General features: G+C 43.1%; 1 protein-coding gene across 2 annotated transcripts; it reads left to right on the forward strand.

Annotated features, from left to right (window-relative positions):
• Positions 1–40,597: 40,597 nt before the first annotated feature.
• Positions 40,598–42,461, forward strand: LOC145113364 (uncharacterized). 2 transcript variants are annotated; one of them, XM_079049466.1, is made up of 5 exons: positions 40,598–41,233; positions 41,336–41,412; positions 41,490–41,526; positions 41,652–41,766; positions 41,856–42,461. In XM_079049466.1, exons 1-5 carry the CDS (start codon positions 40,951–40,953, stop codon positions 42,319–42,321), a joined length of 978 nt encoding a protein of 325 aa, XP_078905592.1. In that variant the 5' UTR covers positions 40,598–40,950; the 3' UTR covers positions 42,322–42,461. The 2 variants fall into 2 exon arrangements, with proteins under 2 accessions (XP_078905592.1, XP_078905593.1); XM_079049467.1 differs by having other exon boundaries at positions 40,609–41,233; positions 41,859–42,461.
• The last annotated feature ends 29,628 nt before the right edge of the window (positions 42,462–72,089 follow it).

The raw sequence follows: 72,089 nt of genomic DNA on the forward strand, positions 1-72,089 counted from the left end.
TCTCAACCAAACCATAAAAACCCTAGATCTCAACCAAAAGAGGTCTAGAAAGAAAAAGGAGAAAAGGTGACGACTTGGTACCTCCAAATGATGCTATCTGAGGTAGATTTCGGATTTCCCACACTTCCTTGCTCCTAGTCTTTTGTTCCCCAAGCTCCTCTTTTGTTTGTTGGCGATCGAAACTCGCAACGGACACTCAAGCTCATCTACTGACACACTGAACTCTCTACTGAAAGTCTGAGATACAAACGACCGACTCGCCCCCGAGTCAAATAAAACCAATGCAGGCAAAGAGTTTACTAAAAACGTACCTAAACACAGGTACCAACGATAAGCACAACATAGATAAAATGACTGAAACAGAAAATAGAAACATACCAGCAACCACATCCGGTGCTGCCTTGGCCTCCTCCGCCGTGAGCTGGAAGGCGCGCCCCTGAGCCTTCGGAGGCTCCGCTTTGACTGGCCTCCCATCCCCAATCCTCAAAGTCGCCGGTGCGGATCCCTGCGCCGGCTTGGCGGCGAGCTGCGGGCAGTCGGTCTTCACGTGACCAACCTGATGATAATGATAACAAATCCTCATATCTGCCGGAGGGGCGGACTGGCGACAGTCCCTGGCATAGTGCCCCTCCTTGCCACATTTGTGGCAACCACCTCATGCTCAACAAATCCCTGAATGACCCCTGCCACACTTTCCACAAGTGCGGCTCTGCTGACCCCCGGTCCGAGTATCAGCAGTCTTGGACCGCTTAGGTGCCGGCTGAGACTGTGCCAGAACCTGACGCTGCTCCTTCAACTGCAGCTCTATCTCCAATTCGCGCCGCCTCGCGGCTTCCTGAAGATCCGAAAGAGTCTCACAACGTTGCGTAGCAACAAACTGTCAAATATCAGTCTTGAGCATACTCAGATAACGAGTCATCTGAGACTGCTCCGAAGCAAACTCCGGGCAGAACATAGCCCTCTCCGTGAACATACGAGTGATCTCCATCACTGACTCCCCATCTTGTCTCAATGTCAAAAACTCCTGAGCAAGCCGCTCCCGCTCAACGCGTGGAACGTTGCGGGTGCGGAACATATCCCGGAACTGCTCCCAAGTAACAGTAGCTCGCTGATCATCAGTATACGACCCTGTCGTCAATCTCCTCCAGTCCTTTGCCCCAAGCCTCAGCAGGTTCAGGGCACACCTGACCTTATGGTCAGCAGGACATGAACACGTGAAGAAACATCCCTCCACATCAGATAACCACCTCATAGCCCTGATCGCATCCTGTGTACCATCAAACGTCGGGGGCTTCGTGTTATCGAAGTCCCGGTACTAGAAAGCCCTGCCGGCTCCTCCTCCAACCCCTGCCGCAGTTACAGCCGAAGTGGCTGCAGCGGCAGCTGTCTCTGCTAGAGCTGTATAATGCTCATCAAAGTACTCAACCATCGCGGTCTTAATCGACCCAAACATCTCTGGCAGTTGTGCTCGGAACGCTGCAGCAATCTCGTCGTGCATAATCTCCCGGATCCTGGCATCCAACTCCTCTGTCCCTATCTGTACCACGGGCTCAGGTGCTATCGGCACCTCCGACCCTCCGTCTGCCGATCCTGATCCTGGTCCTGATCCTGACCCGGATCCAGTAGTAACACGTCTCGTCACCACCATACTGAAATATATATTCAAGTCATCAGATAAATAACATAACATCGGGAGACCAAAACCGACAAACCCTAGGGGTTGTGACTTCCTTGCTACGCGTATGGGTCATGTGCTTTCAGTAGTACGGGCCCATACTACCTTCCACACCTACCCATATTTGTCTCAAGTATCACCACAACACCCTAACACTATCATCACATAATATGCGCTCAACCCTTACTCCTAGGGAAACATCGCCTATCCCACAACTGATCTCACAGCTCCTCACAACCCACACATCCATGAAACTTTCATCAACCACTGCAGTGCTACTGCAGGCTAGTCGCACATAACACTGGACCCAATAGACTTTCGAATATCCAATCCTATCCGTAGACTGGATCAAACATTCTCAGGCTATAAGATCTTGATTACGCACGGCCGTGACGCCTACACTAACGACTACAGTAATGATGTCAATTCCATATACAAGAAACCCTAGGATAGTAGGCATCATATAATCAGGCAAGTCTATCATGTGATTCCTGAAGATCCCTAGCCTAGCACTAGCATGCTGTTCTAACATATCATAATAACTGCATGGTATTTTGGGGTTTACTTACAGGCTCCGGCTGATCGTACCCTCTGCATCCTCCATCCTTTATTTTGAAAACCATTTTAGAATTTATTCCGAAAATTTCCTTGATTTGAGACTGGGTTCACACGTGTGTTTCCCCCAATTCACTCAAACCAAGGCTCTGATACCAACTTGTAACATCCAAAAATTTTACGCCAAATTTAAACTTTTCAAGCATACATAAAACCCAATTGTATTGTTTACAAAAATGTTTTCAATTCATTATTCAATCAGAGTGTCCCAAAAGCCAGATCATAAGGATGAGGAGCGGTACGGTCACGCCTTCGCCTTGCCATGAACTCCTGAAGTACCTGAAACAATAAACTGAAAACTGTAAGCCCGAGGGCTTAGTGAGCTACCCCCAAAATACCAATACCACACTGATAATACCATATCCGTAATAATCAATCAATCAACATGCATACTGGGCCATCGGCCTGACTGGACCGCCCTACAGGGCCTACAGTCCAACTGAATCTATATCGAGCCTTCGGCATGACTGGACCGCCACGTAGGCCTATAGTCTTCCCGTACCGCTCATAGGGTGTGTTGGCCTTCAACACAAAGCAGGACCACCTCAACCCAAGCAACAAGCAAATAACCATGTGCGCATAACTAACATTTACTGTCATTTACAAACATCGAACATATCTATCTCACTGATTATCAAATATACCAATCTCTCATAACTAGAGCACTGACCTAGCAGGTCACTAACATATCAATCCCTACGGATCATAAAAGCATAACATACTGTCTATCCTGATTCTGATCTAACAGATCATATCCACATGTAGCAATACCATAACGATAACAACTAAAGGGCCGACCTTGGTGCCTTAGACCCTATCGATATAGTGAGGATAACTCACCTTGCAGATGTCGACTCGGTAGATAAACTTCAACCTTCGGATCACTGCCACAAACTCCACCACCTATTACCATAGTATAATCATACCTATAAGTTCCCAACCCTTCAAGGTAACCCATAAGCCAACTAATCAAACCCTGGTCAAAGTCAAAGTCATCAGTCAAGGTCAACAGTCCATGTTGACCTTGACTCGACGAGTACCCCCGGCTACTCGCCGAGTTCCTTGAAGTACTAACCCACTCGTCGAGTCACCTGAGTGACTCGTCGAGTTCTTTTGGTTTACGATCGAGACCCTAAGGCCACTTGTCGAGCTTCCTTCTTGCAACTCGACAGTTACCCGCGCATACATAATTTAGGGAAACCTCATCCGACTCGCCGAGTTGTTCATCCACTCATCCAGTCTACGACAATCTTCATTGGACTCGCCGAGTTGTTCTTCCAACTCGCCGAGTTCATGCCTATCTTCATATGACTCGCCGAGTCGACCATGCGACTCGTCGAGTCCCTTCAGTCCTTTTTGCCATACAGACTCATTTGAGCCATGCAGCAGCTCCAAACTACAGATCCAAGCTTCTAAGGCATGCTTTTCACGTAAAGTTGCAAACTTTACGTGCATGCATAGCTACAAAGGCTCTTAATGTCAAATCCAAGCTCACAATGGGGGTTTCATACTCAAAGAGGTTTCATACATGACCAAATTCGGAGCTTTATGACTCTAGAACCCAAGAAGGTTACAGATCTGAAGTTACAACTTTAGATCTAGCTCTTATCTCACATTACCATCTCAACCAAACCATAAAAACCCTAGATCTCAACCAAAAGAGGTCTAGAAAGAAAAAGGAGAAAAGGTGACGACTTGATACCTCCAAATGATGCTATCTGAGGTAGATTTCTGATTTCCCACACTTCCTTGCTCCTAGCCTTTTGTTCCCCAAGCTCCTCTTCTCAAAAGATCTCCTCTCCAAAGGTTTACACACACAAGAATGAAACACCACACGAATTAGGGTTTTCTGAGCTCTCAAAGGATTGCAAAGAGGCCAAAGGAGGCTTATGCTTCCTTAAATAGGGTGCAAAACCCCGGGATTTAGGGTTTCCTCTGCCAGCTCCTACTCGTCGATTCCCTTCATGGAATCGACGAGTAGGTCATTAAACACGCGTACCAAGCCCATTGCTACTCGACGAGTAGGGCGACCAACTCGTCGAGTAGGCCTTGAAACCAAATAAATTCTTATTTAAACAATACCTAAGAATCTGTGCGTTACAGCTGGAGTTTTGGAATCATTTGACCTAAAGTCGGATGATAGTTGCGAGTCTTGTTTACTTGGAAAAATGATAAAGTCACCCTTCATTGGTTCTTTTGAGAGGGGTGAGGGTTTGTTGGACCTCATACATACTGATGTGTATGGACCCTTCAAAACTGCCACAAGGGATGCTAATCGGTATTATGTGCCTTTTACGGACGATTATAGTAGATATGGATATATCTATTTAATCAAGCATAAGTCAGAAACCTTTGAGAAATTCAAAGAGTTTAAGAAGGAAATGGAGAATCAACTGGGCAGGAACATCAAGATGCTCCGATCCGATCGGGGAGGAGAGTATCTTAGTATCGAGTTCCTTGACTATCTTAAGGAATGTGGGATTGTCTCACAATTTACACCTCCTAGGACACCACTGCTGAATGGTGTAGCTGAGAGGCGCAATCGAACCTTATTGGACATGGTTCGTTCCATGATGAGTCGAGCTTCGTTACCAATCTCATTCTGGGGGTATACCTTAGAGACTGCTGCCCACATCCTTAATCTAGTCCCTACAAAGAAGGTTGCCAAAACACCTCATGAGATGTGGAATGGGAAAGTTCCCAATTTGGACCACATCAAGATTTGGGGTTGCGAGGCATTCGTGAGGCGTGAGTCTCATGATAAGCTCGAACCTCGAAGTGAGAGGTGTATTTTCATCGGCTACCCATAAAGATCTTTTGGTTACCACTTCTACAGACCTAGTGAGAATGTGGTCTTTGTATCTAGAAGAGGAGTCTTTCGTGAGAGAGAGTTCATAAGCCGAGGAGACAGTGGGAGGCAAATTGACCTTGAAGAAATTCAAGAGTCAAGTGGTGAAGGAACCTCAAACCCTAGTAATCAACCTGAGGAGGAAACTCCTGTTGATCCGACTGACGAACCCATACCTCTGAGGCGTTCCACAAGAGTTAGGAATGCACCTGAGCATTACTATGGTTTCCATATTACTGCGGAAGGTGATACGCTTATCAGTGATTGTACACTGGTAAATCTGGATGAACCTAACAGCTACACGGAAGCCATGGTAGGCCCTGAGGCTGCTAAATGGAAAGAGGCTATGGACAGCGAGATACAGTCCATGTATGACAATCAAGTTTGGAACTTGGTTGACAATGTACCAGGTCGTAAGACAGTCGGGTGCAAATGGATCTTCAAGAAGAAGACCGACATGGATGGTAATGTACACACTTATACTGCGCGACTGGTTGCAAAGGGCTATTCTCAAACTCCGGGAGTTGATTATGATGAGACCTTTTCACCAGTAGCAAAGATTAAGTCTATTAGGGTTATGTTAGCCATTGCTGCATTTCATGACTATGAAATATGGCAAATGGATGTCAAAACCGCTTTCCTTAATGGAAAGTTGGCTGAGGATGTTTACATGAGTCAGCCAGAGGGTTTTGTCAGTACAGATAACCCTAATAAGGTGTGTAAGCTTGAGAAATCCATCTATAGATTGAAACAAGCACCTCACAGATGGAATCTTTGCTTCGATGAGAAAGTGAAAGAGTTTGGCTTTTCGAGGAGTGAGGATGAGTCCTGTGTATATGTTAGGGCTAGTGGGAGTATAGTTAGCTTTTTTGGTGTTGTATGTGGATGACATACTACTCATAGGAAATGACATCCCAACCTTGCAGGAGGTTAAGTCCTGGCTTGAGAAGTGTTTCGCTATGAAGGACCTTGGGGAAGCTGCCTATATCCTAGGGATAAGGATATTGAGAGACAGGAGTAAGAGACTAATTGGACTTAGTCAGAGTACTTACTTGGATAATGTACTGAAGAGGTTCAGTATGCAGGATTCCAAGAAAGGAAAATTACCGATTCAGAGTAACGCCAAACTGAGTAGGACTCATAGTCCGAGTACAGAGGCTGAGATAGATGAGATGAGTCATGTACCATATGCTTCCGCTGTGGGCTCAATCATGTATGCTATGACTTGTACTCGCCCTGATGTGGCCTTTGCCTTGAGCATGGTCAGTAGATATCAAGGGAACCCTGGCAAGGCTCACTGGACTGCGGTAAAGAACATTCTCAAGTATCTACGAAGGACTAAGGACTAGGTCCTTACCCTTGGTGGCAGTGATGACTTGAGAGTGATAGGATATAGCGATGCTAGCTTCCAGACTGATAGGGATAATTTCCGCTCTCAGTCAGGCTGGGTCTTTATCCTAAATGGAGGAGCAATTACTTGGAAAAGTTCCAAGCAGGAGACGGTAGCTGATTCAACTTGCGAATCAGAGTATATAGCAGCAAGCGAGGCAGCAAAGGAGGCGATATGGCTAAATAACTTCATTGGAGACCTTGGAGTTGTACCAGCTATAAAAGATCCAATGTAAATTTTCTGTGACAGCGAAAGTGCGGTTGCCTTAGATAAGGAACCAAGGGATCACGGGAGATCCAGACACATTGACAGAAAATACCATTTCATTAGACATAGAATAGAAGAATGACACCTCGTGGCTAAGAGGGTATCATCAGATGAGAACCCAGCAGATCCCCTCACGAAGGGAGTGACTAGGGTTAAGCATTTACAGCATGCGAGGCGGATCGGGCTGAAGGATAATATTAGTTTTAATAATTAGATAGTTTTGAAACTTGTAAAAATGTAATTGACATTTGATGATTAAATAAAAGTTGTTGTTTATTTATGAGTAAAGTGTTACTATCTTATGTTAATCGTTTACTATTGTTTCAATTTTGCATGTTTTGACTTCCAGGATAATTATATTATTCAAACTCTCCACAGTCAGTCATACTTTGGAAGTAGGTATTGAATTAAGTCTGTCATGAATTGGGTTTGTAGACTATCTAAGGTGTATTAGACATAGCAATGGTTGCTGCAACATTCATTAGTGCTCATAAGTTCTGAGTATTGGACTCAACCCACGCTCACATGTATCACTTCATGGAATGTATCTCGAGTGATCGTGAGACTGTAATATCATATAAATCTTTAAACCTAGAGATATGACTTGTTGACTATGAGTTGGTTATACATTGATTGTACGAAAACGCATCGGTAACTCGATGTTATAAAACGTGCTTTTGTGCATAATTCAATAAGTAGTCAGTACAAGCATATGAGTCGAATTTTATCTGTTCCTTCTAGGATTATAAGCGAGTTCTGGGCCCCTCTATGATTTTGTTTTGACCTATGTACCAGGCCCGGTCAGAACCTAATTGATGTGTTCAATTTAGTTCTATGTCAAACAGATCAGAGATCAAGAATCAAACGCTGGACAATAAGTAAGTCCATGTTCCATGTATTTGTCCGGACGATATCTTGAGAGTAGAGGATTATATGATCACTTATCTTAAATGGCGTATCATCATCATCATCTTAGTTCCAGGAGACTTTGAAAGAGCTACGATTTCTAGTCGGATTCTGAAGTCATATCTGCAACTATAGTTATTAGACTTATCCAAGTGGGAGACTGTTGGATATAGTGTCTAAGTCCATAACTATATTTGGTATGTATGTAACGCCCCGTTCGAAAAGTACTTATTTATGAACTTCCGAGATCAAGAGTAAGGGCGTTTCGGTCTTTTATGGACAATGGGTTTTATTCGAGAAGGTTTCGGGTCGGGGAGTGTTGCTAGAAGCATAGGGCTTCTCGCCACCTTTTCGTGGATATAAAGTTTGTTGGAAGCGGACTTAGAATATAGGAGTTATGACACTTTGAAGATAGTGTCAACAATGGTCCCTAAAGGAAATATCTGGCAAAGGGGTCCTAGGCATGCATGGAGTGCATGCGTGTAATTGGCTGGGTACGCCCAGTGTAAGCTAGGTTACGCCCAACGTAGAGTGGATAAATGAACGCGGGTGTTGGGGGCGTACGCCCAGCGTACAGGATGTACGCCCAACGTACGTCCAGAGTCTTTAAACCCTAATTTGAGGGTGAGCCACTATATATAGAACATAATGGCTTCAACCCTAGCCCCCATATCAGCCTCCCTAACCTTAGAAGAAACCCTAGAACGTTCCAACCTCCATTTTTAGAGATCTTGGCCTTGGAAAGCTCATCTTGGTGGTTTAAGCTTGGAAGAGGAAAAGAGGAAGTTGTCAAGGAAGGAGTTGGGTGGCTGGAGCTCGTGGATCTGGGAAGGCATCATCTTCTGGAGCCCTTTTGAGGTATAAAGTCTCTTGCTTGTCATCTATTTTGTGTGGATCTTGGTGTTATGAAGTTTTGACATCATTTCTTGTCCTAAAACCCCAAAGTGATGCATGATGTGAGTTGGTTGAGATTAGCTGTCCTTTCAGACCTTAGGAGAGGTCTTGAGTGAGAAAAATGAGGTCCCAAGGGCTTTGGTTGTCTCAGGTATGATTTAGGTGGGTCTTAATGGATTAAGACCTTGAGTTAAGAGCTTTATGGACGTCCCAAGTGATAAAGTTTGAGACTTTATGGATCCTAGGCATGTTTGGTCGATGGATCTGAAGTTTGGGCTTAAGAGCTTAAGCCATTAAGAACTTATGAGGACTTTTAGTTCAGCGAGTTTACGCCCCGCGTAAAGTGATGTACGCCCAGCGTACTCACCATTCTGCCTGTACGCTTAGCGTACATGGGGGGTACGCCCCGCATACTCTGTCTGTATGGATCGTGAGTTTTTGGGCCGTGGTTTGGGGCATGTTTGGGTATTTGGGCCTTAGTGGGCCATCAAAAATCATATTATATGGACCAAGGAATATATTTTGGGCTTAGGGTGAGGCCCATTAAGGGATTGGGCCCAATGTAGCAAATTGGGCCATTAGTGGGTCACTAGTGGGCTTGAGAAGCTTACCTAGTGTTGGGCCCTTCATATTATGGTGTTGGGCCTTAGTCATGGACCAGATTGGGTTAAGGGTAAAATGGTCAATTTACCCTTAGAAGGATATTGTTTTGGGCTAAGTGTTTTTGTGGCATTGATAGTTCGGGGAGCTAGAGGAGCAGCAGTGCGGGGATTGTCAGATAGCAGCCAGAAGGGTACCAACAGTATTTTGGCAGTCGCAAGGTGAGTTATCCTCACTTTATCGACAGGGTCTACGGAACCAAGGCCGGCCCTTTATCGGATGGGAATCCGGGTAGTTGTTGTTATGTTATTGCTTTGCTAATGTTTGCATCCTGGTAGTTAGAATGGTATGCGTTAGAGGCCTGGTTAAGGTCGGTACCCGGGATATAAGGTAATGTTATGCTAGTGACCGGTTTGGTCGGAATCATGGTTAGGATATTGATATTCTATGTGATCTGTTAGACTGCTTGTCTGGTTAGAGATTTGTTATGTGATTGATTGTTTTATGTGCACATGGTTGTATGACGGGGGTTGGGTTGAGGCGGGTCCTGCTTAGTGCTGTAGGCCAACATACCGAGGGCGGACCGGATATTCCGAAGGCCCAGCGAGCGGTCCGGATAGGCTGAAGGCCCCAAGAGGGCGGACCAGACGTGCCGAGGCTCGGAGAGTGGACCAGGCCGACTGAAGGCCCGGCGCGGGCGGACCAGTCATACTGCAGACTCAGAAAGTGGATCAGGTGGATTGAAGGCCCGGTGCGGGCGGACCAATCACACTGTAGACTCGATGTACATGGCTAGACTCGGAGGGTGGACCAGGTGGACTGAAGGCCCGGTGCGGGCGGACCAGTCACACAGTAGACCCGATGTACGTGGCTGTTCTATTTGTGATATGATATGAGTATGTTATGTGTGGTTGGTATTTTGGGGGTAACTCACTAAGCTTTCGGGCTTACAGTTGTAGTGTTATGTTTCAGGTACTTCAGGAGATCGTGGCAAGGCGAAGGTGTGATCGTACCGCTCCTCATGTTTTACGATTTTTATGATATGGTTTTGGGGGATACTCTGATAATAAACTATTTTGAAAACGAGATGTATGAAGTTAATGGTTTTTGAATGAATGAAAATGTTTTAATTTGACTCAATTTTTATGGGTGTTACAAGTTGGTATCAGAGCCTTGGTTTGAGTGAATTGGAGGAACATTGGTGTGAATCCAGTCTCAAATCAAGGAGGGATTTTCAAAATGGTTTTCAAAAGGTTTTTGAAATAAGTAAAGGAGGATGTAGAGGGTACGATCAGCCAGAGCCAGTAAGTAGACCCCAAAATACCATACAAGCTATTTGATTATGTGATATGTTAGAACAGCATGCTAGTGATAGGCTAAGGAACTTCAGGAATTTGCATGATAGAATTGCCTGATTATATGATGCCTATTAGCCTAGGGTTATCCTTATATGAGATATGCAGCTTTCCCTCTGGGAGTGAGGTTTGAGCGGGTGTGTATATATATGGTTAGAGTGTTGTGGTGATACTTGAGACAAATATGCGTAGGTGTGGAAGGTAGTATGGGCCCGTACTACTGAAAGCACAGGACCCATACGCGTATCAAGGAAGTCACAACTCTCTAGGGTATCGGTTATGAGATAATTCCCCGGGTGGATATGTGATGTGACTAAGGGTCTTATTGGTGTATTGCAGTATGGCGATTACGAGACGTTTCGGGGCAGGATCCGGTTCGGGATCGGGATCAGGAGAGGGTGGTCAGGATGGAGCAGTGCCACCCGAGGTCATCGGTCGGATGAGTACGGAAGAGTTGGATGCCAGGATTCGTGAGATCCTGCATGATGAGGTTGCTGCTATGTTTCGGGCTGAGTTGTCGGAGATGTTTGGGTCAATCAAGACCGCCATGGTTGAATACTTTGATGAGCGCTACGCAGCTCTTGCGGAGACGGCTGCCGCGGCAGCTACAGCGGCTGTAGCAGCGGCAGGGGGAGGAACCGGTCGAGGTTTTCAGTATCGGGACTTCGATAATACGAAGCCCCCTACTTTCGATGGAGTTCAGGATCCGATCGTTGCGATGAGATGATTGTCAGACGTGAAGGGTTGTTTCTTCACGTGTTCATGCCCTGCGGATCAGAGGGTGAGGTGTGCTCTGAACCTTTTGAGGCTCGGAGCGAAGGATTGGTGGAGGTTAACTACGGGATCTTATTTGACGCGCAGCGGGCTGCGGTTACGTGGGATCAGTTCCGGGAAATGTTCAGTACCCGTTATGTTCCACGGGTTGAGAGAGAGAGGTTGGCTCAGGAGTTTCTAGAGCTGAAGCAGGATTCAGAGTCGGTGACGGAGATCACCAGGATGTTCACTGAGAGGGCGATGTTTTGCTGTGAGTTTGCTTCGGAGCAGGCTCAGATGTCCCGATATCTGAGTATGCTCAAGAGGGATATCAGGCAGTTTGTGTCTACGCAGAGGTGCGAGACTTTGCTGGAGTTGCAGGAGGCCGCTCGACGGCGTGAGTTGGAGATTGAGTTACATCTGCGAGAGCAGAGGCAGGCCCCGGTGCAGTCGCAGCCGGCGCCGAAACGATCCAAGACTGTTGATTCCAGGTTGGGAGGTCAGGGTAGCCACACTTGTGAGAAGTGTGGGAAGGGTCATACCGGAGTTTGTAGGTCCGGTGGTGCGTGCCGCAAGTGTGGGAGAGAGGGGCATTACGCGAGGGATTGCCGTCAATCAGCCCCGGTTCAGGATTTGAGGATTTGTTATCATTGCCATCAGGTTGGTCACTTGAGGTCCAACTGTCCACAGCTTGTCTCCAGACCGATGCAGGTTCCAACACCAACCACTTTGAGGATTACGGGTGGAGGTCAGGGTGGAGCGGAGCCTCCGAGGGCTCAGGGACGCGCTTTCCAGCTTACAGCAGAGGAGGTCAGGGCAAAGCCAGATGCAGCTGCGGGTATGTTTCCATTTTGATGTCTTGTTATCTTGTTGATTATGTGGTATTGTAAATCTGTCTGCCTTGTTCCGTATGTTTCGTAATATGATTGAGGATCTTAGTAGTTAGGAGTTGTAGTTAGCGTTCAGGAGGATTCGTGGTCGAAAGATAAGGTATGTGATCTCGTTGCTAGGGATAGCAAATGCGATGCGAGAAGTGTTCAGTTGGGATTCGAACTTCCTTGGAGTTCGGGATGTGCGATGACGGGAGAGTATTCTGTGAAGGTTGCTCACTTCGGAGGGATTTAGTTTCGGGAGATGAGGGAGAACTTTATCAAGTAAGGTCGATCGAGTTATGACAGTTTGTCAGCGGAAGTTAGTAGTTGGTACACTAAGTGGGGAGAATTGGAAAATTCTCCGGTAAAACAGCAAGTATCCAGGGTTGGTTAGCTGTTTAGATTTATCAGTGTTGTTAGCCGAGAGTGTGGCATGATTAGAACAAGTGATAGACAAGTGGGGCAGGGAACAGACCATGATTTCAGTTAAGGTAGTTGGTCGATGTGAGGCCTGGGTTTAGGCCATGGAAAGGATTCCGGGAATGGAACTGAAGTTCGGAACCCCAAGAGGGCTAGAACAGACTGCATGGGAGAGATTCCCGGGAAGAATGGATCAGAGTGATGTGCGACAGTCTTTGAGCGGTCTGGATAGACTGAAGGCCGGTGGGCGTACCAGTCAGGCCGAAGGCTCGGGGAACGGTCCAGATAAGCTGAAGGCCTAGGAGGGCGGTCCAGACATGCTGAAGGTTCCGAGAGTGGTCCAGATAGGCTGAAGGCTTGGAAAGGCGGTCCAGTCATGCTGAAGACTCTGTATGTGATAGTAGATCGATATGAGGAGAATGAGTAAATACGTCGCCATGAAGTAGTAATCGATATGGTCTGGCCCCAAGTATTGATCATGATGATGGAGATGGCTGTAGGCCGCGCGTGGGCCTTGTTAGTTATGTGATCGGATTCAGAGTATATGGGAGTTAGAGAATAACGGTTGCTCTACATAGTGTAGAGCGGAGTATAGCTCTGTGGCACTTATAGGTGCGATAAGGGTTGATGAGTAGACTTCCTGGAAAGGAAAGGTATGTAGCTCCGGAAGGAGTGTGGGTCCTCTGAGAGGAAGGCATGCAGAGTAAAAGGATGATCGAAGATGCTTCGGTTATTGGTAGTAAGCACTGGGATTGTACCAGATATATGGAAGCACATACGGGTTGGATGCCCGATGAGATGCCCGTTGTGGCAATGTTGGATGATGCGCATGCATGTGTTCGGTCTCCTTGGAAGAGGAGAAGGTAAGGGATTCCCGATTGGAGATTGGGACAGAAGTAAGGTAGTGTCTTCAGGTGGCACTCAGTTGATGAGCGTTGTCATCAGAGAAAAGAAGCCGGTGACCGGCTTGAAGCAGTTGATCGGAACCCTGCAAGGGAAGAGATGGATTTAGAGATTCGATACCTGTGTTTGAGGGAAACTGAGCCGGTTTGAGATCAGTGGATGCATTGTAGGAGTATCATTCGGAAGTTTGTGTTGCCGCAGGCTTCGAGGACGAAGCCTAATTTAAGTGGGGGAGAATTGTAACACCCCGTTCGAAAAAATACTTATTTATGAACTTCCGAGATCAAGAGTAAGGGCGTTTCGGTCTTTTATGGTCAATGGGTTTTATTCGAGAAGGTTTCGGGTCGGGGAGTGTTGCTAGAAGCATAGGGCTTCTCGCCACCTTTTCGTGGATATAAAGTTCGTCGGAAGCGGACTTAGAATAAAAGAGTTATGACACTTTGAAGATAGTGTCAACAATGGTCCCTAAAGGAAATATCTGGCAAAGGGTCCTAGGCATGCATGGAGTGCATGCGTGTAATTGGTTGGGTACGCCCATCGTAAGCTAGCTTACGCCCAGCGTAGAGTGGATAAATGAACTTGGGTGTTGGGGGCGTACGCCCAGTGTACAGGATGTACGCCCAGCGTACGTCCAAAGTCTTTAAACCCTAATTTGAGGGTGAGCCACTATATATAGAACATAATGGCTTCAACCCTAGCCCCCATATCAGCCTCCCTAACCTTAGAAGAAACCCTAGAACGTTTCAACCTCCATTTTTAGAGATCTTGGCCTTGGAAAGCTCATCTTGGTGGTTTAAGCTTGGAAGAGGAAAAGAGGAAGTTGTCAAGGAAGGAGTTGGGTGGCTGGAGCTCGTGGATCTGGGAAGGCATCATCTTGTGGAGCCCTTTTGAGGTATAAAGTCTCTTGCTTGCCATCTATTTTGTGTAGATCTTGGTGTTATGAAGTTTTGACATCATTTCTTGTCCTAAAACCCCAAAGTGATGCATGATGTGAGTTGGTTGAGATTAGCTGTCCTTTCAGACCTTTGGAGAGGTCTTGAGTGAGAAAAATGAGGTCCCAAGGGCTTTGGTTGTCTCATGTATGATGTAGGTGGGTCTTAATGGATTAAGACCTTGAGTTAAGAGCTTTATGGACGTCCCAAGTGATAAAGTTTGAGACTTTATGGATCCTAGGCATGTTTGGTCGATGGATCTGAAGTTTGGGCTTAAGAGCTTAAGCCATTAAGAACTTATGAGGACTTTTAGTTCAGCGAGTTTACGCCCCGCGTAAAGTGATGTACGCCCAGCGTACTCACCATTCTGCCTGTACGCTTAGCGTACATGGGGGGTACGCCCCGCGTACTCTGTCTGTATGGATCGTGAGTTTTTGGGCCGTGGTTTGGGGCATGTTTGGGTATTTGGGCCTTAGTGGGCCATCAAAAATCATATTATATGGACCAAGGAATATATTTTGGGCTAAGGGTGAGGCCCATTAAGGGATTGGGCCCAATGTAGCAAATTGGGCCATTAGTGGGTCACTAGTGGGCTTGAGAAGCTTACCTAGTGTTGGGCCCTTCATATTATGGTGTTGGGCCTTAGTCATGGACCAGATTGGGTTAAGGGTAAAATGGTCAATTTACCCTTAGAAGGATATTGTTTTAGGCTAATTGTTTTTGTGGCATTGATATTTCGGGGAGCTAGAGGAGCAGCAGTGCGGGGATTGTCAGATAGCAGCCAGAAGGGTACCAGCAGTATTTCGGCAGTTGCAAGGTGAGTTATCCTCACTTTATCGACAGGGTCTACGGCACCAAGGCCGGCCCTTTATCGGATGGGAATCCGGGTAGTTGTTGTTATGTTATTGCTTTGCTAATGTTTGCATCCTGGTAGTTAGGATGGTATGCGTTAGAGACCTGGTTACCCGGGATATAGGGTAATGTTATGCTAGTGACCGGTTTGGTCGGAATCATGGTTAGGATATTGATATTCTATGTGATCTGTTAGACTGCTTGTCTGGTTAGAGATTTGTTATGTGATTGATTGTTTTATGTGCACATGGTTGTATGTCGGGGGTTGGGTTGAGGCGGGTCCTGCTTAGTGCTGTAGGCCAACATACCGAGGGCGGACCGGATATTCCGAAGGCCCAGCGAGCGGTCCGGATAGGCTGAAGGCCCCAAGAGGGCGGACCAGACATGCCGAGGCTCGGAGAGTGGACCATGCCGACTGAAGGCCCGACGCGGGCGGACCAGTCATACTGCAGACTCAGAAAGTGGACCAGGTGGATTGAAGGCCCGGTGCGGGCGGACCAATCATACTGTAGACTCGACGTACATGGCTAGACTCGGAGGGTGGACCAGGTGGACTGAAGGCCCGGCGCGGGCGGACCAGTCACACAGTAGACCCGATGTGCGTGGCTGTTCTATTTGTGATATGATATGAGTATGTTATGTGTGGTTGGTATTTTGGGGGTAACTCACTAAGCTTTCGGGCTTACAGTTGTAGTGTTATGTTTCAGGTACTTCAGGAGATCGTGGCAAGGCGAAGGTGTGATCGTACCGCTCCTCATGTTTTACGATTTTTATGATATGGTTCTGGGGGATACTCTGATAATAAACTATTTTGAAAACGAGATGTATGAAGTTAATGGTTTTTGAATGAATGAAAATGTTTTAGTTTGACTCAATTTTTATGGGTGTTACAATGTACTTGACCCGACCCGGCATGGTCCATTTGGGTTGGATGGCATTGCAATACTTGGATAGACCAAAATGAGAGAAATGACACTTAATGTTATTAATATATTATAAGTACTAATATATTAATAATATTATTTAATTAGTATTGATCAAAGAATTAATCTTGAATTAATTAAGTGATCAAAAAGAGACTAATTAAATATATGGGGTTGATTATGTAGATAATCTATTCTTGTATAGTGGGCTAATGATCCATGGTTTGTATGGATTGGGTTAAAACCCATAAGGTGCTCCATGGATAGTCCATGGAGGTTACAAACGCATGGATCATGGAATATGGAAAGCCATGACAATTAGGGTTTACATGGTGTAACCCTACTTGTGTCACAACTATATAAAGACTCCTTGTCTAGCAAAATCGGCACTACTACAAGCAAGTAAGAGGGCTAGCCGATTTTTGAGTATAGTGAACTTCTCTCAAGGTTATTCCAAGAATTGTGGTGTTGTGTGAAGCATTTGTGGCATCACATTTGGGGTGCTAGGCTCACAAAGTCATCAAGGAATCCAAGCTTCTAAAAGGTATGTTATTCTACTTGAATTTTGTATTACAAGTTCCCCATGACATGCTAGATAGGAAGTAAACCTTGGAAAATCAAATTTGCATGTATTTAGAGAAAACATAGATCCAAGGTTTCTAGGGTTGCATGTACACCATAGGAGTGTTAGAATGCTCAAAACCCAACAATAACTCCTCTGACCCCTATTCAGAAAGAAGATCCTAAGTTGGTGCAAGAGGAAGAAGCAGAAGCTGAAGAATCACAAATTCCCGATCCGACTCGCTGAGTCCCAGATATGGACTCGACGAGTCCCCCACCTTAATAGAAAAACAAACATCCTGTTAAGCCATATCAGCCTCCACTGCCATTTCCAGCTCGAGCCAGACAAGAAAAGCATGATGTTGATTACCAAAAGTTCCTGGAACATATAAAGGCCCTTCAAATTAATATGTCATTCATCGAGGCGGTCGCACAAATGCCTAAATATGCCAAATTTCTAAAGGAGCTTCTAACTAATAGAAAGAAGATGGAAGAGGTGAAGAAAGTGGTCTTAAATGAAAATTGTCCAGCTGCCATGTTGAATAAATTACCTAAGAAGAAGGGTGATCCGGGAAGTTTGACATTGCCTTGTCAATTCGGAAATCTAGCAACTATTCATGCATTACCTGATTCGGGGGCAAGTGTAAATCTCATGCCATATTCATTCTTCAAGAAATTAGATCTTCCGGAGCCAAGGCCAATTTGAATGGCAATTCACTAAGTTAATAAAACGGTCACATTTCCAAAGGGAATATGCAAAGATCTATTGGTAAAAGTTGATAAGTTTGTGTTCCCCGCGGACTTCATAGTACTAGACATGGAAGTGGATCCTCAAGTCCCGATTATACTTGGAAGACCTTTCCTCAATACCGCGAGTGCTATAGTAGACATGCGAGATTCTAAACTTACCCTTCGGGTGGGAGACGAATCAGTTACATTTGGGGTTGATCAAGCCATGAAGCATGCAAGGTTTAGTGATGACACGACATTTTCGGTTGATATGTTAGAAGAATTAATGGAAGAATGGAAAGAAGACAAGCCAAACAATTTTACCACTGCCTTCGAAGATGATTTTGATGTTGAAAGAGATATAAAGGAGATAGATAGACTGCTCGAAGAAGCTGAATACAATGAACTAATAAGAAGTGCAGAAGACTCGACTCGCCGAGTAGCATCCATCGACTCGACGAGTCTGTCCGAGAAATCGCGATCAGACGGGGATTTTGGCCTGGACACGACGAGTCACCTCTCTGGACTCGACGTGTTCAGTGTACAAAACACGAGATCAGACCTGAAAACTTTACCTGATCATTTGGAGTATGCGTTTCTTGAAGAAGGTGAACAAAAACTTGTTATTATAGCTTCTGACCTCACCAAATCTGAAAAAGAAGAGTTAGTCCATGTCTTAAAAAAGAGAAAGAGTGCCATTGCATGGAACATCACTGATATCAAGGGGATAAGCCCTTCTTATTGCTCTCACAAGATCAACCTGGAAGAAGGAGCAAAGCCGGTAGTACAACATCAAGGGCGGTTGAACCCAAACATGCAAGAAGTGGTCAAGAAGGAGGTGGTCAAGCTTTTAGATGTGGGGATCATATATTCTATTTTCGATAGTCCATGGGTTAGTCTCGTTCAAGTGGTACCCAAGAAAGGAGGGATGACGGTAGTGACAAACGAGAAGAACGAGCTCATTCCAACTCGAACGGTAACCGGTTGGCGAGTGTGCATTGATTATCGAAAGCTAAACGATGCCACTCGTAAAGACCATTTATCTGGCCATAGTTATTACTGTTTCTTAGACGGATTTTCGGGTTACTTCCAAATACCCATAGACCCAATTGACCAAGAAAAGACTACTTTCACTTGCCCAAATGGGACTTTTGTCTATCGCCGCATGCCTTTTGGGTTATGCAATGCGCCCGCGACCTTTCAAAGATGCATGACGGCGATATTCCACGACATGGTGGAAAAGTTTATGGAAGTATTTATGGATGATTTTTCTGTTTTTGGATCTTCCTTTCATGATTGTCTTGCTAACCTTGACATGATGTTTGCTAGGTGTGAAAAGACTGATTTAGTTCTTAATTGGGAAAAATGTCACTTTATGGTTAAAGAGGGTATAGTCTTAGGTCACAAGGTATCCAAGGCGGGGATTGAAGTGGATCGGGAAAAAATTGATACAATTGCTAAATTACCCCCACCAACCAATGTGAAGGGCATTAGGAGTTTTTTAGGACACGCGGGTTTTTACCGTCGTTTTATAAAAGATTTTTCTAAAATAAATAGACCTCTAACTCAATTACTTTTAAAAGATGCACCTTTTAATTTTTCTAAAGAGTGTCTAGCTGCATTTGAGATTTTGAAGGAAAAATTAACTAATGCCCCTATCATTATCGCCCCGAATTGGAACTTGCCCTTTGAAATAATGTGTGACGCAAGCGACTTTGCATTAGGAGTTGTACTTGGCCAAAGGGTTGATAAGCACTTTCGACGCATCTATTATGCAAGCAAGACTTTAAATCCGGCCCAAGAAAACTACACCACAACCGAAAAAGAATTACTAGCCGTGGTGTATGCCTTTGACAAATTCCGCCCTTATCTTATTTTATCTAAAACCACCGTTTTTACTGACCACTCTGCTATAAAGTACTTGTTTGCCAAGCAGGATGCAAAGCCAAGATTGATCCGGTGGGTGCTTTTATTACAAGAATTTGACATCAAGATCAAGGATAAAAAGGGGATGGAGAATGTAGCTGTTGACCACCTATCTAGACTAGAAAATCCAGAAAGGGAAGAGATAGATAATATGGGTATTGAAGATAGCTTTCCGGAAGAATACTTGATGGTGGTCGTGGATGAAGAACCATGGTATGCAGACATTGAAAATTACTTGGCTGGCAATTACCTTCCAAAAGGCCTTACTCATCAACAAAAGAAGAAGCTCTTTTCAGAAATTAAATCTTATTTCTGGGATGAGCCATATCTTTTTAGGAGCTGCGCGGATGGAATCATAAGAAGATGTGTTTTTGGCAAGGAAAGTCGGGACATATTAGAGCATTGCCATAATGGACCAGCAGGAGGACATCATGGGGTACAATACACTGCTAAAAAAGTGTTTGATGTTGGTTTTTATTAGCCTACTATCTTCAAAGATGCTGTTATTTACGTAAGGGAATGCGATGCTTGTCAGAGAACGGGTAATATATCGACAAGGAATGAAATGCCCCAAATGAGTATTCAAGTTTGTGAAATCTTTGATGTGTGGGGTATAGATTTCATGGGACCATTTCCTTCATCCAAAGGCAACAAATACATACTAGTGGCGGTGGATTATGTGTCAAAGTGGGCGGAAGCACAAGCCTTACCAACTAATGATGCAAGAGTTGTGGTTAAATTGTTAAAGAAATTATTCTCAAGATTTGGAGTGCCTAAGGCGTTAATTAGTGATAGGGGAACCCACTTTGCTAATGACCAACTAGCAAAAGTGTTGCAAAAATATGGGGTACGCCATAGATTTTCAACACCTTACCATCCACAATCAAATGGGCAAACCGAAATGACAAATAGGGCACTAAAAAGAATATTGGAGAAATCGGTGGGGCATAATAGAAAATATTGGGCGGACAAATTAGATGATGCACTTTGGGCATTTAGGACCGCGTTTAAAACACCCATTGGAACCACACCTTATAGGCTAGTGTATGGTAAAAATTGCCATTTACCCGTGGAGCTTGAACACAAAGCCTATTGGACTTTGAAAACATGCAATCTTGAGCCACATGAGTTACGTGCCAACCGACTTTTGCAAATGAATGCATTGGAAGAATTGAGGAATGAGTCTTATACTAACTCATTAATTTATAAGGACAAGACCAAAAGATGGCATGATGCAAGGTTGAAGGGAAATAAAGAATTTGAGGAAGGGAAAAAAGTTCTCTTATATAATTCAAGGCTTAAGCTCTTTCCAGGAAAATTATGCACTCGTTGGACCAGGCCTTTTACAGTAAATCATGTTTATCCTTATGGAGTGGTTGAGTTATGGAGTAAAGATGGCTCAAGCTTTAAAGTTAATGGGCATCGGGTTAAGAGATACGAAGAAGGAATGCGACAAGACGAAAGACTTGAAGAAGGGTTGGACTTGGAAGAAACCGCTGAAACATAGAGCGGAAAGGAGTCCAGCTAAAGACTCCTCAAAAAGAAGCGCTAGACGGGAGGCAACCCGTCTCTAGAGTTTTCTTTATTTTTCCTTTCGTTTTCATTTTATTTTTTGTTTTTGTTTTGTGTGGTTTTTTAAGGTTTTTCTATCCAAATCTTCCTATTTGTCTACAAATGATTGCTTGAGGACAAGCAAGGCCTGAGTGTGGGGTGTGGTGTTTTTATTTTAAAGAGAGAAAAATTTTTGAAAACATTTTCAAACAGATTAAAAGACTCGACGAGTCTATTTATGACTCGATGAGTCCATGCATAAATATTAAAGTAACATTCGCGACACGACTCGTCAGGTCGATATATTGACTCGACGTGTCGATTATTTTTACCGGAAAAAAATATATATTTACAATCTGTAAATTGGGGTTTTTAACACTAAAAGTTAAACACAAACACATTTCACAGCCAACACGCCTCACTCGCCGTGTCATTCTCTCTCAAGCATTCATCTTCATCTCTTCAATTTCTTCCAAATTCTTCATACAAGGTAACAGTTTTCTTCCCTATTTCTGTTAAAGGTCAAAACTTTAGAGGATTCATGACTTAATTTGTTGAAAAACCCGGTTTTGAAAAAGACATAATTTCTAGGGTTCCAATTTTTGGCCTAAATAGAGTGTTTTAGATTGAATATTTTATGATGTAATACTCGAAATACCTTCCTAGACAAACCCCTGAAATTAACTGTTAGTTTGGATGGATGATTTGGCACGAATTAGAAATGCGACACGAGCAGGTCAAATGACACGCCGAGTCAGTTCATGGACTCGACGTGTCAGTCCCTAATGCAGGCCAGGTTTTATTCTAACATTTCTGTGGTGTTTTGGTGTTGTTTATCTTGTTTTATGATTACATAAAATGTTTTCCAGAAGGGGCCAAAGTTCACAAGGGAACCAAGGGGATCATCCTTGGTTAACTTTTCCACGAATTCAATCAAAGTCCACAATGACTAGATGGAGGAAGAAGTTGGAGGAAGTTGAAAAGAAGGAAATGTATGTGCCCAACACAATTAACTGGGAGTGGCTGGGGAAAGTCCGATATGAGGAGGAATTGGCTCCATTTGTGGTCAAAACATTTGTACATAATGGGGTGTCGTTCAGCTGTGATGGGTGGAACCGGTTATTCCATATTCAAGAACCGGTGTTTCAGGAGTTGTGTTGGGAATTTTTCTCAACTATTACTTTCCGTGGAGGAAATGATTACCACAATCCGGATGTCCTCACGTTTTTCCTTGGCGGGGAATACCGCCAATGCAGCATGGCCAAGCTTGCATGGAGATTAGGCATCTATGACCAACATTTGGTCAATACTGAAGGTTTTGGTACTTTCTTGGAGCATTGTCACAAAGATTTTCCGGAGGGAGTCGTGGGTTCCACATGGTGGAACACAATTGCAAATAAAGTCTATACCCCCAAATTAGCTCAGGAAGGGAGCATCCGTTCACCAATCCACCGTCTTATACACCGCCTTATTGCTTGCACAATCAACATGTGCAAGGACGATGACAAGGTTCCAAACCGTGATGTATTTTACTTGTGGAGCATCATTACACCAAACACCTTCTGTAACCTCCCATATTGTATGGATGAATACTTAAGTGAGGGAGCGGTCAAGGATCAAAAAACCTCCAAGATTAATAGCGGGATGTTCGTGACCCGCTTGGCGAGATCTTTTGGGTTGATGGAAAGCGGGGCTTGGAATTTGTTGACTTTGGTCCCGACCCCTCCTTTTAATGTTATTCTTTTTAGGAGGGCAAGGATTATAGAGGATTTTGATGGTGAGGTTTTTGCAATCCCACATGATGATGTGGTTATAGCACCCGAGGAGTCGGGTAGGAGGGTGAGGAGACGACAAGAAGAAGCCTATGATGACCCACCGGTGATTCCGGTCGATGATGAAGTACCAATGGATTGGTACAATGTGGAGATGAGACAATTTCAAGATGATTTGGCAAGGGGTGTGAATTTTGGAAACCAATCTTATATTCAAATGTTTAATCATTTCAACATTCAACATGTGGATGGGGGTAATTATCCGCATGTGCGCACATGGGAGGAAAGGATCAATGGAAGAGGAAGTGGAGCAAGAGGAAATGATGATGGAGATGATGATGAGGAAGATGAAGATTAGATTATCCTTTTATTTTTATTTGGTTGTGTTGAAACAATTTTTATTTTGTTTGGTTGTTTTTGGACAAATAGTTTTTAGGATTGATTTTTAGTTTGTTTTCCGTTTTATTACTTGTGTGTTGTTCTTTTCAGAATTTGGATGAGGGTTTGCATGCAAGGGTCTAGAGAGTGATAGAATAGTGGAAGAATCAAGTCTAGGCGAGAGAGAATGAAGTTTTGAGTCCGAATATCGAGTCCGGTTATGAAGAGGGTTAAAGAGTGTCTAAACACTGAAGAAAAATAAGCATGAATGTCATTTCGAAGTTACTTCAGCACACCAAAATCGGATGAAAAGCAGAATTCAATTTTTTCCACACAGTGACGTACTCGCCGAGTGCATATAATGACTCGACGAGTCACAGTGCAATTTCACGATTTCTTCCAGTTTCGCGCTACAACTCGGAGAGTCGCCTTACAGACTCGACGAGTTGATCTTTATTTCACCTCTTAAGCTTATGATTTGATGATATTTTACACGACAATTGGCTGCATTTTGGAAGATCATTTTCTGAAGATTTCCGAGAGACTTTCCTGCATTATTTAGAGCTGTCAACCACACGAAATTTGACGCCCAAGGCATGGATGAGCTGTTCCTATGTCTAAAGTTAGCTGAAGATGGAGTTTTCAATGAAGAATATCAACCTTGCCACTACTATCCCAGGGGAGTTTGTTCCAAATCCCTTTTTACTTCTTGTTTTTATCATGCATAACATGCAATGGGGACATTGCATAAATTAAGTGTGGGGTAAGGGGTTGGTTACATTAGTCAAATTAGAATCCTAGGCTAAATTTTAAATTTTTTTACAAATCTTGCATAAAAATTGCTAGGACTAAATTTAGAAAATTTTGGTAAAAAAGCAATTAGGATTCATGCTGGTATTATGTTTGATGATTCTATGAGGACCCAAATGTTTAGTTGAGCCTATACACGTTATAATGCATTTGTGTCCCCCTTTATTCTAGTGAAATCATGGGACAAAAACACAACCTCGCTTAGTTTGAGGATCGTAACATGTTTAGCATCGTGTACCAGAAATGTATCCAGGAAAGCTTAGGTAGTCATTGCACTTAGACTAATGCCTTAACCAATAAAGGATGAAGTGAAGCTCCTTGCTTAAGCATGTAGGTTTGAAAAAAAAGTGAGATACATGTTGAAAAAAAAGAGAGAAAACTTACCAAAAAGTAAAGAATTTTGGAGCAGTGAAATTATTAAAGTATGAAGATCAAAATTCTGAAGAAGTTCAAAAGTTAAAGATACCAAAAATCAAACGAAAAGGTGGTGAATTCAAGAAATCAAAGAGATCAAAGATCAAATAAGTGAAGAATTCAAAGAGCTCCATTGTGGTATCAAAGTTGTAATTTTTCTAGAATTTATGTATGCTTGGTAGTTTAACCAAAAATGACTTGAGGTTAAGGAAGTTTTCTGGGGATGGATTCAGAGGGATGCATAAAATGAGCGTTGTTCAAAAGAAGTGGGCGAGTGTTTATGAAGATTGTGAGTATTTAGAATTGAGGGGGGTCCTTAGGAAAATTTTAGACACAAATGCATGCGTTGCGGTCTTGGCATAATGGTTGGGTTTCATTGGGACTGTCTTATGTGATATTGGTATGCTAAAATTTAGTTTTGCTTAGGGGTAAGCAAAAGTCAAGTGTGGGGTATTTTGATATGTGCATATTTAATCATATATTTTGCATAGAATCCTAATACTTTTTGGCTATTTTATTGCGATTATTGAACAAAAGGTGCTTAATTACGTTTGAATTGTATTTTCAGGCTAAAAGACATGCTCGGAAGCAAAAGGAAGCAGGACTAGCTATTGGAAGCAATGGAATTGAAGAAAAAAAGAAAAAGAGTCAAAATCATGAAGAACTCGGTGAGTCAATTCCTGACTCGACGAGTCACGACGAACATTCGCGAACATAGAAGTCCTTGCCGTACACAGATTTTTAATGAAGGACTCGGTGAGTTGGTCCCTGGACTCGACGAGTCAACCCAAATCTATAAATAGAGACTTTGAGATCGATACCCGGTTTTTCTTATGAAACCTTGGAGGCTAAGCTGTGATTGAAGGTGCTGTTGAGGTGCTGGAAACCAGAGAATCAACCTTACATTCGTTTTTGAGGAGAATCAAGGCAAATTCAAGTTTACTCTTTACTTAATCTTTTGTTTGAATTATGTATGAACCAATTAATTTCGTTTTTGAGTTAGTTTCTGCTGTAATCATGAGCTAAGACTCACATCTTCTATTTAGGATAGATGATTTTGTGAATATGGTTTGATTTTTGTGGTTGGATTAATTTAATTTGGTGAATATTGTTTTGTTAAGCTTGTTAAAGAACCTTGTTTGTTAACAACAACTATTTTCTGTTAATTAACCAGTAAATTAAGTTGCATGAACATCTCTTAATTGCTAATCTCATATGATTTATGTGAAAACATTGTTATATGCCTAGGAATAGCGAACGTGAAACTAGGATTAAATAGGGAATAGGTAAGTTAATGTGTGAGCTTGTGTGACGAACCATCAACAAGAAGTTAATTGAACGACCAATTCAATTAGCTACTACAAGTCTTACTTAACCCGCATCAATAAACTAGGAAATTAGTTAACTTAACCAACTGGCCATTGATTGAATTGATATGTTTTCTAAGGATTAGTAATAGCGAACGTGAACCTAATCACACTAATCGGTAGCCAATGCTAATTAATCCATTACACTTGCCATAAAAATCAACCATAGGAACAAATGATTCAAACCTAAACAGAAGTCTCCTTAATTATTGAATTTAGTTGAATTTTTGTTTTCTTAGCTGCTAATTGCTTAGTTTAAGTGTTAGTTAACTTTGTAGTCTTTTAAAACTAGAGAAAACCCTTTCCTTGATTATTTGTTTTTAGATAATTCTAGTAGTTAGTTTAATTGTCGTTCCCTGTGTTCGATACCCTGCTTGCTAGATCTATACCACTAATTGACAGGTACACTGCCTTTTGTGTGTCTAATTTACATTAAAAAGTAGGAATAAAACTAGTTCGTTTTACACACATCAGTCACCCTCATACACAACCATCCACTGGGTGCACTCACCACCCTACGACTCAGTACGCCGGCCACCACGTTGGCCTTACCCGGGTGGTACAGGATCTCACACTCATAATCCTTGGCCATGTCAAGCAACCTCCTATGTCTCATATTCAAGTTCGGTTGGTCCATTAGGTATCTCAAACTCTTGTGGTCCGTGTAGATGGTGCAACAGACCCCATACAAATAATGTATCCAAAATCTTGAGTGCGAAAACCATAGCCCCCAACTCCAAATCATGAGTAGGATAGTTAGCCTCATGAGGCTTCAACTGACGTGATGCATAAATAATCACTCAACCCCACTGCATTAGTACCACGACCAGCCCAATGATGGAAGCATCACAATACACCACCATATACTCTACGCCCTCTTGAAGGGTCAACATTGGGGCCTCACACAGTTTTTGCCGTAAAGTCTCAAATGTCGCCTACTACTCAGTCCCCCAAACAAAATCCACACCCTTCTTAGTTAGACGGGTGAGAGGAAAAGCAATATTGGAGAAACCCTGGATGAATCTTTGATAATACCCGGCCAAACCCATAAAACTCTGATTTATAAAGGAGTCGTCGGAACGTCCTACTGCATCACTTCCTCAATCTTGGCCAGATCGACCAATATCCCATTCTGGTTGACAAGGTGACCCAAGAACTGAACCTCACGCAACTAGAACTCGCACTTGGAGAACTTGGCATATAGTCTTTTCCCTCCTCATAACCCCTAGGAGCTCCCGCAAATGATCCTTATGTTGCTCTTTGGTCTTGGAGTACACCTAATTATCATCGATGAACACAATAATGGATCGATCGAGCATTGGTCGACACACCCTGTTCATCAGATCTATGAACGTTGTTGGTGTGTTGGTGAGCCCAAATGGCATCACCACAAACTCATAATGGCCATAATGAGTGCGACAAGCTTTCTTCTCTACATCCTCCTCTCTAACTCTCATCTGGTGGTACCCAGACCTCAAATAAATCTTGGAGAACCAAGATGCACCCTGCAACTGATCAAAGAGGTCATCAATCCTAGGGAGTGGGTAACGATTTTTCACTGTCAACTTGTTCAACTCCCGGTAATCTATGCACATTCGATGGGTACCGTCCTTCTTTTTCACAAACAAAATCGTGCGCCCCAAGGCGAACCGCTTGGTCGAATGAACTGCTTGCCCACCAGCTCCTGAAGCTGGGAGGAAAACTCTTGCATCTTTGGCGGTGCAAGGCGATAAGGTGCCTTGGCGATCGGGGATGCACCAGGGATTAGATCGATCCTAAACACCACCTGCCTCTCCGGTGGTATACTAGGAAAATCCTCCGGGAATACATCCGGGAAATCCCGAACTATCGGGACATCTGACACTGAACGACTCGGCTCCACACTATTATCTACCACATACACCAGGTAACTTGAGCATCCATGATGGATAAACCTCCTAGCCCTCGCTGCTGAGCAACATGCTGAACGAACCCTGGTTCCCTCACCATAATTGGTCAGTTCTCCCCCACTTGGGGTACGAACCACCACAATATGTCTCTTGCAATCAGTATGAGCCCCAAACTAGCTCAACCAATCCATCCCAACAATAACGATGACATCCCCCAGGGGAATCGGGACCGGGTCGATCGGGTATAACACCCTAAAAATCTCCAAAGTAAAATCGTGGAAAACACTAGCAACAGGGACTCTGTCCTGGCCGGCAATAGAAATCCACATGGGATGCTACAATGCATCAAGTGGAATGCCAAAACTCCTACTAAAAGCCGAGGATACAAATGACCGATTCGCACCCGAGTCAAATAGCACTAATGTAGGCAAAGAGTTCACAAGAAAGGTACCTAACAGAAATACAAATCATAAGCACAAAGTAAAATAATCAGATAGGAACATAAATAGATACATACCAACAACGACGTCCGGTGCCGCTTTGGCCTCCTCAGTCGTCATCTAAAAAGCACGTCCTCTAGCTCTCTAGGCCTCAGCCCTCCCCTGACGTCCGTCTGTGATCCGAAGAGTAGTCGGGGCCGGTGCCTGCACAGGCCTAGCAGCAAGTACAGGGGATTGGGCCTTCACATGGCCCAACTGATCGCAATGGTAACAAATACGTGCACCCGATGAGGGGGTATACTGATGTGGCTGTAGACAATCCCTCACGAAATGACCCTACCTTCCATAATTATGGAACACTGTCGCTGATTGGCAGGCTCCCTTATGTGTCTTCCTGCACCTACCGCAGGTGCGGACCCTCTACCCTCCAGGGCATGAATCAACATGCTTAGCCCGCTTCGTTGTCGACTGCGACTAGACTGGGGCCTGCGTTGCTCCCGAACCTGAGTCTTGATCTCAATCTCTCTCCTCCGAGCAACAGACTGCAGCTCGGAAAGATTCTGGTACTGCTGTGTAGACACAAAATCTCATATCTCAGTCTTGAGCATGCTCAGATATCGTGGCATTTGAACATGCTCGGAAGATGCATACTCAGGGCAGAAAAGTGCCCTCTCAGTGAACTTCTTGGTGATCTTCGTCACCGACTCCCTCGTCTGTCTAAGTAAAAGATACTCCTGGACCAACCGCTCTCTCTCCACCAAAGGCACATACTCTGCACGAAACATCTCAGTAAACTGACCTAAGTCACTGCGACCATCTTCGCAGGTGAGCAAGAACCGGTCACAAGCTTCCACTAGTCCTTCGCCCCTAAGCAAAGAAGGTTCAGGGCGCGCCTGACCTTCTGGTCCTCCAGACAAGAACACGTGAAGAATCAGCCCTCCACGTTAGAAAACCATCTCATCGATACAATTGGGTCCTTTACCCTATCAAACTCCGGAGGCTTCGTGTTACTGAAGCTCCGATACTGGAAAGATCATCCTACCCCAACTGCAGTGGCTGCAACAGCGGCAACCTGCGTCACAAGAACATAGCGCTCGTCAAAGAGCTCAATCATAGCGGTCTTCACCGACCCAAACATCTCCGAGATAGCACCCCGAATAGCTGCAACTACCTCTGCAAAGATCAACTCACGATTCTCTTCGTCCAGTACAACCAACCTCACTCGCTCACTGCCTCCTGGATCACCAGCTCTGGATCCCGAACCTCTAGTGACCACCATGTTGAAAAATAAACATAAATTCATCATATCACCAGTAGAGTAACTCTCTACAACTTACATATATCAACCTCCGGCCTTGTGGTTTCCATGACATGCGTACGGATCATGTGCTTTCAGTAGTACGAGATCATACTGATGGGTTTGAGCCATAAGAACTTTCCTATGTGCACATGCAAACCCTAATGCTTGGATCTAGGTTTCTCTAATTGAACATGCAATGTATCCAAGGCTTACAATCCTAGATCTATAGAATACAATTGAAACATAACACATGAAATCAGATCTAGATGAATACCTTAAGTTGCTTGCTTGAATCTTCTTGATCTTAGAGCTTAGAGTCATAATTGTCACTCCTCTAATGGCTTACAAACACCAACTAGCAAGAGGTTTATTTTGAGAGAGAGGAGAGGTGTAGAAATCGACTCTAGGGTTCCCAAGGAAGCAAGGCCGCCGATTTCTCCAACCCATAGGGTCTATTAATACTATGAGCTACTAGGGTTACATCGTTAACCCTAATTGAATAACTTAGGCCTTAAGCAATCCAAGGATCCTTCTAGAGTAAGGCTTGGACGAATTCAAGGAGCCCATACTCCTTAATTTCGGCCACCCCTAGTTCTATAAGGATTCATAGCCCAAAAATACAACTATCACACAATTGACAGTTTAAGCCCCTTTATTCAATTAACCTCTTTTAGTCGCCAAATTAATTCCTAATTAATTTATGACTAATATTAATCAATGTTAGGCGTGTCAAACCCAACAAATAAAGGGTACAAATGACTCCTTAAACACTACTACTATGCACTAAAAACGTAGTACAAGGTAAGTAGGGTCGATCCACAGAGACACGGGACAAGTGTTTATACCTTTTTGCGTAAGGTACAAAAATGGTCACAGAATGGGGGGAATTTATAAGCAATGATTTAAACTATAGAATAAAACAATAAGTAAATGATTGATTAAGTGAAATAAGTTCAAGATTTGTAAGTACTCCAACTCTATGCAAGACAAATTAGCAATGTGAATCCATGGATGACAAGATATTTGTTTAATTCTATCTAAGTTGGTACTTGAAAGTGTTAACAAGCTCTAACACTTCCCATTCACCACAATAATGAACCAAAACAAGCTCTTTGATTAATCCTAACCTTACCAATCTAATCTAAACAAACTCTTAGAATTAGGTTGAAAGATTGCATTAAACTTTATGTGAATGTTCCCAACAACACTCAATACTCCTCATAAGCTCGGGAGCATAAGAATGTGTGAATAAGATTTACACTAAATTCATTCAATAGAAATCAGTTTAGTGCTTGTTACCTAGTCCAATTTACAAAACAATTACGGATTTTGCAATTAGATAACTTGAATGATCTAACCCTAATTCAAATGGCCAATAAGAATCACAATTAGAATCAAACATTTGATTGAAACAAAATCAAATTCACTAGATAGAAAATTGAAAGAAAACATCAAGTCATATGATTGAAATCACAACTAGAAGTCAAGACATAAAGTTGGAGAATCTAGGGTTCTAGCCACTCATGACTAGAACAAGATCACAAATCTAGAAAATGAAATTAAAGTTCTTACAAAATGAAATCAAATGTTCCCAAGTGTTAATCTACTTCCAATAGCTCTGAAAATCGCCTTCTCCCTGCCCAAAATCCGACCTCCCCTTTAAAAATGGTGAAAAACTGCTTTAAAACCCGCATTTACGTTTACACGGCCCGTGTAAATTAAAGGGTGCAATTTACACGACCGTGTAAACAAGAAAAGTAGAATGCTCCTGTATATGCGTTTACACGGCCCGTGTAAATTATAGGCTTCCATTTACACGGCCATGTAAACTCCTGTAAAACCAAAATCTTCATTTTCTTCATAACTTCCTCCTCCAACAATATCCTACCTCCAAAAGTCCCTAAAATATCACAAAAGTATGTGAATGAAATTGCCTCATGAAAAATCGTGAAAAACATGCAAAATGCATGAGTTTAAGCCTATATGCAATGTACTTTTATGAAATAAAGCTACAAAATGGGTACATGAAATGCACCTAACAATCAAATAATATTATTATTCCTTTAATATATTATTCTCATAATATATTAATATAATAATATCTCTTCTCTCTTTATAAATCACCCTGTCAAGTTGTTGTGGTGAAGGCAACCCAAAAGGACCATGCACAACCGGGTCAAGTACTTACCAAATATAGTTATGGGCTTAGACACTAATCCAACACATACTACCTTCCACACCTACCCGTATTTTTCTTAATAATTCCCACAAAACCCTTGGACCACTAAACCCTTTATGTTGGGTGCACACGCACCCTAAAACACACTCCTAAGGAGTGATTACAACTCTTAGTTCCACTAGGACTCTACAAATCCTGCTCAGGACCCATGAAACCTCCACTAACACTGCGGTCACCTCACATATGCTAACCGTAAATAGCGCCGGATCCGATAGACAGTCGAATAAGTGATTCTAACCTAAGCCCATAGCCAAACAAGGAACAAGAAGTAAGGCTAAATCAAGAATTCTAAGGCTATAAGATCCTAACTATGTATAATTATAGCGCTTATACTCAGCTAATAGCAGCAAAAATGTCGGTTCCAAATAAGCAATTCAAATAAATCTCCTAGGCTATAAGGAATCATGTATCAAACAATTCTATCATGCGATTCCTGAGGATCCTTAGCCTACATTCTAGCATGTAGTTCTATCACATAACATACATACATAATATGTGTGGGTATTCTGGGGAACTTCCTTGAGCTAAGGCTGATTGTACACATCCCATCCCTCTCGTGGTTATTAGGAAAACAATTTTGAAAATCTTTCCGCAGATCCTCAGTTTGAGTCTGGAATCACACGAATGCTCATCCAGTTCACTCAAACCAGGGCTCTGATACCAAATTGTAACGTCCCAAAAATCTGAGTAAAATTTTTCATATTATAAACACAATCCACAAGCCCAAAAGTTACCAAAACATTGTTTACAGATCTTAATAAGTCAAAACATTGAATCAAAGTATCAATCAACATAAACTGTGGGATGATGTGTACAATCGTGCCTTCTCCTTTCCCCGCTCATCCGAAGTACCTGAAACATTGAAATCAAAACTGTAAGCTAAAGCTTAGTGAGCTTCCCAAAATACCCCCTAATACAAACAATTACATATAGAATACAAGCATGCATACAGGTTTTGTTGGTCCTTGACCTCAACCCAACCATATCGGGTTTGTTGGTTTACAGTATAGAGCAGTAAAACCTCAACCCAACCATCTAGGGTTTGTTGGCATGTGGCTTCAACCCAACCATCCAGGTTTGTTGGCATGTGGCCTTAACCTCACCATACCGGGTATGTTGACTTCCAGCCTCAACCCAACCATACCAGGTTTGTTCGCGCGTGGCCTCAACCCAACCACCCATATGTCGACATATACACAACAAATCACACATAGAACTTATCATAGCAATCCTACATCCTAGGATACATAAACACAATAAATGGGTAGGCCTTTGTGCCTTAGACCCATTGGCATAGTGAGGGAACTCACATCTCAATCCGAACACAATCTGAAATAAGTCTCGACTCTGAACACCGACTCTACCCTTCACCTATTATGCAAATCACTGCCTAACCTTAGTTAATACCAAATCACCCAAAATACCCTTAGGTCAACATTGGTCAAACTCAATAAATCAGTCGAGTCAACCCAGCCGATTCGACCCACCCTCTTACGCGGGGTGTACTCAGTCACGACCAGAAAACGGGGGGCCTAACCGCATACGTGCGGCATACCATATGGTACGCCCAGTGTACGCAGTTGGAACTTCTCAACCAATTAAGTGCTTAATACATAAGCCTTTTTCGTCCAAATTACAGATCCAAGTCTTAAATGTTGTCCTTGACAATAAAGTTTCCAACTTTATGGTCTTGCATGGCCCTAAAGTTCTTAACACTAAAAACCCCAACATCTTAAGCCATTGAGACAACCAAACTAATGCATGGGGAATAACTAAGGGTAAAGAACACATTTTTATCACTCTAAGCCTAGAAAAAGTCCAAAAGGACAACCCATTTTATCTATAGCATGTCATGCACAAGAAGGCCATATTTGGGGACAAAAGTTCATAATATCATCATATACACAAGATCTAACAAGCTAATCACCAAGGTATGAACTTTTTACCTTCTGGAGATTGAGGATGATGCAAGACTTCTAGATCCAAGCTTGCCTCTAGCTTCCAAGCTTCACCACCACCTTTTTCTTCCTTTGAAACACACAAAAACACACTCTCAACCTTCAAAGTGCAACAATAGGGCTAGGGTTTGCAAGGGACAACATTTCAAATGATGGAGGCTGGAAATGGGATGAGGAAATGGGACTTAAGGTTCAATACATAGGGTGCAAACCCTAAAGATTAAGATTTATGTCCAGGCGAAGTAAGCCCTGCGTACTCCGAGTACGCCCATCATACCCCCCCAAAACGGCATCTTTCCACTTATACCCCCCTTACACTCAGCGTACCCTCTAGGTACGCCCCACGTAACGGCCAAAGTTGCCAAATCATAAATTAAAGCATTAGGAGGGGAAATTTACCAGGACTCGAGTGTAACACCTTTACACTTTAAGACAATCATGTCCCCAAAAGTCTAAGTGTTCCCCCATGCTTTAAGACTTTAACATCCCGATGTTTAGGTACTTCTAAATTCACCAACACGGCGTGAACAGATTTCAGGAGGCGCGGGTTTCATTATGGGCAAAACGGTGTGTTACCTCTTGGAACACGACGTGTTGATGACTGGAAAGAAACCCTAATCTTTCGGGTTTTTCTCCCTATTTAAAGGAATGAGGAGGCTAGGGTTTATTCACCCTCTGCCCCCATCAGCCCCATCAGCCCTGAAAGAAACCCTAATCATCTTGCCCTCCCATTTTTGAGCTAGTTTGGTGTTTTTGAAGCTTAAGAAGGAAGAAGGTGGAAGAAGGAAGCAAAGATCCAGCAAGCAAGCCCACATCCTTCAGTTTGGCACTCTTCTGGACCTTTGTAAGTGTCCAAGACCCGATTTTTATCATTCAAAGTTGTTAGATCTAGAGTTTTGTCCCTTTTGCTTCTTATTCTTGAATTTTGAAATGGTTAGATCTCATACAGTTTGCAACTTTATGAATCTCCTCGTCAAGGTGACCTAGTAGTGTCTTGGATCTGGTCTATAATCAAGTTTTGATGCCATGCATATAGATTAGGTCTTAAATCCTCATTTTGACCTAATATGGTTTCAAGACATGCACTGGACATGTATGCCTAAAAAGCACCAACCTTTGGGATGGTTTAGGTGTTAGAACCACTTCTGGAAAGGATGGACTTCAGACTTTAAGGATTAAGTGCATATTGGTTAAGAGCTTGCATCATCAAACTTTATGGTTTGGGTTTTGGACATTTTTGGTAGTCCCAATGGATAAAGTTGGAAACATTATCCTTTTTAATCACATTTTGGTCAAGATCTGAGCTTTGGAGCTTTTGGAGTCGAAGAGGCAGCTGAATGTATTAAGCTGTTGGAACTCAGGTGACCACGACGTGTTGGTTGAGGTTTTCCCGACTGTTTGGATGATGGTGGAACACGGTGTGGCTAAGGGGAACACGGCGTGTTGGGTCGACATGGACTGTTGACCTTGACCTTTGACTTTGACCAAGTTTGACCTTGAGGGCATTTTGGGTATTTTAGGATTTTGATGGAATTGCTCACTTGGTGGAAATAGGTACCGATTACAGAGCTGAGATTCGGAATCGGGCCTCATTAGTTCTGTTCAGTTTGCGAGGTGAGTTTTCCTTACTGTATATTACGGATCGAAGGCACCAATGTCGGCCCATTGGATTGATATCATGTACTGTAGTGATCAGTTAGATCGGTATCCAGTGTAGTGATCTATTATGTAACGACCCAATTTTTCAAAAGAAAATTTTCATTTTTGTTTAGCCAAAACACTTTTCCATAAACCATGAAATCCAAATACAATTGTTTTCAAATTCATAACATCAACATTTTATTTCAAATATCAGAGTGTCCTCATAAAATGTCTGAGAGAGTGCACACCGCGCCATCAAGCCTTGCCCTTGCCCTTGGGCTCAGATGTACCTAGAACAAATCCACAAACTGTAAGCTAATGCTTAGTGAGTCCCCCAAAGCATACCCCACACACAATCCACATAACACATATCATATTAGCTATAAAAGCTACATATATCTCATAAGCCATGCTTACTAACATATAAGGATGTCGTGGGCTCCTCCCAAGGTCTTATACCTTCATGCCATGAGCCCCCCATGGTCTTTACCTAGGAATGCCATGGGCTCCCCCACACGGTCTTATATCCAACTGCCACGGGCTACCCCCGGGGTCTTCCATGCAATAACATATATAATCAACTAGCATATCATATATCACAGAAGTATCTATCATACTACATAACTCATGCATAAACATATACGGAGGTCGTGGGCTCCCCCAGGGTCTTATACCATCATGCCATGGGCTCCCCCATGGTCTTTACCTAGGAATGTCACGGGCTCCCCCACATGGTCTTATATCCAACTGCCACGGGCTCCCCCCGGGGTATTCCATGCAATAACATACATAATCACTAGCATACCACTTAGCATAAAGCTAAATATCATAACACATATCTCTACTGCAGCTAGTGTACCACATATCGTAAAATGGGCCGGCCTTGGTGCCGTGGACTTATTGGTATGGTGAGAAGACTCACTTCTCGAATGCTGAACTGAGAACTAAGATCAGATGTATCCCACACACTGCTCCTCCTCGACTGCCTATAACCAACATGTGATTAACTTGTCATAATCCCATATTTACCCTCAAAGTCGACCCTGGTCAAAGTCAAGGTCAAGAGTCCATGTTGACCTCAACTCGTTGAGTGCATCCAGCAACTCGTCGAGTTCCTCCCGAGTCCATTCCACTGAATCCCGCATCAACTCGCCGAGTCACCCTAGCGACTCATCGAGTTCATCAAATGTCTAGAAAACTAATGTCCGTTCAGACCAAAACCCTAATCCTCCACTGCACTCATCCAGAAACTCATAAACGGGCAACCTTACCCCGACTCGTCAAGTCAGCTAGGGGACTTGACGAGTTCCTTCAGTCCCTTTCACATTCAAACCTTTTTAGTGGGATCTAAGGTCCCAAACTTCAGATCCAACCTCCCCTAGTGCAGATACCACGTAAAGTTGCAAACATTACGTGCATGCAAGGCCCTCCAAGGCTATAACATCAAAACTAGGCTTCTTACAAGGTTTTTGTGCATGGAAAGGGATAAGTTGCATAAAGTGAGAAACTTTATGTCATTGGGGACCTAGAGAGGTCCAGATCTGGAACCATATCCTTGTGATAAGTCCAAATCCGAGTTTGACTCCATTTTGCACCAAAAATGGCCATTTACTTCCAAGAAAAGGGATCTAATCAACTAGAGATCAAGGTGACGACTTTATACCTCAAGATGATGGCCAATACAGAGTAGATGTCGTATCTACTGCTTCTCTCCTTTCTCCTTCCTCTCCAAGCTCTAGAATCCTTCACAAATACCCCAAAATTACTCACAAAAGCTCTTACTCTCACTCAAGAAGGTGCAAGGTCGAACTAGGGTTTTCTCTGGCTAATACGGTGATAAGGGAGGCCACAAGAGGCAGATTATGTTCTTTAACTATGGTGCAAACCCTAAAAATTAGGGTTTCTCTTAACAGCTCCTACTCGTCGAGTCGAGGCCTTCCGACTCGTCGAGTAGAACCCAAACCCCGCGTCCTCATAATAGTCTCTACTCGACGAGTTGGAGCACCCCAACTCGCCGAGTCCATGCACAAAACCCTAAAACTTATATAAATTAATAAATACCTGGAACATGTGTTACATATTAGATCGGTATCCTGGTATATAGGATGATGTTATGCTTAGTGATCTGTAGATATGTTTGACTGACAGTAGACCGTTGTATGATTATCTGTTATATGTGCACATGTTTGGTCGTCGACTAATGTATATGTTATCAAATATACATTTAACAAATATTCTTAGATTTATCAATAATTCGATGGTTTTTATATCCACGTGTAGCTATCAACAAGTACTACAACTTTCATTTGGACTTCGTCGGCTAATTTTCACTATATTTTTCGTTTTACGGTCCGAGAAGACTTAGACTGTAAATAACGTTTTGAAATTCATCACTTCTTCATACGAGTCAGATTTAGGCGTTTTTTATATGCATGCTTTCCTAATTACAATTACTACGACTTTCATTTAGATAACTTAGACTAATAAGCAACCTATCTCCGATTCATATTTTACGACATATGTTGTCGTATCGGGTTGAATGTGAGACTTACATAAATCATACTTCCTCATACGAAATCAAAATTAAGCGTTCTTTATATCCATGCGGTCATGATCATCACTACTACAACTTTGCTAAGATTATTTGTCCTAAATAATCTTTTATTTTTATTATTTATTTTATCGCTTCAACGATAAATTTTATATTAAGGTTTTCTAGAAATATTATATAATCCTAATATTTGTCCACATAATATGTATACGATAAATATTAATTAGCTCGTAACACATACGAAGAACAATTACTCAAATTAATGTTTTTAATTGTTCGATATTATTATTATTATTATTATTATTATTATTATTATTATTACCCTCTAAACGTCTAGCCTGAATTTGCGGACGTTACAATCCATAAGATGTAAAAACCCACATCAAAGCACTGAAGATAAAATGTAACCCAGCCTTTGATGCTTTCACTAAGGAATTAAACAACAATTACCTTGTGATTAAACATAAACCACTCAAAACTCGTTTGAATGAGGCAAAGGATCGACGACCAAACTAACAAACCAAAGAACCCAACAAATCAATCGTTCTCCCTTTTGCATCTCTCTTAATCTCTCATGATATGATGATCATATAAATAAACTCATTGAAAAGGAAAAACAAATAAATAAACCAAAATCTTTGTATGAAAGAGAAAGATCTCTATACATGGTGGAGAAGTGGTTGTCATAAATGGAGGCATGGTTAGGTCACTCTTAGGGAGGAGGCAAGGTGGAGAAGACAAGATCGAGATTATGGATTTTTGGACGGTGTTTGCAACCATGACAACTGAGGGATTCATACCCATGGAACTTAAGGTGGGACTACATGTCGATGAGAACGAGGTTTTGCGACGGGCGGCGACATTGGGGGCGTGCTCGGGGGTTATTGATTTTTTGTGAGGTTTCCGGCGACCGAGAAGCACATGGGGCGGCTAGGAATAAGTTTTCGACAACTGTGGTTATCGGCTTCTAGTGAGGTTTCCGACGATAAAGTAGTAGATGAGACGATGATGGTCAGGTTTCTGGTGAGATAAGAGAGATCCTCAATGGTGAGTGGTAGTGTAATGTGGGGATCTCATATAGGTAGAAAGACAAAATGAAAAACTAAAATGGAAATGGAGAAGGAAAAAGGGAAAGGGAAGCGGAAATGGTTGGGGGAAAGTGTGGTTGGTGGGGTGTTTACTTTTTTATTTCTGTTTCTTTTTTAATTAAAAAAACGACAAATAACCAATAAAAATTTAAAAAGAAATTATTAAGGGTAGAATAGCCTTTTGTACATCTGATAGGGACCAAATGTGTAACGAAAACATATAATATGGACTATCCGAGATAAAGAAAAAAGTTGACAGGGATCAAAAATGCAAATTAACACAAACCACAGGAACCATTCGTGTAGTTTACCCTTTTATATATTATGCAACGAAAATTATTGTTTAATTTGAAAAAAATCGAAAGAAAAATACTAAAATGAATTTGTGAACAAGAGGAATCTTACGGGGAAAAAGAAGAAATTTGTTTTTTTCAACGGAGAAGAAGGAGAGGGTCATAAGTCATAACAGTAACCCAAAAGGAATCCGTCAAAGACCGACATACCGGATAGCATCCATTGGGCCCCGCACCATAATTTCAAAACTCACAAAATAAATTAAAATATTATTTACCAATTTTTTATTTATTAATTTACACATTAACATTATCATTTTTATTATGTATTTAATTTTTAACAAATTCAGTATAAATTAATATATTAACTTATGAAATTGTTTCATAAGTTATAATATATTCGTTTCATATTTATTGTTTTTTTTATTTTTGAAGTCTTTATTCTTAACTTTAATTTTAAATATTTTTGTTTTTAGTATATAATATTTAATGTAAAATATATATAAATGAATTTTGTTTTAATTGTCTCTTCATTGTTATAAGTTTCATTAAATAATTTGTACCACAAATAAAAATATTTAAGGTCAGAATTAAAGAATAAATATTTCAAAAAAAAAAAAAAAAAAAGACAATATATATACAACGGAGGGAACATAACATTTATAACAAACTAAAATATGACTACAAAATCGATAAAATTTTCAATCCTTGATTAGCCTTATAAAATATTATTAACATTTTGAAGATGTTTTGAACGATAATTAAATCGTTTGATTCATTCTTTTACCCATTTGATTTGTCAGCAATAGAACATTATATAAAATGTAAAAATTTGTAACATACTTAATTTGTATCATTTCATCCATGCAACATATTTTTTTTAATAATTTAATGTAACAAACTTATGATTTTTACCATTTCACCTAAATGTTACGTACATAAAGAACAAATTTTTTTAATTACATAGTAAAATGGTAGATTCGCTATATAAAATGGTTAAATTTACGAAATAAAAACGTATATAACGTAGATTAATTAATGCAAATAACAAATGTATATTTACACAAACACTTACGACATGACTCAAAAGTATATATTTATATAAATTAATGAAATTGTCTCATGTGAGAAACGCTGACCATATCAACCATATATGCATGTGGTCCGATCGAGTCCTATCCAATTGATTACGTGACTGATATATATGATTAAGAAGGTTATAACTTATAAGAAAGATTATATATGCATGTGAACCCATGAAAAGAAAATAGCGTAGGATCGAGTCATGGTATATATCGCAGAGAGTATGTAGGGTGTTATGAGTCTAGAAATTAGGCATACAATTAAATAGCATTAATTAATATAGACGGGTAGGGTATGGAATGGTGAAGAAGTCCTCTATATATAACTCATGGACAATTTTCCTCTTTGAAAATTTAGCCTTAGCTAGCTGACCTTTCTCCATGCTTAAATATACTTGATCTATGTATTAAGTCCATTCCACACATAGTACACATGGTCCCATATATGGTGATGGCCCATGCATTTATTGTATGTATGTATGTTTATGTATGTATGTACATGCAATTAGAACAGAATATTTCATTTATTTATTGAAGCATACATATAGACAAGTCCATGCTTCGACTTTCAAAGGGTCTTAGTCATGCCCATCTACCTCCCAGATTCAAAGCTAAATTTATCACATCAAGACTTGCTATAATTTGAAAAGGCAGACTGTGTTCTCATGACAATATTTCTTTAAAGATTGATGAATTCAAGAACTGATGTCAGTTAGTTTCTGGTGTTCAAAAGCTTGGAAAGATTAATCAGGAAAGATGATGGAAGATGGTGATTGCGATTGTTCAGATATGAAAGATCGCTTTTGTTGCAGGAAACTCGAGGATGATGATGATGATGATGAAAGACATGAGGGGAACAAGGCAAAGTCAAGTGAGAGCTCAGGCAATAACAGTGTGGTGGATCAAGTAGAGGGTGAGAAGATGGATGCATCTACTCGAGTAAGGCAATATGTTAGATCCAAGATGCCTCGATTGAGATGGACTCCAGAACTTCATCTCATATTCGTGCGAGCTGTGGAGCGACTCGGTGGTCAAGAAAGTAATCCTTTTTTGACTAAATCTTTCTTGAAATTCAACTTCTCTTTTAGGGTTTTTGTTTTTTTGTAACCATCTTTCTTTGAATTACTTCGTGTTTCTGTAGGAGCAACTCCTAAACTGGTGTTACAGCTAATGAACATGAAGGGTTTGAGCATTGCTCATGTGAAAAGCCATCTACAGGTAAAAATTCATAAATTAAATAATAAATTTCTTGTTATAAACTTCAAGCTTCATTTATAATTTTCTTACGAATATAGATGTATCGGAGCAAGAAGATCGATGATCAGGGCCAAGGTATGTTGAAAAGCTCATGTCTTTAATTAACCATAGTTTGATATTTGCTATTTCTAAATTAGGGTCAAGATTCTTGATCTTTCTTGATTTGCAATGGTTAAACTTCTTTTACTTTCCTTTTTTAGTAATAAACGAGGGAGATCACTACTACACTGGGAGAAACAGTCATCATGTTCAAAGTTTATGGCAGCTTCCCATGTTTCGTCCAAGATTAGTTAGGGCGCCTAATCCAATTCCAAGGTACCCATTTCATTTTGCTTTCGTAATATCACTCGTTTTATTCTTTTGTTTCTTGCCTTTAACACGATTTAATGACACTATCCATATAGCAGTTATGGGACAAGCATGGCAGATCGTGGCTTAGTCAACGGCCATGGAAGTTACTGTACTAGCAAGATTTTGAACTCATCCATGGTGGAACAAGATTACAAGATTGCCCACCATGAGATGCAACAATGGGTAATGAAACAAGCTTTATGCAACATGACTAGGTCAACTCTAGTAGATCACCAACTCATCAAAAGTCAAAGATTTGACAACCCAATTGAAACAAAGAAGAGAAAAGCAGTAGACAATGGTCTTGATTTGAATCTATCATTAAGTATGAAGCTAAGATCACGAGAAGAAGAAGAAGATTATGCAGATGAAGAAGTAGATAGCTCTTTATGTCTCTCGTTATTTCCTTCTTCGGAGAAGAAGGAAAAGCAGTTTAGGGATCCACATGGGTCATCGAGGTTTAGCGAATGTGCAAAGAGTCCAAGATTAATGGCGAGTACTCTAGATCTGACTATATGAATTCGAGAATTCTAGTGAGATCTTGCTGGTACTCGCTTATTTTTAGGGTTTGTAAGGTTTTATTTGACGGATATTAATTATTAATGTTCTTCACAAGCACTTAATTATTAGTATATTAGTTCGTAATTGACTTTCATGAATTGATCTGTTAATTTTATTGATGTTTGTATAAAAACTTATGTTGCTTGTCGTAATTTCTTCTTGGCTTCTTCCAAAACCGATGCTCAAATCCTGGGTTCCCATTAATTAGCATGTGGAAATAACTACAAAAACACTACGACTGCTTAAAATTTTTGAATCAAAAATAACTTACGCTTATTTTATGATACATGATTTTTAGTTTTTCACGAATGAAGAATAGCAATTTAGGGTTTTCAAAACATACATTGAAAACTCTATGTGGTGATCATAAGCATCTTATAAGGGAATATTTTTAGTTGAATGATTAATAAGGGGAACAAATAATTATAACTATTTATGTCTGTATTCATTACAAGAATTAGAGTTGAATGATTATTTTGTCGCTGAAGTTATGATTTTTTTCCAAAAAATTAATGACGTGGTTTCACTTGGTCTTTAATTTTTATCTTGAAATTTCTTTAATCCATTCGTACAAAACCCATTTTGATGATAAACAAGATTATCAATTTCGATCGAATTTCACACACTAATCCAAGATGAAGTTCAGGTTATCTCCTTTTAGTGGATTAAAAGTCATCGAAGAAAAAGAAAAACCAATCGAAACCTGTAACTTCAATTGATAAATTGCTGATAAAAAAATGTATGTGATTACAAACATCCATATAAAAGTTACAAACTTATTGAAATCTGATGGTGGTGGTTGCAACCCCATCTTTATTATAACTAGAAAGAGCAAACATTCTTGCCATGCAATGAACATTGATCCATGATACAACACAATCTCCTAAAATTAAGCTGAACATATATTGTCTTTACTTGTTCAGTTCTTGTTGTTTACAAAGACTTTCAAATCCATTGTGCTTCCCTATGCATATATATGTATTTTTAATCTTGGTACACGATTAGTACATGCTCCAATGTCATTATTTTAATCTTTTCTTTCGTTAATTTTATTATTTTCCTAAATATTTTTTCTCCATGATCCAGCATCTCCCAAAAATGGTAAAAAAAAAAAAAAACCCCTATGAGGCTAAGTGCTTTGCTCACAAAAGGTTTTAATTTTTGGTTTGGTTAATTCATAATATAAATTCTTATAGGTTCGTTTAGGCTATAAGGACAAGTTATCAATAAGTTTGATCATATATACTTATTATACCACCACTAGAGTTCCAAAGAGCCAATGCAAGAAGGTCACCGGCTAGCTTAGTAAGACCCAAGAGGGTCATCGGCTAAATTATTAATTAAATGCAAGCAGCCTTACTTAACGGTAGAAACATATTAGACGGACCATTAATGGTGAACGAGGCTAACACATGGGCTAACAAGGATCAAAAAAAAGGATGTTCGTTCTTAAAGTGGACTTCAAGAAGACTTTCTACACGTTTAATTGGAATTTTTTGTATGACTTATTAGATCAAAATGGGTTTCGGGACAAAATGGTGATATTGAATTGGGGCTTGTATATAGACCTGTCAACGGGGCGGGTTTGGAGCGAATCACCCTTGATCCAAACCCGTTTAAAAAAATAAAAACATGATCCGCCCCGCTCCAATAACCCTCAGGGTCTTGAATAGTCGAATCCATACCCGTATCCACCGAATCAACGAATACCCGACCCATTAACCCGACCCTTTTATAATATTAAATTTTCATAATTTTTATGTGTTCCACAAAGTAATATTTCTCAAAAAGATAAAATGTCTACTTAAACAAGATGTACATTAATTAATACTCAAAGTCCAATACAATAAAAATCATATTTTACTTAGACATCGAGTGGTATATTTTGTTGTCATATATATATATATATATATATATATATATATATATATATATATATATATATATATATATATATATAATGGGGCGGGTTATAAGTGGAGCGGATCGACAATGATCCATACCCGACCCATTTATTAAAAGGGTAAACGGGTATGAATCGTAAACGGGTAAACGAATCGAAAATTACAATCCAAACCCGTAAAATTCTTACGGGTTTGGAGCGAATCAGGGTCAAAACCCGCCCCATTGACAGGTCTACTTGTATATCCTCGGCTAGAGTCTCAGTGATTGTTAATGGGTCCCTAACCTAACATTTTGTTTTGGGATAAGGAGTTCGGCAAGGGAATCCCTTCTCCGCTTTACCTTCTATCATTGTTATGGAAGATCTTAAAGTGGTTATGCCAAAAGCTTTAGACGATGGATTGTCAAGGATGGTTTATATAGTCGTTAGGGACATGATTGAGAGAATTAGAGATATTGTTTCTTTGAAGACTACATCACCAAAGAATGAGCAAAGAGTTGAGGAATCATTATGTCAATTGGGAATATCATACACAAATAAATCGATTCTTGATTGCAAGACGCGGTGGAACTCTACATTTTTATGTTGAGTGCTGCTATAAATTGTAAAGACATATCCATACACTTAAATCCAAGAGAGTCGAATTATACTTTTTTGCCAGCTCACCTTGATTAGGAGTTAGCCAAGGAGGTATGTGAAAGATTACAATTACTATATGAGATAATTGTTATGTTTTCTTGTTCAAAGTATTCTATGTAACACCCCTCATTTTCGGGTTTGATATTTAAACTTTTGTGAATAATGACTATGGAATGAAATATGACTAAGTGTTTTGCAAACTTGCTTTGCGATGTGGAATATGTTGGAATTTGTTTAAGTTTAGGTTTCAACAACTCATAAAATAAGGAATTTACATCTTTTAAAAGCTTGAACAAGATAAACCAATTTTATTCCACCAAAGATCATGTACTTTATAGGAACATGCAAGATAAAATCAACCAAAAAGGGTTATAAGAACAACAACCTTTGAATTCTTTAGTCACCTGGAGAGATTGGAAGTTAGTGAAGATGACAAGAACTTGAAGTTGGGGTCCTCTAAAGAAAGTCCACCACAAGCTCCAACACCAACGAATGTTAGTCCGACTTTTGCAACATACAAACTCTTAAGCTTGAAGCACCAAATCTGAATTTGGTCTTCAAGAGTGTAACGACCTAAATTTTCTACATCTAATTATCAAAGGGATATATTAGAGTTTTCTACACAAATGCAGAATTCTATAAAAATAAAACACTTTACATCGCATGGTTAATCTAAGGTTTACAATGAAATCTAACCATAAAAATGACAACAAGGAAGTACAAAGAATAAAATTCTATTCTTCTAATCTAAGTCATTGTGCCCATATCTTCTCACGTACTACGACTGCTACATGAACCTGCAAAACATAAAACATCTCTACAACATAAGACAACAACATCTGGTGAGTTATATTCTTTCTATTTTTTTCATGTTTATCTACTCTTCTTCTTTCTCTTTCTATCTTTCCATACTCTAACCTCCTTCTAGTTTCTTTCTCATACTTTGCAATCGAATCTCTTCTTCTCATAGCATACATCGCTATTCTTTATCATCCATCTACCTCTTTTACTTTTTTCTCATGCCTTCTCATATCCTCTGTCTCATCCTCTATCCTCTACTCTTCTTCTCTACTCTTTTCTTCTCAACCTATACTCTTTGTTAGCCTCTTCTCAGGCTCATCTTGTAACGACCCGAATTACTCACTGGCTTAATATGGGTCTTAATCGATTAAGTCACAAAGTTGGCCCAAAAACATAAAATTTCTCATTTTACCCTTTGGCCAAAATGCATCTTCTCATGCATTTCTTCTCTTGAACTTACTCATCTGATCTCATCTTAGTAACTTAAACTTATTTTGGCCATTTTCATGAAGTTACAGCTTCATAAACTTACCAAATTCTAATAATTGTCCATTTTTCTCTTTTGGTCAATATTTGACTAAAACTCAAATCTCTCTAATATTTGGGTTCATACAAAGAGAGTGTATTTTCTTCAACCAACTAATAGAGAGAAGAGAGAATGTGTATAATTTCGTTCAAGGCAAGTGAACCAAAGAGAGTGAAACCCTTTTTCACTTATATTTACTCTTTTGTTTCATTCAGGGTGCATGCAAGACTTTAATTGATGTGGAAACAACACCATGCACTAAATGGAGAGTGCTAATGTAACATCCCAAAATTCAAGACCAAAAATTTCATTTTAATTAAGTTATTATAAAACCAACAGTATAAGAAAGCATCCATAATAACGTTCCATGTCAAAACCAAAGTGTCAATAATCAAAACATGTTATCATAAAATAATATCAGAGTGTAATCCCAAAGATCTCATGTGCGGAAAACATAGTGTGATGCGCTGCGATCGAGCCGGCTCCTTTCCTTTGAAAACGAAGTACCTGAAACCAAAACTATAAACTGTAAGCACGAAGCTTAGTGAGTTCCCCCATCATACCACATACCATATAAACACATAGTTCTTAGCATATTTGGGAGCTGGCCTCCCCTTCGGTATCTTTCAACTGGTAACTGCCTAGCATATCTGGGTGATGGTCTCCCCTTCGGTATCTTTCAACTGGTAACTGCCTAGCATATATGGGTGATGGCCTCCCATTCGGTATCTTTCAACCGGTAACTGCCTAACATATCTGGGTGCTGGCCTCCCCTTCGGTATCTTTCAACCGGTAACTACCTAGCATATCTGGGTGCTGACCTCCCCTTCAGTATCTTTCAAGCGGTAACTTCCTAACATATCTGGGTGTTGGCCTCCCCTTCGGTATCTTTCAACCGGTAACTGGGGACTATTTCACCCCTACCACTACCATATAATAACATAACATGAACATACTGCTAGGCATGTATGGGTATTGTCTACCCCTTCAGTATATTTCAACCGGTATTCGGGGAGTATTTCACCCCTACTACTACTAACACATATATCATAGCATCCTAACACATAAAGCATATCTGTAACATCCCAATTTTCAAGTCCAAAAATTTCTTTTTAATTAACTGACTCATAAAAACATTCATAAGAAAATACTGTGAAAACATGTAACGCCCCGATTTTCAGGTATTGTTTAAATAAGATTTTTGGGTTAAGCTCTACTCTACCAGTTGGTTGACCTACTCGTCGAGTAGCAGCGGGGTAGGATCGCGTGTTAAGTGACCTACTCGACGAGTCCATATTGGGACTCGGCGAGTAGGAGCTGGCAGATGAAATCCTAAATCTCGGGGTTTGCACCCCTATTTAAAGGAACCTCAGCCTCCTTTGGCCTCTTTACAGTCTTTGAGAGCCCCTTAAAACCCTAATACGTGTGTGTGTGTGCCCATTGTGTGATTGAAGCTTGAAAAGAGAATCTTTGGAGGGAGAAGGCTTAGAGGAGAAGGATATTGGAGCAAGTAGAGTGTGGGAAACAACTCTTATCTCAGTTATCATCTTCTGGAGGTAACCAAATCACCTTTTCCTTGTTAATCTCTTCTATTGGTTGAGTTTTAGGGTTTTTGGTGAGACATTAAGTTGGAAAAATGAGCTATGGGCTAGATCTGAGTTTGCGACTTCATATCTGGACCCTCCTTGGATTCTATAAGCATAGAGTTACAGTCTTGGTCATGATTGAGGTCCCTTTTGAGCATAAAGTTCCATTAAGAACTTAAAATAGGCATTTAGAGCCTTTATAGCCATGCATGCACGTAAAATTTGCAACTTTACGTGATAAGCGTGCCCTAGAAGCCTGGATCTGTGATTTGGAGCCGCTGCATGGCTCAAAACAAGTCTGTATGGAAAAGGGACTGAATGGACTCGGCGAGTCGCAAGGTTGACTCGGCGAGTCACATGAAGATGGCCGTGGACTCGACGAGTTGGATGAATAACTCGGCGAGTCCGATGAAGATTACCATAAGACTCGACGAGTTGAAGAACAACTCGGCTAGTCGGATGAGTTTTCCCTAGGATATGTATGTGTGTGTATCCGTCGAGTTGCAAGGAGGGAACTCGACGGGTGGCCTTAAAGTTTGAACGAGAATCGAAGCAACTCGACGAGTCACCCCGATGACTCGGCGAGTTGGATTGTGCTTCAAGGAACTCGGCGAGTAGCCGAGGGTACTCGGCGAGTTGGGGTCAACATGGACTGTTGACCTTGACTGAGGACTTTGACTTTGACCAGGGGTTGACTGGTGGGTTATGGAGTACCTTATAGAGTTAAGGACTTATGAGTGTATTGTACTATGGTCATAGGTGGTGGAGCCTGTGTCAAGTGATCCGAGAGTTGGAGTTTACCTTTCGAGTCGACATCTGCGAGGTGAGTTATCCTCACTATATCGATAGGGTCTACGGCACCAAGGTCGGCCCTTTAGTTGTTATTGTTATGGTATGCTACATATGGATTTGATCTGCTAGATCGGAATCAGGGTAGACAGTATGTTATGTTTTTATGATCCGTAAGGATTGGTATGTTAGTGACCTGCTAGGTCGGTACTCTAGTTACGAGAGGATTCTATGATTGATGATCAGTGTGACAGTTATGTTTGATGTTTGTATATGTTAGTATGTGATAGTTATGCGAACATGGTTATTTACTTGTTGGTTGGGTTGAGGCGGTCCTGCTTTGTGCTGACGGCCAACATACCCTATGAGCGGTCCGGGGAGACTGCAGGCCCACGAGGCGGACCAGTCATGCCGAAGGCTCGGGATGGATTCAGATAGACGGTAGGCCCAGTAGGGCGGACCAGTCAGGCCGATGGCCCAGTATGCATGTTGATTGATTGATTGATTGACTGATTGTTGCTGACATGGTATTGTCAGTGTGGTATTGGTATTTTGGGGGTAGCTCACTAAGCCCTCGGGCTTATAGTTTTCAGTTTATTGTTTCAGGTACTTCAGGAGATCATGGCAAGGCGAAGGCGTGACCGTACCGCTCCTCATCCTTATGATCTGTTTATGGGACACTCTGATGGATATTGATTTGAAAACATTTTTGTAAACAATACTATTTGACTTTTATTTATGGTTGAAAAAGTTTAAATTTGGCGTAAAATTTTTGGATGTTACAAGTTGGTATCAGAGCCTTGGTTTGAGTGAATTGGAGGAACACTCGTATGAATCCAGTCTCAAATCAAGGGGATTTTCGGAAGGAATGTTTTAAAAATGGTTTTCAAAATAAAGGATGGAGGATGCAGAGGGTACGATCAGCCGAAGCCTGTAAGTAAACCCCAAAATACCATACAGTTATTTGATATTCTGATATGTTAGAACAACATTCTAGTGCTAGGCTAGGGATCTTTAGGAATCGCATGATAGAGTTGCCTGATTATATGATACCTATTATCCTAGGGTTTCTTGCATATGGAATTGACATCATAACTGTAGATGTTTAGTATATGCATCACGGCTGTGTATAGTCAAGATCTTATAGCCTGAGAATGTCTGATTCGACCTTAGGGTAGGATTGGATATTCGAAAATCTATCGGGTCCAGCGTTATGTGCGGCTAGCATACACTAGCGCTGCAGGGGCTGATGGAAGTTCCATGGAGGTGTGAGTTGTGCAGAGCTGTGGGATCAGTTGTGAGATAGGCGGTGTCCCCTAGTATTGAGGGTTGAGCGCACATTGTGTTGAGTATAGTATTAGGGCGTTGTGGTGATACTTGAGACAAATATGGGTAGGTGTGGAAGGTAGTATGGGCCCGTACTACTGAAAGCACAGGACCCACACGTGTAGCAAGGAAGTCACAACCCCTAGGATTTGTGGGTTTTGGTCTCCCGATATTATGTTGTTTATCTGATGTCTTGAATGTACCTTTCAGTATGGTGGTGACGAGACGTTTTGCTGTTGGGTCTGGATCGGGATCCAGGTCAGGATCAGGGTCCGGGGACGGAGGGCCAGAGGTGTCGGTAGCACCTGAGGCCGAGGTGCAGATGGGGACTGAGGAGCTGGATGCTAGGATCCGGGAGATTCTGCACGATGAGGTCGCTGCGGCTTTCCGAGCGCAGCTACCAGAGATGTTTGGGTCGATCAAGACCGCGATGGTCGAGTATTTTGATGAGCGATATGCAGCTCTGGCGGAGACAACGGCCGCTGCAGCCACTTCGACTGTAACTGCGGCAGGGGTTGGAGGAGGAGCCGGTAGGGCCTTCCAGTACCGGGACTTCGATAATACGAAGCCCCCGACATTTGATGGTACTCAGGATGCGATCAGAGCTATGCGGTGGTTGCCTGACGTGGAGGGTTGTTTCTTCACGTGCTCATGTCCTGCTGACCAGAAGGTCAGGTGTGCTCTGAACCTGCTTAGGCTCGGGGCAAAGGACTGGTGGAGATTGACGACAGGTTCATATTCTAATGATCAACGGGCTGCTGTTACTTGGGAGCGGTTCTGGGATATGTTTCGCACCCGCCACGTTCCGCGCGTGGAACGGGAGCGGCTTGCTCAGGAGTTTTTGACATTGAGACAGGATGGGGAGTCTGTGATGGAGATTACCCGGATGTTCACTGAGAGGGCTATGTTTTGCCCGGAGTTTGCGTCGGAGCAGTCTCAGATGACTCGTTATCCGAGTATGCTCAAGACGGATATACGACAGTTTGTGGCTACACAGCGTTGTGAGAGCCTCCTGGATCTACAGGAAGCCGCGAGGCGGCGTGAGTTGGAGATAGAGCTGCAGCTGAAGGAGCAGCATCAGGCACCGGCACAGTCTCAGCTGGCGCCTAAGCGGTCTAAGACCGCTGATGTACGGTCTGGGGGTCAGCAGAGCCGCACTTGTGGAAAAAGTGGCAGGGTTCACTCGGGAGTTTGTAGAGCAGGAGGTGGGTGCCATAAATGTGGCAAGGAGGGGCACTATGCCAGGGGCTGTCGTCAGTCCGCCTCTCCAGCAGATATGCGGATTTATTACCATTGTCATCAGGTTGGTCATGTGAAGACCAACTGTCCGCAGCTCGCCGCCAAGTCGGCACAGGGTCCCGCGCCAGCCACTGTGAGGATTGGATATGGGAGGCCAGTTAGGGTGGAGCCTCCGAAGGCTCAGGGTCGCGCCTTCCAGCTCACGGTCGAGGAGGCCAAGGCAGCACCGGATGTGGTTGCTGGTACGTTTCTATTCTCTGTCTCAGTTATTGTATTGGTGTTATGCTTATTGATTGTACCTGTGGTTAGGTACGTTTTTAGTGAATTCTTTGCCCGCTTTGGTATTATTTGACTCGGGGGCGAGTCGGTCGTTTGTATCTCGGACCTTCTCTGGAGGGTTCAGTGTGCCGATAGATGATCTTGAGTGTCCATTGTGAGTTTCGATCGCCAACGAGCACGAGGTTTCTGCTTCCTCGGTCTACCGGGGATGCGAGTTGGAGATTTTCAGGGTGTCCTTCCCGATAGATTTGATTCCTATCCCCATGGGGGATGTATGCGTGATTGTAGGGATGGATTGGCTTAGCCGTTTCGGCGCCATGATCGACTGTGAGGGACAGCGGGTGGTGGTTCGAACACCAAGTGGGGGAGAACTGGTAGTATATGGTGAGGGTACCAAGTTGGGATCAGGGTTTTGTTCGGCAGCCAGGGCTCGACAGTATATTCAGCACGGGTGTGCCGGTTATTTGGCGTATGTGGTAGATACGCGGACTAGGGATCAGCCCTCGGTTTCTGAGGTCCCAGTAGTTAGAGAGTTTGCTGACGTGTTTCCGGAGGAGTTGCTCGGAGTGCCTCCGGAGAGGCAGGTCGAGTTTAGGATTGATCTAGTGCCGGGTGCGGCCCCTATCGCTAAGGCGTCGTACCGACTGGCACCGCCAGAGATGCAGGAGCTGCTGGGTAAGCAGTTTATTCGTCCGAGCAGTTCACCCTGGGGAGCACCGATCCTTTTCGTCAGGAAGAAGGACGGTTTGCACAGGATGTGCATTGACTATAGGGAGCTGAACAAGTTAACGGTGAAGAACCGTTATCCGCTTCCGAGGATAGACTGTAACACCCCATTTATTAAATAAATAAATTAATTAATTAATGAGCGAGTAGTAGCCCAAAAATCAATAATTATATAGCAGGGTGTTGGCCTCGAGGAGCTAATTGTCACGGTTTTAGAAGTTGGGGGTTAACAGTGTACGTTCCGAGATTTATTTAGCAAAGATTCTTAAAAGACAGAGGGTGTTTGGCAAATTCCGGATTTAAATTGAAATAAAATCTTGAAGAAAGGGGCTATATGGTAAATATGGGACCTGAATCGTTATGAATTTGGATGTTGGGGGTTATTTTGTAAATTGTAGGATTTAAATTGAAAAGGTTTCGAAGGGGAGGACTGAAAGTGTAAAAATGATTGAAATGTTAGGAAATGACACGGGACTTAAACCCGTGCCTTCCCCCTTGTCGTATATCAAAACCCTAAACCTAGATACCTTCTTTAGCCACCATGGATAACCCTCTCAGCCGTCACCATATCTTCCCCATCGCAGCGCCGCCGTGAACTTGTCATCGGAACGCCACACGACCGCTGGACGTCGGGAGCAAGCTGAAACGTCACGTGGATCGCCGGAGAACCTCCATTGGAGTCCGAAGCATTGTTTTTCGCTATATAGGTCGCGAATTTCCGAGAAACTCCCGGTAAGGCCATCTGTCGCTTCTTCTTCCCTTTTCCTTCGTCCTTTTCACGTTTTGACGTCGTGCTTGCCGGTTGAGGGTATCGACAGCCCTTGAATTGCCGTTTCTGCTCATTCCGGCGACCACAGCCTCCTAGTCGGTGGTTAGGAGCTTGGTCTCGTGTCGTTTTTGTGTATGAGGCTGCTGCCACGGGTTGAATGTGTAGCTATGGAAGTTATTTGACTAGAACCCATCGCCACCACCACAAGGTGGTGGCTGCCACCGTGTTCTGCCGCCCATTTCCGCCACCAGCCACCCTAGGAGGTGGTTGTATGTGTGTTTATTATTAATTGTGAAGAAGTATATGTGATTTTTGGACAGGAACCACCACCACCATTGGAAATGGTGGCCGCCGCCGCTGCTGTTGCTATCGGACCTCCGTACGCCGTCGTGAAGTGGGTGATCGTGTGCATTCTCGAGCAGGAGACGTATTTCTAGGTGTGTGTTAGAATAGTTAGTGTGTGTATGTTTATTTTTGGATTAAAAGCTCTGTAATTGTAATTAGCAAAATGAATAATAAAAAGAAACTCAAAGCCACCACCGTAAGGTGGTGGCCGCCGCCGTGAACCGCCGTTGACCACCACTACCCGAGGTGGTAGTGGGTGGTGCCCCTCAAGCAAAACCCTAATGGACCTAGCAAGACCTTAATGGGCTTAAAGATTTATTTTGGGCCTATTGGGCCACGATTGGGTGAGGAACCCTAATTAGGGTTTAGAAAACCCTAATTGTGAGTAATTGGGCCTTGGACTTATTGGACCCACTTTTGGGCCATTGAGATTGGATTGTGTATTAAGCCCAATTTCTCCATATCATTTATCTAGTAGAGTAAATGACTTAATGGATTAAGTTCTTAATGGGTTATTTAAGAAACACTTAACCCTAATCGTCATTTTATGTGAAACCCTAGTTTCACTTGGGCTTTGTGTTGGGCCATCCAAGAATAATCAAATGGACTAGAGTAATTAGTTGGGCTTTAGGGTAAGGCCCATATGAAGGACTGGGCCCAATTTGGAAAATTGGGCCATAGATGGGCCATTGTTTGGGCCTAGATGGTTGTATGATATTGGGCCCTTAGAATGAGACATGTTGGACTGGACTGAACAATTGGGCCTTAAGGGAAGTCCATGTAGAGGTTTGGGCCCAATTTGGAAAATTGGGCCAAAGGTTAGGCTTTGAGCAATAGTTGGACTTTGGGCCTTTGGATTGGGCCTTGGGACTGAGTCAAGCTAAGACAGGGGTAAAGTAGTCTTTTACCCACGTATGGACTTATGGTTATGAGTTGGAACCCAATTATTAATTGGGTGTTATTTTGGTGTTGACAGTTCGGGAATCTGTCATCCAGCGGCTAGGGTTGAGTCTGCGGGACTTCAGCAGTATGAGATTGTGTCTACGGGACTTCAACAGTATGAGATTGTGTCTACGGGACTTCAGCAGTGTGAGGTGAGTTTCCTTCCAGTAGGAACGGGTCTACGGCCACAATGCCGGCCCGTTTGGTTAGCAGTAGTTCTGGACTTCGGTCTGATGCAGTAGTTCAGTGTGCTTGATGTCTTTGTGATTCAAGCATGTCTTTGTGTTATGTGTTCCGGACTTCGGTTTGATGCAGTATGCAGTATCTGTGTTTATGCTAGTAGTTATGATTATGCTATGCTATGCTCAGTCAGTTCCGGACTTCGGTCCGATACAGAGGGCAAGGCCCTGGTTAGTTCCGGACTTCGGTCCGATGCAGTTTCCGGACTTCGGTCCGATGCAGAGGGTAAGGCCCTGGTTAGTTCCGGACTTCGGTCCGATGCAGTTTCCGGACTTCGGTCCGATGCAGAGGGCAAGGCCCTGGTTAGTTCCAGACTTCGGTCCGATGCAGTTTCCGGACTTCGGTCCGATGCAGAGGGCAAGGCCCTGGTTAGTTCCGGACTTCGGTCCGATGCAGTTTCCGGACTTCGGTCCGATGCAGAGGGAAAGGCCCTGGTTAGTTCCGGACTTCGGTCCGATGCAGTTTCCGGACTTCGGTCCGATGCAGAGGGCAAGGCCCTGGTTAGTTCCGGACTTCGGTCCGATGCAGTTTCCGGACTTCGGTCTGATGCAGTGGGCGAGGCCTAGTATGTGCTTTATATGTTATTGTATGGTATGTGGTAGTTGGGGAGACTCACTAAGCTTCGTGCTTATAGTTTTCAGTTTTGGTTTCAGGTACTCAGTTTTCAAAAGAGGAGCTCGGAAAGATTGTAGTGCACACACCATTCGTTCAGCCTGGGATGTTTATACTCTGATATACATGACAGTTGTTATATTATTCTGAGATACATTGTTGTGATTTCTCTACGACGTATGATGACTATGGTTTTATTACTGATTTAAAAAGAAATTTTCAGACTGTATTTTTGGGATGTTACAAGTTGGTATCAGAGCCTTGGTTTGAGGGATTCGGGCGCACTCCCGAGTGTGTCTGAACTCAAACTAAGGAAGTGGTATAAAGTTTTCAAAAGAAAAGAGTTTTAGAAAAACGAAAAGAAACTTAAAAAGAAAATATTTTCAGAAAAGCAAAAAGAATTTTTAGAAAGAAAAGAACTTTGAAAGGAGAAAAAGGGTGTGGTGCATGCAATCAGCCGAGCTCAAGTAAGTACTCCTAAATTACCCATACAAGTTTATGTTATAATTATCAGTTCCAGTTTCAGTAGAACAGCATGCTAGAATAGGACTAAGGATCTAGGAGGATGCCTTATGTGCCTGTTGTATGTGCTTCAGCTTTATGAGAATTGCATGCTAGTATTGAGTAGACAGCAGTACGATAACCTCTTTAGGTTATGCCTGATAGTATGCGCTTAGCATTGTATGCTAGTACAGTTTCTTGTTATGAGGATAGATTTGCTTGAGTAGTTTCCTGTGTCTGAATGCTGCTGCTTCGTGCTTTGTAGGACTCGGAGTGATGGGAGTTAGCCATTAGGTGAATACGTCACGTCACATGTGATCAGGGTTGAATAATCTCAGAGTGTTGGATTTGGCCCTATTGCGCAGCTCTTATTTGAGTCTAACCATTGTAGGGACGAGTCTTTTACTCGAAGGATTATCTGAGCCTCGTCACATGTGATGGTATTCAGGTGATGGCTAATTGGCATTACAAGGAGGCCTTCAGCAGCTGAGGACTGGATTGGGTGGAGTCAGAGATTTCCCTAGGGCAAGCCTAGGATGAGAGTAACAGAGATCAGTAGTAGTAGAAGTGACTTGGTGGAGTCGAGGCAGTACTTGAGGAAAGTCCAGATAGATGTGGAAGGTAGTATGGGCCCGTACTACTGAAAGCAGAGGATCCGTACTCGAATCAAGGAAGGCTGAGATGAATCCAGGAAACTTGTAATGTGTGAGATCCCTCGAGTTTTGATGAGCATTGTGATGTTAGTGGTGGTATATTACCGAGTATAGTGACGCTACGTGGTAGACCAGATGGTAGTTCTGGCGTCGACGAGGGATCAGGCTCGGACTCTGGAGCCGGGCAGATTGATGATCAGATGAGGGAGTTCATTCCATCTAAGAGTACGCGCAGTATCATTGATCAGACTCCTATGATCTTCGCTGTGATCAAGGAGAGCAGTTTAGAGATTTGTGATGAGAGACAGAGTGCATTCCGCACTGAGATGGCAGTCATGATAGGGACGCGTACATTGATATTTCGGGAGTTCAGAGCCTTTGAAGCTCCAAATTGACATGGGGGTTAGGAACCCCATTGTTAGTAGTAGATGGTTGGCAGATGTCACCAACACTTTTCGTACCAGACGTTGTCTTGAAAGGAGACAAGATCTAACTTACTTCCCATTTCCTGAGGGATAGAGCACGAGCTTGATAGGAAGAGGTTGGTAGTGAGTTGAGTGATGACGTGGTTGATGCTATGTCATGGGATGACTTCCAGACCAGATTCTGGGCAGAGTGTGCCCAGGCGATTGAGGCGCAGCAGTTGGCGCAAGAGTTGTTAGATCTCCACTAGACGACTGAGACTGTGGCAGAGGTCACTGCCAAGTCTCGGGAAAGAGCTTATATGGTACCATAGTATGCAGCAGATGAGGAAACAAAGAAGGTAAGTTATCATAACATACCACAGAATGTTAGCAAGTAGATCGGGAGTACCTCGGGGTGTGAGACCCTGGGTAATATGACTTCTAGAGCTCGAGAGCGGGATATTGACTTAGAGCACACTGGGAAGAGGGAACCAGATCAGTTGCTTATAGTGAGGGGTCTCGGGAGGAGACCGTAGATTTCAGATTAGCTTTCAAGAGACCAGCAGGACCAGATTCGGTGCAGCACTTGCGGGAAACTGCACAAGGGAGCCTTTCGTTCCATGGGTTGAGTAAGTGTAGCCCTGAGTTAACCTCCGTTTGTGTCTGAATTATATTTTTAAAGAGATGTCATATGCCAATTGCATACCGAGAAGCATTAGCGAATAGTGATAGACCAATTCCCCAGATTACGGGAATGGGAAGTACAACGTCATCTTGGTTTATTCCAAGACTGAGGAGCAGCACGAGAAGCACCTGAGGGAGGTTCTAGAGACTTTGAGGAGGGAGAGAATTTTCGCAAGGTTCTCTAATTGTGAGTTCTGGTTGCGCGGGGTGCAATTGCTTGGGCACCCTGTCAACCAGAAGGGTGTACTAGTCGATCCGGCCAAGATAGAGGCCGTGATGCAGTGGGGGATTCCGAGGTCTCCAACTGAGATTCGGAGCTTCTTGGGTTTAGTGGGTTATTACCGGAGATTTACTTGGGTTCTTGGAGGTGGTGTAATCTTTTGGATTGGCTAGTATTGAAACACTAGCAATGATAAGCTTGGTTTCAGCAGTTTGGGCATAGAATGGTAAGAAGGATTGAGAATCCTTCCAGTATTGTGTATCGTAAGACGTTAGTTGAATCAAAGTGGGGGAGAATCATCCAAGGATTCAGAAGTAGGAGCAGTTTTGAAACTGGGATAAGTTTCACATCTTTATTTGGAAGGAAGACAGCCCAAGCTGTTGTATGGTTTGAGGATAGTGTGAGATGGAAGTTTCGAAAAACTTGCCAATAAGGAGATCTCGTTCCCGTAATGTTACTAGCAAGACTTAGGGAATCAGGTTTGGGATTCCAGTCAGGACATGAGTTCAGCTGAGTGCGGGTCAAGCGCGTGTTTGATCCAGTAGGGAAAGTGTTGTAAGTCTGCGGGTGTAGCCGTAGCATTCACTAGCAGTCAGGTAGTGTTAGAGTGTTGTAAGTCTGCGGGTGTAGCCGTAGCATTCACTATAAGCCAGATAATGTTAGAGTGTTGTAAGTCTGCGGGTGTAGCCGCAACATTCACTAGCAGTCAGATAGCATTAAAGTGTTGTAAGTCTGCGGGTGTATCCGTAGCATTCACTAGCAGCCAGATAGTATTAGAGTGTTGTAAGTCTGCGGGAGTAGCCGTAGCATTCACTAGCAGCAGATAGTGATAGAGTGTTGTAAGTCTGCGGGTGTAGCCGCAGCATACACTAGGTTGGTAGATAGCGTGAGTGCGTTCTTAGGACGCGGGAAGGACAGTAGTACCCACCGGTTCAGTTGTAGCAGTGAAGATATGGAAATCCACGGATTGGATTTCGGAATTACCTAGACGGATTAGATCAGGTTGAGCCAGTGATACGACTGTAGGAGTGCCACTACAGTTAAAGGATCAGGGAAGCAATGGATTGTATGAGATTGCTTGTGGTATTGAGCTACCATTGGTTAGGTAGAAATCACTTTTAGTCTTGGCTTTGATGACGTCAAGATTCGACGCTTGGGCCCGATCGATTGGACCGGGAAGTCGTTAGAACCGCAGTGACATGTTAACTAGTGACAGCTAGTTCCAGAGAAGGATTTTGATCAGAAGTCGTGCGAGGCGACTAAGTAGGGAGTCCTTTAGCTCCGCAGCCGGGCCAGAACCCAGTATTTCAGATGATTGGGAAGCAACTATGTAGCAACATACTGCTTCAGGCAGTTTAGTGTTCAAGCAGTTTCAGCGTTTGGGCAATGTTAGTGATTGTACCCTAAGTTGCAAGTACAGACAGGATAGCCGGTTATTTGGGAAGTGACAAGTCACTCACAGTGGAAATAGTTGAGCATTGGCCAAGTATAAGTGAATCTGTAACACCGGGTTCATGGTATGATTTTATTTAAGTTTTTATCTTAATTTTGCCACGAACTCGGCGAGTCTGTGTCCCGACTCGCCGAGTAGCAGCAGGGTGGACACGGGATTTGAGCGGTGAACTCGGCGAGTCGATGCATGGACTCGGCGAGTCCACCTGTCTGGATGAAACTCTATTTTCAGACATTGCACCCTATTTTACCCATTCTAAAACACCCATTTCGTCCCATTCTCTTCCAGAAGAACTGTAGAGCGAAACCCTAGCCCATTTTGATCCTTGTGAGTGATTTTGGCTTGGTGAAGGAAGTTTGAAGCTTAAAAGAAGAAGGAGGAAGTTGGAGGGTGCAAGGAAGTGTGGTAGATCCGAAATCTACCCTGGGAGAAGCTCCTAACCAGGTAAGAAAGCTCCTTCTTGATCTTTAGTAAAATAGATTCCCTTTTTGTCCCTTATATGTGGATTGCAAGCCCTTAAACCTCCCAAACTCCGTGTGTTTATGCCCTAGGAGCTTAGATTTATGGTTTGGAACCATTGCATGTCTCAGATTTGGCCAGAATGGGTGAAGAGTCGAAGGGTACTCGGCGAGTGCCAAAGTGCACTCGGCGAGTTCCATGAAGATGGCCTTAGACTCGGCGAGTTGGATAAACAACTCGGCGAGTCCTATGAAGATTGTCTGGTACTCGGCGAGTCGTTCTTCAAACTCGGCGAGTCCCTTGAATATAGCCTTGAACTCGACGAGTTGTTCTTCCAACTCGGCGAGGCATATGAACAGTCACTAGGATAAGAAGGGTTTAAGTGTAAGAGGTCCAACCCTCCGTAGTCGCACGTGGAATTAGCAATTTAACGTGTAGCTATAGTCCCAGAATCTCCAAATCTCCAAGGTTGATGTTCTGATGGAAGATTGGAGCGATTTGTGAGATCTGTTCGTCGGACTCGGCGAGTCCCCCTTGGACTCGGCGAGTCCCCCTTGGACTCGGCGAGTCCAGTCGCGGGTCTGTTAGTTGTCCCCATCTAGCGAGTCAGGCTGACTCAGTGAGTGGGAACAGGGACCCGATGAGTCAGAGTCGGGCTAGACATAGAAGGACTCGGCGAGTCGCCATATGGACTCGGCGAGTCCAGTCAATCAGAAGGTTGACTTTGACCAAGGAGTTGACTTTGACCAGTCATTTGACCATAGGGGTATTTATGAGTACCTAATCCATGTTTACGGATTTATAGCCGGAGGGATTACCGGTGCGGCAGCCAGGCGTAGTCTGAGCAGGTTTTCGGCAGCTACTATCGAGGTGAGTTTCCTTCCAGTAGGGACGGGTCTAAGGCACCAAGGCCGGCCCGTATAGACGATATGTTAGTATCGGAGTGTGGGCGGAGCCCGTATCTCATAGCTGAGTTTGATTGTGTTATATACCAGTATGATAGAATTGCTTATACTTGTTGTCTGTGTGATACTTGTATGTTATGGTTTAGTAGCGGAGTGTGGGCGAGGCCCGTATCTCCATGGATAGCAGAGTGTGGGCGAGGCCCGTACCTCTCAGAAAGTAGAGTGTGGGTGAGGCCCGTATCTCTCAGAAAGTAGAGTGTGGGCGAGGCCCGTATCTCCTAGCTAGTAGAGTGTGGGCGAGGCCCGTATCTCTATGGGTATGGGCGAGGCCCGTATCCCTTAGCTATTCATTATATGATTGCATGGTATGTGGCATTATGGGGGAACTCATTAAGCTTCGTGCTTACGTTTTATAGTTTTGTTTTCAGGTACCTCTTCAGCTAGGGGAAAGGAGCCGGCGCGGTAGCGGCATATCACACACTCTCATGTTTTCCGCACTGTGGATTTTCTGGGATGTACTCTGAATATTTTATTATGAACGTTTTATAACGATGTTTTATGTATTAACCTAATTTAAAAATGAAATTTTTAATTGGTATTTTTTGGGATGTTACAGAATCACAGGGATAATGGAGTTGTGATTCTGTTTTTCTAGTGGGAGCCTTGAGTTATCAGGAGATGAGTAGGCAGTTAAGAGACAAGAGGACTGGATTCAGCAATAATGATCCAGTAAGAGTAGTCTGTTAGGGATTCAGACCATCTCGAGACAACATTTCAGACAGAGCACATGTAATCTTGTTGCGAGGTATTCGTTCACCTGAGGATTTTAGGGCTTTACGAAGATCGGTCATGGCTACCCTGAGAAGCATAGGGTGTGTCCAGGATGATGACCATGTTACTAGAGTGGTTGGGTGTGTAAGGAATGGTAAAGAATGATTTCAAGGACGAAATCTAAATTAAGTGGGGGAGAGTTGTAACACCCCATTTATTAAATAAATAAATAAATTAATTAATGAGCGAGTAGTAGCCCAAAAATCAATAATTATATAGCAGGGTGTTGGCCTCGAGGAGCTAATTGTCACGGTTTTAGAAGTTGGGGGTTAACAGTGTACGTTCCGAGATTTATTTAGCAAAGATTCTTAAAAGACAGAGGGTGTTTGGCAAATTCCGGATTTAAATTGAAATAAAATCTTGAAGAAAGGGGCTATATGGTAAATATGGGACCTGAATTGTTATGAATTTGGATGTTGGGGGTTATTTTGTAAATTGTAGGATTTAAATTGAAAAGGTTTCGAAGGGGAGGACTGAAAGTGTAAAAATGATTGAAATGTCAGGAAATGACACGGGACTTAAACCCGTGCCTTCCCCCTCGTCGTATATCAAAACCCTAAACCTAGAGACCTTCTTTAGCCGCCATGGATAACCCTCTCAGCCGTCACCCTATCTTCCCCATCGCAGCGCCGCCGTTAACTTGTCATCGGAACGCCACACGACCGCTGGACGTCGGGAGCAAGCTGAAACGTCACGTGGATCGCCGGAGAACCTCCATTGGAGTCCGAAGCATTGTTTTTCGCTGTATAGGTCGCGAATATCCGAGAAACTCCCGGTAAGGCCATCTGTCGCTTCTTCTTCCCTTTCCCTTCGTCCTTTTCACGTTTTGACGTCGTGCTTGCCGGTTGAGGGTATCGACAGCCCTTGAATTGTCGTTTCTGCTCATTTCGGCGACCACAGCCTCCTAGTCGGTGGTTAGGAGCTTGGTCTCGTGTCGTTTTTGTGTATGAGGCTGCTGCCACGAGTTGAATGTGTAGCTATGGAAGTTATTTGACTAGAACCCATCGCCACCACCACAAGGTGGTGGCTGCCACCGTGTTCTGCCGCCCATTTCCGCCACCAGCCACCGTAGGAGGTGGCTGTGTGTGTGTTTATTATTAATTGTGAAGAAGTATATGTGATTTTTGGACAGGAACCACCACCACCATTGGAAATGGTGGCCGCCGCCGCTGCTGTTGCTATCGGACCTCCGTACGCCGTCGTGAAGTGGGTGATCGTGTGCATTCTCGAGCAGGAGGCGTATTTCTGGGTGTGTGTTAGAATAATTAGTGTGTGTATGTTTATTTTTGGATTAAAAGCTCTGTAATTGTAATTAGCAAAATGAATAATAAAAAGAAACTCAAAGCCACCACCGTAAGGTGGTGGCCGCCGCCGTGAACCGCCGTTGACCACCACTACCCGAGGTGGTAGTGGGTGGTGCCCCTCAAGCAAAACCCTAATGGACCTAGCAAGACCTTAATGGGCTTAAAGATTTATTTTGGGCCTATTGGGCCACGATTGGGTGAGGAACCCTAATTAGGGTTTAGACAACCCTAATTGTGAGTAATTGGGCCTTGGACTTATTGGACCCACTTTTGGGCCATTGAGATTGGATTGTGTATTAAGCCCAATTTCTCCATATCATTTATCTAGTAGAGTAAAGGACTTAATGGATTAAGTTCTTAATGGATTAATTAAGAAACACTTAACCCTAATCGTCATTTTATGTGAAACCCTAGTTTCACTTCGGCTTTGTGTTGGGCCATCCAAGAATAATCAAATGGACTAGAGTAATTAGTTGAGCTTTAGGGTAAGGCCCATATGAAGGACTGGGCCCAATTTGGAAAATTGGGCCATAGATGGGCCATAGTTTGGGCCTAGATGGTTGTATGATATTGGGCCCTTAGAATGAGACATGTTGGACTGGATTGAACAATTGGGCCTTAAGGTAAGTCCATGTAGAGGTTTGGGCCCAATTTGGAAAATTGGGCCAAAGGTTAGGCTTTGAGCAATAGTTGGACTTTGGGCCTTTGGATTGGGCCTTTGGATTGGGTCAAGCTAAGACAGGGGTAAAGTAGTCTTTTACCCACGTATGGACTTATGGTTATGAGTTGGAACCCAATTATTAATTGGGTGTTATTTTGGTGTTGACAGTTCGGGAATCTGTCATCCAGCGGCTAGGGTTGAGTCTGCGGGACTTCAGCAGTATGAGATTGTGTCTACGGGACTTCAGTAGTATGAGATTGTGTCTACGGGACTTCAGCAGTGTGAGGTGACTTTCCTTCCAGTAGGAACGGGTCTACGGCCACAATGCCGGCCCGTTTGGTTAGCAGTAGTTACGGACTTCGGTCCGATGCGGTAGTTCAGTGTGCTTGATGTCTTTGTGATTCAAGCATGTCTTTGTGTTATGTGTTCCGGACTTCGGTCCGATGCAGTATGCAGTATCTGTGTTTATGCTAGTAGTTATGATTATGATATGATATGCTCAGTCAGTTCCGGACTTCGGTCCGATGCAGAGGGCAAGGCCCTAGTTAGTTCCGGACTTCGGTCCGATACAGTTTCCGGACTTCGGTCCGATGCAGAGGGCAAGGCCCTGGTTAGTTCCGGACTTCGGTCCGATGCAGTTTCCGAACTTCGGTCCGATGCAGAGGGCAAGGCCCTGGTTTGTTCCGGACTTCGGTCCGATGCAGTTTCTGGACTTCGGTCCGATGCAGAGGGCAAGGCCCTGGTTAGTTCCGGACTTCGGTCCGATGCAGTATCCGGGCTTCGGTCTGATGCAGTGGGCAAGGCCCAGTATGTGCTTTATATGTTATTATATGGTATGTGGTAGTTGGGGAGACTCACTAAGCTTCGTGCTTATAGTTTTCAGTTTTGGTTTCAGGTACTCAGTTTTCAAAAGAGGAGCTCGGAAAGATTGTAGTGCACAAACCATTCGTTCAGCCTGGGATGTTTATACTCTGATATACATGACAATTGTTATATTATTATGAGATACATTGTTGTGATTTCTCTACGACGTATGATGACTATGGTTTTATTACTGATATACAGACTGTATTTTTGGGATGTTACATAGACGATCTTTTCGATCAGCTGCAGGGTGCATCTTGGTTTTCCAAGATTGATTTGAGATCAGGATACCACCAGGTCAGGGTAAGGGAGGAAGACGTGGAGAAGACTGAGTTTCGGACTCGTTATGGTCATTAGGAGTTCGTGGTGATGCCGTTTGGGCTTACCAACGCGCCAGCGGTGTTCATGGATCTGATGAACCGAGTCTGCAGACCGATGCTCGATCGCTCGGTCATTGTGTTCATAGATGATATCTTGGTATATTCCAAGACCCGAGAGCAGCACGAGGAGCACCTCAGGGAGCTGCTGGAGGTACTGCGACGAGAACGGCTGTATGCCAAGTTCTCGAAGTGCGAGTTTTGGTTGCGAGAGGTTCAGTTCCTCGGACATCTCGTTAACCAGGAGGGGATTTTGGTCAATCCGGCCAAGGTGGAGGCGGTTATGCAGTGGGAGACTCTGAGATCTCCCTCAGACATCAGGAGTTTTCTGGGTTTAGCAGGGTATTATCGGAGATTCATTCGTGATTTCTCCAAGACTGTCGTACCCCTCACTCGTCTAACGAGGAAGGGAGTGGATTTTTGGTGGGGACCGGAGCAGCAGAGGGCGTTTGAGACCCTCCGGCAGTGTTTATGCGAGGCGCCGGTGTTGACACTCCCCGAGGGAGTGGAGTATTTTGTGGTATTTTGTGATACGTCCATCACAGGCTTAGGGGCAGTCCTCATGCAGAGGGGACGAGTGGTAGCTTATGCATCGCGGCAGCTGAAGCCGCATGAGACGAGATACCCCACGCACGATCTTGAGTTGGGAGCGGTGGTCTTCGCTCTCAAGATTTGGAGGCACTATCTGTACAGGGTCCGTTGTACCATATACACGGATCACAAGAGTTTGAGACACATTATGGATCAGCCAAACCTGAATATGAGGCAGCGCAGGTGGCTGGATGTAGTCAAGGACTATGATTGTGAGATCCTTTACCATCCTGGTAAAGCGAACGTGGTTGCGGATGCTCTGCGCCGCAAGTCAGCTGGGTCCTCGACCCCAGCCAGGTGTATGAGGATAGCGGTGGATTCCCCGCTGGTGGGTTTGGTCAGGGATGCTCAGATTGAGGGTATGAGACCGGAAAACTGGAAGTTGGACAAAATTAAGGGCGAAAGCGCCCGGTTTGTTCAGGATAGCCGCGGATTGTTGACCCGTTACGGTCGGGTTTGGGTTCCAATGTCCGGAGGGGTCCGACAGACAGTGATGGAGGAGGCTCATGAGTCTCGTTTTTCTATTCACCCGGGAGCCACCAAGATGTACCGTGATTTGAGTTCGAGTTATTGGTGGCCTGGCATGAAGCGTGATATCGCTTGGTTTGTTGAGAGGTGCTTGACCTGTAAGATGGTCAAGGCCGAGCACCAGAGGCCGCATGGTAAGCTGCAGCCTCTGGAGATTCCCATGTGGAAATGGGAATGGATCGCGATGGATTTCATCACGAAGTTGCCAAAGACGGCAAAGGGGTTTGATGCTATATGGGTCATCGTGGATCGATTGACCAAGAGTGCCCATTTCCTAGCCATACGGGAGAGTTCGTCGGTAAAGAAGTTGGCCGACTTGTACGTCCGCGAGATTGTCTCTCGCCATGGGGTTCCAGTTTCCATTGTTTCCGATCGGGATGTCCGATTTACTTCCCGTTTTTGGAAGAAGTTCCACGAGTAACAGGGAACGAGATTGCATTTTAGTACGGCGTTCCATCCGCAGACTGATGGGCAGAGTGAGCAGACCATCCAGACCCTCGAGGATATGTTGAGGGCGTGCGTCATTGATTTCGGTGGGAGTTGGGATTCCCACCTACCGCTTGTAGAGTTCGCCTACAACAACAGCTACCATTCCAGTATTGGCGCCCCGCCTTTCGAGCTGTTGTATGGGCGGAAGTGTAGGACCCCAGTCTGCTGGGGCGAGGTTGGGCACAGGGTTATGGGTCGGACAGAGGTAGTTCTGCAAACTACCGAGATGATACAGCAGATTAGACAGCGACTGCAGACCGCTCAGAGTCGGCAGAAAAGTTATGCCGACCGACGCCGATCTGAGCTGGAGTTTCAGGTGGGTGACATTGTTCTCCTGAAGGTCTCAACCTGGAAGGGAGTGATCCGCTTCAGGAAGAGGGGAAAATTGGGTCCCCGTTACATTGGGCCGTTCAGGGTTGTGGCCTGGATTGGCAGGGTGGCTTATAGGCTAGAGCTTCCGGAGGAACTTAGCCGGATCCACAGCAAATTTCACGTTTCGCAACTGCGGAAATGCATCATGGACTAGGAGGCAGTGGTATCGTTGGAGGACATTCAGGTCGATGAGCGCCTGAACTATGTGGAGAGGCATGTGGCTATTCTGGAAAGGAAGAAGAAAATTCTACAGAACAAGGAAATACCTTTAGTAAAGGTACAGTGGGAACATCGGAGGGGATCCGAGTGGACATGGGAGCCGGAGGCGGAGATGCGCGAGCATTACCCGGCATTGTTTATTCCAACGGACTTCGAGGACGAAGTCTAGTTCAAGTGGGGGAGAGTTGTAACGCCCCGATTTTCAGGTATTGTTTAAATAAGATTTTTGGGTTAAGCTCTACTCGACGAGTTGGTTGACCTACTCGTCGAGTAGCAGCGGGGTAGGATCGCGTGTTAAGTGACCTACTCGACGAGTCCATATTGGGACTCGGCGAGTAGGAGCTGGCAGATGAAACCCCAAATCTCGGGGTTTGCACCCCTATTTAAAGGAACCTCAGCCTCCTTTGGCCTCTTTACAGTCTTTGAGAGCCCCTTAAAACCCTAATACGTGTGTGTGTGCCCATTGTGTGATTGAAGCTTGAAAAGAGAATCTTTGGAGGGAGAAGGCTTAGAGGAGAAGGAGATTGGAGCAAGTAGAGTGTGGGAAATAACTCTTATCTCAGTTATCATCTTCTGGAGGTAACCAAATCACCTTTTCTTTGTTAATCTCTTCTATTGGTTGAGTTTTAGGGTTTTTGGTGAGACATTAAGTTGGAAAAATGAGCTATGAGATAGATCTGAGTTTGCGACTTCAGATCTGGACCCTCCTTGGATTCTATAAGCATAGAGTTACAGTCTTGGTCATGATTGAGGTCCCTTTTGAGCATAAAGTTCCATTAAGAACTTAAAATAGGCATTTAGAGCCTTTATAGCCATGCATGCACGTAAAATTTGCAACTTTACGTGATAAGCGTGCCCTAGAAGCCTGGATCTGTGATTTGGAGCCGCTGCATGGCTCAAAACAAGTCTGTATGGAAAAGGGACTGAATGGACTCGGCGAGTCGCAAGGTTGACTCGGCGAGTCACATGAAGATGGTCGTGGACTCGACGAGTTGGATGAATAACTCGGCGAGTCCGATGAAGATTACCATAAGACTCGACGAGTTGAAGAACAACTCGGCGAGTCGGATGAGTTTTCCCTAGGATATGTATGCATGTGTATCCGTCGAGTTGCAAGGAGGGAACTCGACGGGTGGCCTTAAAGTTTGAACGAGAATCGAAGCAACTCGACGAGTCACCCCGATGACTCGGCGAGTTGGATTGTGCTTCAAGGAACTCGGCGAGTAGCCGAGGGTACTCGGCGAGTTGGGGTCAACATGGACTGTTGACCTTGACTGAGGACTTTGACTTTGACCAGGGGTTGACTGGTGGGTTATGGAGTACCTTATAGAGTTAAGGACTTATGAGTGTATTGTACTATGGTCATAGGTGGTGGAGCCTGTGTCAAGTGATCCGAGAGTTGGAGTTTACCTTTCGAGTCGACATCTGCGAGGTGAGTTATCCTCACTATATCGATAGGGTCTACGGCACCAAGGTCGGCCCTTTAGTTGTTATTGTTATGGTATGCTACATATGGATTTGATCTGCTAGATCGGAATCAGGGTAGACAGTATGTTATGTTTTTATGATCCGTAAGGATTGGTATGTTAGTGACCTGCTAGGTCGGTACTCTAGTTACGAGAGGATTCTATGATTGATGATCAGTGTGACAGTTATGTTTGATGTTTGTATATGTTAGTATGTGATAGTTATGCGAACATGGTTATTTACTTGTTGGTTGGGTTGAGGCGGTCCTGCTTTGTGCTGAAGGCCAACATACCCTATGAGCGGTCCGGGGAGACTGCAGGCCCACGAGGCGGACCAGTCATGCCGAAGGCTCAGGATGGATTCAGATAGACTGTAGGCCCAGTAGGGCGGTCCAGTCAGGCCGATGGCCCAGTATGCATGTTGATTGATTGATTGATTGACTGATTGTTGCTGACATGGTATTGTCAGTGTGGTATTGGTATTTTGGGGGTAGCTCACTAAGCCCTCGGGCTTACAGTTTTCAGTTTATTGTTTCAGGTACTTCAGGAGATCGTGGCAAGGCGAAGGCGTGACCGTACCGCTCCTCATCCTTATGATCTGTTTATGGGACACTCTGATGGATATTAATTTGAAAACATTTTTGTAAACAATACTATTTGACTTTTATTTATGGTTGAAAAAGTTTAAATTTGGCGTAAAATTTTTGGATGTTACAAAACACATCATCTCATAAAACAATGCATCATGTCTGAAAACCCAAGTCATAAAATAATAACATATCAGAGTACAATCCCAGCAAACTCCATGCGGAAATCATGTGTGTGTGTGTGATGCGCTGCTACACTGTCGGCTCCTTCCCCTTAGACGAAGAGGTACCTGAAACCAAAACTAAAACTGTAAGCATAAAGCTTAGTGAGTTCCCCCATCATCCCACATACCATACAGACATATTGCATTCGTACTGCCGGGCAATTCTGGGGTGCCCGACCTACCCAGTACGGCCATTCTGGGGTGCCGACCTACCCGTGTCAAGCCATTCTGGGGTGCTGACCTACCCTTCGGTCCTATCAACCGAACCTCGGGAACTATTCCACCCCCTACTGCTACTATCACATATATCATAACGTAAACATACTGTCAGACGTTTTTGGGGTGTCCGACCTACCCTTCGGTCCTGACAATCGAACTTGAGGACTATTCCCTCCCTACTACCACTATCACATATAACATATCATGCCAGCATATAATCATATCCTCACATACTGTCAGACATATCTGGGGTGTCTGACCTACCCTCCGGTCCTAACAACCGGACTCTACTATACATATCATACTAGCATATAACATATCAGGTAGCAGCAAACCTAGATGAATATCACAAAGACAATCATCCAACATACAACTCCTACTGGTGGGCCGGCATTGTGGCCGTAGACCCACCGCTACTGGAAGGTAACTCACCTCGAACGAGTAGCTGCTAATAATCTATGCGGGAAATCTCTGTCTGCTGCTGCTCCGGAAATCCTCCGGCTATAATCCCCACAAAACACTTAATCAGAGTCTGAAATCTATTCTTAGGGTAAAATGATCATTTTACCCGTGACCAAGTCCAAGTCAAAGTCAAAGTCAACTTCCAGTTGACCCGACTCGCCGAGTTGGGCCGCCAACTCGTCGAGTCCCTATCTCTTCAACTATCCTCATCCACGACTCTACTCGTCGAGTTTAGCAACGACTCGACAAGTTCCTCTTCGATATGAACATCGAATGAACCTTCATCCGACTCGCCGAGTTGTATGAACAACTCGTCGAGTTCACCTTCATCTGATGAACAAGTTCTGAACTTGACTCGCCGAGTTCATCTTCAACCATAAGGAGATTGCCTTGGACTCGTCGAGTCTGTTCTAGCACTCGTCGAGTCCCATGAACTCCAGGTCTAAGGTTAAGTCCAATACATTGGGTCACTCCTTCGGACCTTCTACAACCTTTCTAACACCCAACTGAGTTCTTTTGACCCTCAACAGACATGGGACTTTATTCCTTGGACTCGTCGAGTCCCAAGAACGAACTCGCCGAGTCGATAACGTCCACACCCTAAATCCTCGATTTCTGATGTACAACCTTTGACCAAAAGATAGATCCAAGCCCCTAAGCTCGATCTAGCACGTAAAGTTTCGAACTTTACGTGCATGCATGGGACTTTTGAGCCTAAAAGGCTCTAAAATGGCTCTTATGTTGCATGGGGCCTTCCTTGAGTGCAAAAGCAACCCAAATCTACCTTGTGACCCCTCCCAAGACTTAGATCCGAAGTCTTGACCCCCAACCATGTTTGCAATCATGGTTGGCTACCTCATATGGCTTAAAAAGCCCTAAATCTTCCCCAAAAAGGGATCTAACAAACAAGCAAGCAATGTACAGACTTTATACCTTTCAAACACTGCAAATGGTGAACCAAACTCGAATCCTTCAGTCTCCTCTTGATCCTTCTATGCTCTTCCTCCTTCCTTGAGGTCAAAACCCACAAAAATCACTCAAAAGCCTTAGATCTTGCACCAAAACACTTAGGGTTTGCTATGGAGGGTTTCTGGGAGCATAAAGGGGCGATGGAGGATGTATAAGGTTGTTTAAATGTAAGGGTCGAATTGTTGTAATTAGTCGAAATATATTTTGTACTCTTCGAATGTTTTGTAATGTATTTTACTAGGGCGCTTTTAATCGAAGCTTTAGAGTCAATGCCTTAGTATATTTTTTGTACGCTTTCGGTTCCCTATAAATAGGGGTTATTTACTAGAGTTAGATAAGAGTTTTTACAGACCTGTCTATTTTCTCTGTAAACATTCGAAAGCGTAAATCAAGCTGAAACTAGATCATATTTACATCTGGTGTTCAATCTTGCATTCATACTTGAATTCATACTCTGATTAATTCAATACTCGATTCATTGGTTCATCAATTGGTATCAGAGCAGGAATCATATCTCTGATCTGATTTTCACGCTGTTCAAAAGGTTTTTTAATCAACTTTTTGATTCAAAAGTTTTCGCACTTTTTGAAAGTGAAAAATTGTCTAGATCTTAGTCTGTGATTCGATTCTGCATTTAAATTGTTGAATCGAGTGTTATTCTCATCAATTCGATTTGATTCATCTAGTTTGTTTTCAAATTCTCAAATCTTTTCAAACTTCTCAAAATCATCTTCCGTACAACAATGGCGAGTTTCAATCTCAATTCGATGACCTTGTTTTCTCATCTGTTAGGTTCATCAACCAAAATTCCAATGCTAATCCCTGAATACTATGATCAGTGGGCTGATCGTATGTAGGATTATCTGAATGGTCTGGATGAAGAATTATGGTCATGTTTCACTGGAAATGTCAATGTTCCAATGAATGTTCAACCAATTGGATCATCTTCTACAAATTCTGGAGTTGATAATCAATCTGATCGTCTGAAGAAACTGGAGAAGAGGTGTATGAGGGAACTGCGAGGTGCTTTACCTCCAGTTGTGTACAATTACGTTAGAAGTTGTACAACTGCAAAGGAGGTATGGAACAATCTGAAAGATAAGTTTCAAGGAAGTGAGAAAACAAAAATCAATTCAGTCAAACAGTGTTTGGTTGAACTGAAAGATTTCAAACAAAAAGAAGGAGAAACAATTGAAGTTTACTATGATCGTCTGAACGAGTTAATCTATCGTTGCAATCGCTATGGAATTACCAGGACTTCAATGGAATTCAATCTCATCTTTGTAATGGGGCTTCGAAAAGAGTGGAGAAGTGTGAGTATGATGGTGAAGAATCAACAAAGTTTTGATACATCAACTCTCAATGATTTGTACAATCAGTTGAAAACACACGAAATTGAGGTAAATGAAATTGCTGAGGAATCGAAGCTAAATTTGGGAGGTCCATTAGCTCTTGTGTCAAAGATTTCGGAGAAAGAAGCTGAAAATGGTGATTATGAGGAAGAAGAAGGATTCATCATGAATTCGGATGATGAAGCAATAGCATTTTACTCAAATAATCGT

This window comes from Lactuca virosa, chromosome 5, assembly GCF_052849685.1.
Source record: "Lactuca virosa cultivar CGN04683 chromosome 5, Lactuca_virosa_CGN04683_v6, whole genome shotgun sequence".
NCBI classification, from domain to species: Eukaryota; Viridiplantae; Streptophyta; class Magnoliopsida; order Asterales; family Asteraceae; genus Lactuca; species Lactuca virosa.

What these genes read in the sequence shown, in the direction of transcription:
- LOC145113364 (XM_079049466.1), top strand. Translation starts at nt 40,951, where the DNA reads ATGATGGAAGATGGTGATTGCGATTGTTCAGATATGAAAGATCGCTTT. An exon ending in ATGTGAAAAGCCATCTACAG is followed by an intron (nt 41,413 to 41,489) that starts GTAAAAATTCAT and finishes TTACGAATATAG; the next exon opens with ATGTATCGGAGCAAGAAGAT. An exon ending in GCGCCTAATCCAATTCCAAG is followed by an intron (nt 41,767 to 41,855) that starts GTACCCATTTCA and finishes CTATCCATATAG; the next exon opens with CAGTTATGGGACAAGCATGG.